Raw genomic sequence first — 72,089 nt, 5'->3', positions numbered from 1 at the left:
TAACGCATCTCAAAGACGCTAACGCACTCACGTCCATTGTTCAGTATTCTACCGAACTCAAACGCCCTAACGCACCCGACGGTCTATTGTTTAGTGTTCTACCCATCTCGAAGACCCTAACGCACCCCGTCCATTGCTCAGTGTTCTATCCAGCTCAAAGACCCTAACATAACCCCGTCAATTGCTTAGTGCTCTACCCAAATCGAAGACCTTAACGCACCCCCGTCCATTGTTCAGTGTTCTACCCATCTCGAAGACGCTAACGCACCCCCGTCCATTGTTCAGTGTTCTACCCATTTCAAAGAGCCCTAAAGTGCCCCCGTACGTTGTTCAGTGTTCTACCCATCTCGAAGACCCCTGAGGTGCCCCCGTCCATTGCAGTGTTCCACCCAAATCGAAGACCGGAAAGTACCCACCGTCCATTTTTCAGTTTTCTACCCATCTCAAAGACACCTAATATACCCCGTCCATTGTTCAGTGTTCTACCCATCTCTAAGACCCTAACGCACCCCCGCCGTCCATTGTTCAGTGTTCTACCCATCTCGAAGACCCTAACGTGCTCTCGTCCATTGTTCAGTGCCCTACCGATCTCAAAGACCATAACGCACCCAGCCGTCCATTGTTCAGTGTTCTACCCATCTCGAAGTCCCTAACGCACCCTCTTCCATTGTTCCGTGTTCTACCCAATCGAAGACCCCATTATAACCACGTGCTTTGTTCAGTGTTCTACCCATCTCGACAGCTCCTGCGCTACCCCCGTCCATTGCTCTGTGTTCTACCGAAATCGAAGACCCTAACGCACCCCACGTCCATTGCTTAGTGTTCTAGTCATCTCAAACACCCTAACTTACCCCGTCCATTGCTCAGTGTTCTACCCAGCTCAAATACCTTAACGTAACCACGTCCATTGCTTTGTGTTTCAGACATCTCAAACACGCTAACTTACCCCGTCCATTGTTCAGTGTTCTACCCATCTCAAAGACCCCTAATATGCCCCGTCTATTGTTCAGTGTTCTACCCATCTCGAAGACCCTAACGTACCCCGTCCATTGTTCAGTGTTCTACCCATCTCGAAGACCCTAACGTGCTCTCGTCCATTGTTCAGTTTTCTACCCATCTTAAAGACCGCTACCATACCCCCATCCATTCTTCAGTGTTCTACCTATCTCGAAGACCCTAACATGCCCCCCTGCATTGTTCAGTGATCTATCCAAATCAAAGACCCTTACGCACCCCCGTCCATTGTTCAGTGTTCTACACAATTCGAAGACACTAACGCAATCTCGTCCATTGTTCAGTGTGCTACCCATCTGGAAGAGCCCTGTCACAGCCCCGTCCATTGTTCCGTGTTTAATGCATCTCAAAGACCCTCACGTAGTCCCGTCCATTGTTCAGTGTTCTACGCATCTCAAAGTGCCCTAACGTTCCCCCGTACGTAGTTCACTTTTCTACCCATCTCGAAGACCCCTGACGTGCCCCCGTCCATTGCTCAGTGTTCTACCCAAATCGAAGACCGTAACGTACCCACCGTCTATTGTTCAGGTTTCTACCCATCTCAAAGACCCCTAATATGCCCCGTCCATTGTTCAGTGTTCTACCCAACTGAAAGACCCCAACGTACCCCGTCCATTGTTCCGTGTTCTACCGATCTCTAAGACCCTAACGCACTCCTCGTTCATTGTTCAGTGTTCTACCGATCTCAAAGACCATAACGCACCCAGCCGTCCATTGTTCAGTGTTCTACCCATCTCGAAGTCCCTAACGCACCCTCTTCCATTGTTCCGTGTTCTACCCAATCGAAGACCCTAACGCACCCCCGTCCATTGTTCCGTGTTTTACCCATCTCGAAGACCCCATTATAACCACGTGCATTGTTCAGTGTTCTACACATCTCGACAGCTCCTGCGCTACCCCCGTCCATTGCTCTGTGTTCTACCGAAATCGAAGACCCTAACGCACCCCACGTCCATTGCTTAGTGTTCTAGTCATCTCAAACACCCTAACTTACCCCGTCCATTGCTCAGTGTTCTACCCAGCTCAAATACCTTAACGTAACCACGTCCATTGCTTTGTGTTCCAGACATCTCAAACACGCTAACTTACCCCGTCCATTGTTCAGTGTTCTACCCATCTCAAAGACCCCTAATATGCCCCGTCTATTGTTCAGTGTTCTACCCATCTCGAAGACCCTAACGTACCCCGTCCATTGTTCAGTGTTCTACCCATCTCGAAGACCCTAACGTGCTCTCGTCCATTGTTCAGTTTTCTACCCATCTTAAAGACCGCTACCATACCCCCATCCATTCTTCAGTGTTCTACCTATCTCGAAGACCCTAACATGCCCCCCTGCATTGTTCAGTGATCTACCCAAATCAAAGACCCTTACGCACCCCCGTCCATTGTTCAGTGTTCTACACAATTCGAAGACACTAACGCAATCTCGTCCATTGTTCAGTGTGCTACCCATCTGGAAGAGCCCTGCCACAGCCCCGTCCATTGTTCCGTGTTTAATGCATCTCAAAGACCCTCACGTAGTCCCGTCCATTGTTCAGTGTTCTACGCATCTCAAAGTGCCCTAACGTTCCCCCGTACGTAGTTCACTTTTCTACCCATCTCGAAGACCCCTGACGTGCCCCCGTCCATTGCTCAGTGTTCTACCCAAATCGACCGTAACGTACCCACCGTCTATTGTTCAGGTTTCTACCCATCTCAAAGACCCCTAATATGCCCCGTCCATTGTTCAGTGTTCTACCCAACTGAAAGACCCCAACGTACCCCGTCCATTGTTCCGTGTTCTACCGATCTCTAAGACCCTAACGCACTCCTCGTTCATTGTTCAGTGTTCTACCGATCTCAAAGACCCCTGTCACACCCCCATCCATTGTTCCCTGTTTAACGCATCTCAAAGACGCTAACGCACTCCCGTCCATTGTTCAGGACTCTACCGAACTGAAACGCCCTAACGCACCCAAAGGTCTATTGTTTAGTGTTCTACCCATCTTGAATACCCTAACGCACCCTCGTTCGTTGTTCAGTGTTCTACCCAAATTGAAGACCCTAACGCACCCCCGTCCATTGTTCAGTGTTCTACCGATCTCGAAGACCCCAACATAACTCCGTGCATTGTTCAGTCTTCTACCCAACTCGAAGGCTCCTGAGCTACCCCCATCCATTGCTCAATGTTCTGGACATCTCAAACACCCCAACGCACCCGATCCATTGCTCAGTGTTCTACCCATCTCGAAGACGCTAACGCACCCCCTTGTATTGTTCAGTGTTTTACCCATCTCAAAGAAACCTAAAGTGCCCCCGTACGTTGTTCAGTGTTCTACCCATCTCGAAGACCCCTGAGGTGCCCCCGTCCATTGTTCAGTGTTCTATCCATCTGAAAGACCCTAACGTACCCCGTCCATTGTTCAGTGTTGTGCCCATCTCTAAGACCCTAACGCACCCCCCGTCCATTGTTCAGTGTTCTACGCATCTCAAAGACCCTAACATAACCCCGTCCATTGTTCAGTGTTCTACGCATCTCAAAGACCCTAACATAACCCCGTCCATTGTTCAGTGTTCTACTCATCTCTAAGGCCCTAACGCACTCGCCGTCCATTGTTCAGTATTCTACCCATCTCAAAGACCCTAACATAACCCCGTCCATTGTTCAGTGTTCTACTCATCTCTGAGACCCTAACGCACCCCCGCCGTCCATTGTTCAGTGCTCAACCCATCTCCAAGACGCTAACGCACCCCCGTCCATGGTTCAGTGTTCTACCCCTCTCAAAGACACTAACGTACCCCCGTCCATTGTTCAGTGTTCTACCCATCTCGAAGACGGCTGAGGTGCCCCCGTCTATTGCTCAGTGTTCGACCCAAATCGAAGACCGTAACGTACCCACCGTCCATTTTTCAGTGTTCTACCCATCTCAAAGACCCCTAATATACCCCGTCCATTGTTTAGTGTTCCACCCATCTGAAAGACCCTAACGTACCCCGTCCATTGTTCAGTGTTGTACCCATCTCTAAGACCCTAACGCACCCCGCCCCCCGTCCATTGTTCAGTGTTACATAGAAACATAGATGATAGGTGCAGGAGTAGGCCATTCGGCCCTTCGAGCCTGCACCGCCATTTATTATGATCATGGCTGATCATCCAACTCAGAACCCCGCCCCAGCCTTCCCTCCATACCCTCTGACCCCCGTAGCCACAAGGGCCATATCTAACTCCCTCTTAAATATAGCCAATGAACTGGCCTCAACTGTTTCCTGTGGCAGAGAATTCCACAGATTTACCACTCTCTGTGTGAAGAAGTTTTTCCTAATCTCGGTCCTAAAAGGCTTCCCCTCTATCCTCAAACTGTGACCCCTCGTTCTGGACTTCCCCAACATCGGAAACAATCTTCCAGCATCTAGCCTGTCCAATCCCTTTAGGATCTTATACGTTTCAATCAGATTCCCCCTCAATCTTCTAAATTCCAACAAGTAGAAGCCCAATTCATCCAGTCTTTCTTCATATGAAAGTCCTGCCATCCCAGGAATCAATCTGGTGAACCTTCTTTGTACTCCCTCTATGGCAAAGATGTCTTTCCTCAGATTAGGGGACCAAAACTGCACACAATACTCCAGGTGTGGTCTCACCAAGGCCTTGTACAACTGCAGTAGTACGTCCCTGCTCCTGTACTCGAATCCTCTCGCTATAAATGCCAGTATACCATTCGCCTTTTTCACTGCCTGCTGTACCTGCATGCCCACTTTCAATGACTGGTGTATAATGACACCCAGGTCTCGTTGCACCTCCCCTTTTCCTAATCGGCCACCATTCAGATAATAATCTGTTTTCCTATTTTTGCCACCAAAGTGGATAACTTCACATTTATCCACATTAAATTGCATCTGCCATGAATTTGCCCACTCACCCAACCTATCCAAGTCACCCTGCATCCTCTTAGCATCCTCCTCACTACTAACACTGCCACCCAGCTTCGTGTCATCCGCAAACTTGGAGATGCTGCATTTAATTCCCTCATCCAAGTCATTAATATATATTGTAAACAACTGGGGTCCCAGCACTGAGCCTTGCGGTACCCCACTAGTCACCGCCTGCCATTCTGAAAAGGTCCCGTTTATTCCCACTCTTTGCTTCCTGTCTGCTAACCAATTCTCCACCCACACCAATACCTTACCCCCAATACCGTGTGCTTTAAGTTTGCACACTAATCTCCTGTGTGGGACCTTGTCAAAAGCCTTTTGAAAATCCAAATATACCACATCCACTGGTTCTCCCCTATCCACTCTACTAGTTACATCCTCAAAAAATTCTATGAGATTCGTCAGACATGATTTTCCTTTCACAAATCCATGCTGACTTTGTCCGATCATTTCACCGCTTTCCAAATGTGCTGTTATCACATCCTTGATAACTGACTCCAGCAGTTTCCCCACCACCGACGTTAGGCTAACCGGTCTATAGTTCCCCGGTTTCTCTCTCCCTCCTTTTTTAAAAAGTGGGGTTACATTAGCCACCCTCCAATCCTCAGGAACTAGTCCAGAATCCGACGAGTTTTGAAAAATTATCACTAATGCATCCACTATTTCTGGGCTACTTCTTTAAGCACTCTAGGATGCAGACCATCTGGCCCTGGGGATTTATCTGCCCTCAATCCCTTCAATTTACCTAACACCACTTCCCTACTAACATGTATTTCGCTCAGTTCCTCCATCTCACTGGACCCTCTGTCCCTTACTATTTCTGGAAGATTATTTATGTCCTCCTTAGTGAAGACAGAACCAAAGTAATTATTCAATCGGTCTGCCATGTCCTTGCTCCCCATAATCAATTCACCTGTTTCTGTCTGCAGGGGACCTACATTTGTCTTTACCAGTCTTTTCCTTTTTACATATCTATAAAAGCTTTTACGTCCGTTTTTATGTTCCCTGCCAGTTTTCTCTCATAATCTTTTTTCCCCTTCCTAATTAAGCCCTTTGTCCTCCTCTGCTGAACTCTGAATTTCTCCCAGTCCTCAGGTGAGCCACTTTCTCTGGCTAATTTGTATGCTTCTTCTTTGGAATTGATACTATCCCTAACTTCTCTTGTCAGCCACGGGTGCACTACCTTCCTTGATTTATTCTTTTGCCAAACTGGGATGAACAATTGTTGTAGTTCATCCATGCAACCTTTAAATGCTTGCCATTGCATATCCACCGTCAATCCTTTAAGTGTCATTTGCCAGTCTATCCTAGCTAATTCACGTCTCATACCTTCAAAGTTACCCCTCTTTAAGTTCAGAACCTTTGCTTCTGAATTAACTATGTCACTCTCCATCTTAATGAAGAATTCCACCATATTATGGTCACTCTTAACCAAGGGGCCTCTCACGACAAGATGGCTAATTAACCCTTCCTCATTGCTCAAAACCCAGTCCAGAATAGCCTGCTCTCTAGTTGGTTCCTCGACATGTTGGTTCAAAAAACCATCCCGCATACATTCCAAGAAATCCTCTTCCTCAGCACCTTTACCAATTTGGTTCACCCAGTCTACATGTAGATTGAAGTCACCCATTATAACTGCTGTTCCTTTATTGCACACATTTCTAATTTCCTGTTTAATACCATCTCCGACCTCACTACTACTGTTAGGTGGCCTGTACACAACTCCCACCAGCGTCTTCTGCCCCTTAGTGTTACGCAGCTCTACCCATATCGATTCCACAAAGACCCCATTATAACTCCGTGCATTGTTCAGTGTTCTACCCATCTCGAAGGCTTCTGAGCTACCCCCGTCCATTGCTCAGTGTTCTACCCAAATCGAAGACACTAACGCACCCCGCGTCCATTGCTCAGTGTTCTACCCAGCTCAAATACCGTAACGTTACCCCGTCAATTGCTTAGTGCTCTACCCATCTCGAAGACCCCTGACGTGCCCCCGTACGTTGTTCAGTGCTCTACCCATCTCGAAGACCCCTGACGTGCCCCCGTCCATTGCTCAGTGTTCTACCCAAATCGAAGACCGTAATGTACCAACGGTCCATTATTCAGTGTTCTACCAATCTCAAAGACCCCTAATAAACCCCGTCCATTGTTCTGTGTTCTACCCATCTGAAAGACCCTAACGCACCCCGTCCATTGTTCAGTGTTCTACCCATCTCGAAGATCCTAACGTACCACCGTCCATTGCTCACTATTCTAACCATCTCGAAGATCCCTAACGTAACCCGTCCATTGTTCAGTGTTCTACCCATCTCGAGGACCCCTGACGTGCCCCCGTCCATTGCTCAGTGTTATACCCAAATCGAAGACCGTAGCGTACCCACCGTCCATTGTTCAGTGTTCTACCCATCTCAAAGACCCCTAGTATACCCCGTCCATTGTTCAGTGTTCTACCCATCTCTAAGACCCAAACGCACTCCCCGTCCATTGTTCAGTGTTCTACCCATCTCAAGACCCTAACATAACCTCGTCTTCTACCCATCTCAAAGACCCTAACATAACCCCGTACGTTGTTCAGTGTTCTACCCATCTCGAATACCCCTGACGTGCCCCCGTCCATTGCTCAGTGCTCTACCCAAAGCGAAAACCTTAACGTACCCACCATCCATTGTTGAGTGTTCTACCCATCTCTAAGACCCCTAATATACCCCGTCCATTGTTCAGTGTTCTACCCATCTGAAAGACCCTAACGTACCCCGTCCATTGTTCAGTGTTGTACCCATCTCTAAGACCCTAACGCACCCTGCCCCCGTCCATTGTTCAGTGTTCTACCCATCCCAAAGACCCTAACGCACTCCCCGTCCATTGTTCAGTGTTCTACCCATCTCAAACACCCTACATAACCCCGTCCCTTGTTCAGTCTTCTACCCATCGCAAAGACCCTAACATAACCCCGTCCATTGTTCAGTGCTCTACCCATCTCGAAGACCCTAACATGCCCTCGTCCATTGTTCTTTTTTCTACCCATTTTAAAGACCCCTAACCTACCCCCGTGCATTGATCAGTGTTCCACCCAAATCGATGACCCTAACACAATCCGTCCATAGTTCAGTGTTCCACCCATCTCAAAGACCCTAATGTACCCCCCTCCATTTTTCAGTGTTCTACACAATTCAAAGACACTAAAGCATTCTCGTCCATTGTTCCGTCTTTAACCCATCTCAAAGACCCCTGACGTACCCCCGTCCAGTGCTCAGTGTTCCAGAAAATCGAAGACCATAACGCACTCACCGTACATTGTTCAGTGTTCTACTCATCTCGAAGATCCTAACGTACCACCGTCCATTGTTCAGTGTTCTACCCATCTCGAAGACCCCTGACGTGCATCTGTCCATTGCTCAGGGTTCTACCCAAATCGAAGACCGTAACATACCCACCGTCCATTGTTCAGTGTTCTACCCATCTCAAAGACCCGTAATATACCCCGTCCATTGTTCAGTGTTCTACCCATCTGAAATACCCTAACGTACCCCGTCCATTGTTCAGTGTTCTACCCATCTCTAAGACCCTAACGCACCACCCCGTCCATTGTTCAGTGTTCTAGCCATCTCAAAGACCCTAACATAACCCTGTCCATTGTTCAGTGTTCTACCCATCTCTAAGACCCCAACGCACCCCTGCCTTCCATTGTTCAGTGTTCTACCCATCTTGAAGACCCCTGACGTACCCGGGTCCATGGCTCAGTGATCTTTCCAAATCGAAGACCCTAATGTACCCCACTCCCACTGTTCAGTGTTCTACCCATCTCAAAGACCCTAATGTACTCCCCGCCATTGTTCAGTGTTCTACCCCGTCTCGAAGACCCTAACGCACTCCCATCCATTGTTCAATGTTCTACCGATCTCAAAGACCCTATCGCACCCAGCCGTCCATTGTTCAGTGTTCTACTCATCTCGAAGACCCTAACGTCCCCTCGTCCATTGTTCAGTTTTCTACCCATCTTAAAGACCTCTAACGTTCCCCCATCCATTGTTCAGTGTTCTACCTATCTCGAAGACCCTAACATGCCCCCCCCTGCATTGTTCAGTGATCTACCCAAATCGAAGAAGCTAACGCACCCCCGTCCATTGTTCAGTGTTCTACCCATCTCGAAGACCCCTGTCACACCCCCATCCATTGTTCCCTGTTTAACGCATCTCAAAGACCCTAACGTAGTCCCGTCCATTGTTCAGTTTTCTACCCATCTCGAAGACCCCTGACGTGCCCCCGTCCATTGCTCAGTGTTCTAACAATCTCAAAGACACTAACGTACCCCCGTCCACTGTTCAGTGTTCTACCCATCTCAAAGAGCCCTAAAGTGCCCCCGCACGTTTTTCAGTGTTCTACCCATCTCGAAGACCCCGGAGGTGCCCCGTCCATTGCTCAGTGTTCTACCCAAATCGAAGACCGTAACGTACCCACCGTCCATTTTTCAGTGTTCTACCCATCTCAAAGACCCCTAATATACCCCGTCCATTCTTCAGTGTTCTGCCCATCTCTAAGAACCTAACGCACCCCTGCCGTCCATTGTTCAGTGTTCTACCCATCTCAAAGACCCCTAATATACCCCGTCAATTGTTCAGTGTTCTACCCATCTCGAAGACCCCTGACGCACCCTGATCCATTGTTCAGTGTTCAACCCATCTCAAAGACGCTAACGCACCCCCGTCCATTGTTCAGTGTTTTACCCATCTCAAAGAGCCCTAAAGTGCCACCGTACGTTGTTCAGTGTTCTACCCATCTCGAAGACCGTAACGTACCCAACGACCATTTTTCAGTGTTCTACCCATCTCAAAGACCCCTAATATACCCCGTCAATTGTTCAGTGTTTTACCCATCTCGAAGTCCCTAATGTCCCCTCGTCCATTATTCAGTTTTTTACCCATCTTAAAGACCTCTAACGTACCCCCATCCATTGTTCAGTGTTCTACCTATCTCGAAGACCCTAACATGCCCCCCTGCATTGTTCAGTGATCTACCCAAATCGAAGACGCTAACGCACCCCCGTCCATTGTTCAGCGTTCCACATTTCTCAAAGACCCCTTACGTAGCCCCCTCCATTGTTCAGTGTTCTACACACTTCGAAGACCCCTGACGTGCCCCCGTCCATTGCTCAGTGTTCTACCCAAATCGAAGACCATAACGTACCCACCGTCCATTGTTCAGTGTTCTACCCATCTCAAAGACCCCTAATATGCCCCGTCCATTGTTCAGTGTTCTACCCATCTGAAAGACCCTAACGTACCACGTCCATTGTTCAGTGTTCTACCCATCTCGAAGACCCCTGAGGTGCCCCCGTCCATTGCTCTGTGTTCTACCCAAATCGAAGACCCTAACGCACCCCCTCGTCCATTGTTTAGTGTTCTACCCATCTCAAAGACCGTAACATAGCCCCGTCCATTGTTCAGTGTTCTACACGTCTCTAAGACCCTAACGCACCCCCGCCGTCCATTGTTCAGTGTTCTACCCATCTCGAAGACCCCTGACGCACCCTGGTCCATTGTTCTGTGTTCAACCCATCTCAAAGACGCTAACGCAACCCCGTCCATTGTTCAGTGTTCTACCCATCTCAAAGAGCTCTAAAGTGCCCCCGTACGTTGTTCAGTGTTCTACCCATCTCGAAGACCCCTGTCACACCCCCATCCATTGTTCCCTGTTTATCGCATCTCAAAGACCCTAACGTAGTCCCGTCCATTGTTCAGTGTTCTACGCATCTCAAAGAGCCCTAACGTGCCCCCGTCCATTGCTCGGTGTTCTACCCAAATCGAAGACCGTAACGTACCCACCGTCCATTTTTCAGTGTTATACCCATCTCAAAGACCCCTAATATACCCCGTCCATTTTTCAGTGTTTTACCCATCTCTAAGACCCTAACGCACCCCCTCGTCCATTGTTTAGTGTTCTACCCATCTCAAAGACCCTAACATAACCCCGTCCATTGTTCAGTGTTCTGCCCATCTCTAAGACCCTAACGCACCCCCGCCGTCCATTGTTCGGTGTTCTACCCATCCCGAAGACCCCTGACGCACCCCGGTCCATTGTTCAGTGTTCAACCCATCTCAAAGACGCTAACGCAGCCCCGTCCATTGTTCAGTGTTCTACCCATCTCAAAGACACTAACGTACCCCCGTCCATTGTTCAGTGTTCTACCCATCTCAAAGAGCGCTAAAGTGCCCCCGTACGTTCTTCAGTGTTCCACCCATCTCGAAGACCCCTGAGGTGCCCCCGTCTATTGCTCAGTGTTCTACCCAAATCGAAGACCGTAACGTACCCACCGACCATTTTTCAGTGTTCTACCCATCTCAAAGATCCCTAATATACCCCGTCCATTGTTCAGTGTTCTACCCATCTGAAAGACTCTAACGTACCCCGTCCATTGTTCAGTGTTGTACCCATCTCTAAGACCCTAACTCACACCCCCCATCCATTGTTTAGTGTTCTACCCATCTCAAAGACCCTAACATAACCCCGTTCATTGTTCAGTGTTCTACCCATCTCGAAGACCCCTGACGTACCCGGGTCCATGGCTCAGAGCTCTTCCCAAATCGAAGACCCTAATGCACCCCACTCCCATTGTTCAGTGTTCTACCCATCTCGAAGGCTCCTGAGCTACCCCGTCCATTGCTCAATGTTCTACCCAAATCGAAGACCCTAACGCACCCCCCGTCCATTGCTCAGGGTTCTACCCATTGCAAAGACCCCTAATATACCCTGTCCATTGTTCAGTGATCTACCCATCTCAAAGATCCCTAATATACCCCGTACATTGTTCAGTTTTCTACCCATCTGAAAGACCCTAATGTATCCCGTCCATTGTTCAGTGTTCTACCCATCTCTAAGACCCTAACGTCCCCCCCGTCCATTGTTCAGTCTTCTACCCATCTCAAAGAGCCTAATGTACACCCCTCCATTGTTCAGTGTTGTACCCATCTCTCGGACCCTAACGCACACCCCGTCCATTGTTTAGTGTTCTACACATCTCAAAGACCCTAACATAACCCCGTCCATTGTTCAGTATTCTACCCATCTCTAAGACCCTAACGCACCCCTGCCGTCCATTATTCAGTGTTCTACCCATCTCGAAGACCCCTGACGTACCAGGGTCCATGGCTCAGTGTTCTTCCCAAATTGAAGACCCTAACGCACCCCACTCCCATTGCTGAGTGTCCTACTGATCTCAAACACCCTAACGCACCCAGCCGTACATTGTTCAGTGTTTACCCATCTCGAAGACCCTAACGCACCCTCGTCCGTTGTTCAGTGTTCTACCCAAATCGAAGACCCTAACGCACTCCCGTCCATTGTTCAGTGTTCTACTGATCTCAAAGACCCTAACGCACCCAGCCGTCCATTGTTCAGTGTTCTACCCATCTCGAAGATCCTAACGTGCCCTCGTCCATTGTTCAGTTTTCTACCCATCTTAAAGACCTCTAACGTAACCCCATCCATTGTTCAGTGTTCTACCTAACTCGAAGACCCTAACATACCCCCCTGCATTGTTCAGTGATCTACCCAAATCGAAGACGCTAACGCACCCCCATCTATTGTTCAGTGTTCTACACAATTCTAAGACACTAACGCATTCTCGTCCAGTTTTCAGTGTTCTACCCACCTCGAAGACCCCTGTCACATCCCCGTCCATTTTTCCATGTTTAACGCATCTCAAAGACCGTAACATAGTCCCGCTCATTGTTCAGTGTTCTACCCATCTCAAAGACCCCTAATATACCCCGTCCATTGTTCCGTGTTCTACCCATCTCGAAGACCCCTGACGTATCCGGGTCCATGGCTCAGTGTTTTTCCGAAATCAAACACTATAACGAAACCCACTCCCATTGTTTAGTGTTCTACGCATCTCAAAGACACTAACGCACCCCCCCCGTCCATTGTTCAGTGTTTTACCCATCTCAAAGACCCCTAATATACCCCATCCATTGTTCAGTGTTCTACCCATCTGAAATACCCTAATGTACCCCGTCCATTGTTCAGTGTTGTACCCATCTCTAAGATCCTAACGCACACCCCCATCCATTGTTCAGTTTTCTACCCGTCTCTAAGACCCTAACACACACCCGCCATCCATTGTTCAGTGTTCTACCCATCTCGAAGCCCCTAACGTGCCCTCGTCCATTGTTCAGTTTTCTACCCATCCTAAAGACCCCTAACGTACCCCCGTCCATTGTTCAGTGTTATACATATCTCAAAGACGCTTTACGTACCCCCTCCATTGTTCAGTATTCTACACCATTCGAAGACACTAACGCATTCTTGTCCGTTGTTCAGTATTCTACCCATCTCGAAGACCCCTGTCACACCCCCGTCAATTGTTCCGTGTTTAACCCATCTCAAAGAGCCTAACGTAGTCCCGTTTATTATTCAGTGTTCTACCCATCTCGAAGTTCCCTAACGTGCCCCCGTACGTTGTTCTCTGTTCTACCCATCTCGAAGACCCCTGACGTGCCCCCGTCCATTCCTCAGTGTTCTACCGAAATCGAAGACCGTAACGTTCCCATCGTCCATTGTTCAGTGTTCTACCCATCTCAAAATCTGTAACACCCCCCTCGTCCATTGTTCGGTGTTCTACGCATCTCAAAGACCCTAACATAACCCCGTCCATTGTTCAGTGTTCTACCCATCTCGAAGACCCTAATGCACCCTCATCCAGCAGCAGCTCCATGCAGCTACCATCCGTGTCAAGAACTTACCTCTGACCAGTATTTTCCTCAATCACCTTAAAAATATGCTATTTTGCATTTGCCATTTCCACCCCTGGGGAATTGTCTCGGACTATCCACTTGATCCATGACTTATTATCTTGTACACCTTAATTGAGTCACCTGTCATTCTCCTTCACTCTAGAGAAAAGCCTAGCTTGTTCAGCTTAATGTCATAAGACATGCTGTCTTTTCCAGGCAGCTTCTTGGTAAATCTCTTTGCACCCTCTCTAAAGCTTCCACATCCTTTCAATAATGAGACAACCAAAGCTGAACACAAAATTCAAAGTGTGGTCTAACCTGGTTTTCATATAGTTGTAACATTACCTCATGGTTCTTGAATTCAATCCCCCTCATTACAAAGGCAAACACACCATATGGATGTGAACCCTGGGATTGTCTCAGGTCTTGTCACACCTGCAAAACTGAGCAAATCTTGCTCTGTTTGTTAGCTGGGACAAATGAGTATGGGCAGATGGGTCTGGCCGATGCACCTGGCAGTGACCTGGTCCACCGGTGTGCTGGATGGAGAATGGGGCAAGCTACAGACCCAGGGTGCACAGGAGCGAGCAGGCATTTCCTGCACCACACAGCCATTCAATATCCTTTCCAGCTGAGGCAAACCAGTGTTTCACTTTTGAAATGCCATATTCAGAAATGGATATGCTCAGCTGGCCAGACAGCATCTGTGGTGAGAAGATATTTATTTCATATTTTTCTCTATGGTTGTGGATGGGAATGGATGATGGGTAAACCTTGGGTAGTTGCTTCAAATGGCTCATCCTTCGGCCCGAGAGTTCCACAGCTCAGAAACAGGGTCCTTGGGTCACTTGCTCCATGCCGACTGGATTCCCGTTTGCTTGTGCTTAGCCAGGTCCCTCTTATCTGTGTGCTGTACCTGTCTGAGTATAAAGCAGCTGTCTCCTCCCAGAGAACAGCTGCTCCCTCTCTCCACCCAGTAAGGTTTTAGCCCAGAGCCCATGAGTAAAGACACAATGTGCTTTCAGAATTTATTGGGGTGTTCACAATGTTGCAGAGAAACAGTTGACACAATCCTGTGCCTCAGGAATATGGTGAGTTACTCAGAGCCAAGCCGCTCATTGACAGAGAAGCCGGGACCCTCGGCCAGGGCTGGAGGGTGCAATGAGTTACAGTTCAGCCTCCAATGGCCAGAACAGGGCAAATTGGTCCCATTATTCCTGACAGAGCATCTGCTAAGGGAGGTCGAGAAGAAGAGACATGGAAACCGGCCAGGGAATGTGCAGGGGAGAGGAAGGGACGGCAAATGGACTCTGGGTACTCACCAAATGCAGGCCAGCTCTTAGGTACAGGGTCTCAAACTTACCGAACTGATCAACAAGCACTGAAGCTAGATTGGATTCCCAGCAAAACTACATAGGTCTTATGAATATTAGAGAAATTATTGACCAGGGACAGAGCACCGCTGGAACTCAAAGTAAACTCTTTCTGAGCTAGAACGTTGACAACCAAAGATGTGACTGCAAATGACTGTTGGGTTTGCACGTGTTCTCCTGACCCAGCCAGGACAAGTCTGAGAGGCAGGTGGAGTGGCAACCTTCACTTTAGACTGCCCACTGTGGATGTTAGCACTGCTTTCAGGCTGGGAATGATGGGGTCAGGTTGGTGAGGTTGGGAGGAGGTTGGCAATAATTTGAGGTTGGGAATAGGTTGGTAAGTTTGGAATAAGTTGGGAATGGCTTGTAAAGGCTAGACAGGCTGGGTGTGGTTGGGAGTGGGTTTGAAGGTTGGGAAGGACTTGAGGTTGAAGTGGGATGGGTTGGATTTCAGAAGATTGGAAGTGGGTGGCACAATGATTCAAATGCTATCAGTTTCAGAGAGAGCCAGCAAAGGAGTCTGCATCTCTGTGTCCAGCCACGTGTCTGAACTGAATACACAATTTACATTCCTGTGGGCTGGTTCCTCCCCAACTCCAGATGTCTTAAGAGCTACTGCTTGTGGCTGTTAAAGTATTTGATGAAGGTGCAGACAGGTAAAGTTGCCATTCTTCACCATGACGGGTTAGGATAGTACAGCACATTGGATTGGAGGGTTCGATTACAGATCGGTTGATCAGTTTGGTTCCTGCCAGTTCCACTCGTCAGTCTGCGCACAGAACTGGACAGACCAACCAATTAGGGTTGGCCAAAGAGGGGTACTCCTCAGTAACCCGCGGATTGTCCTCCTTTCCGGTAGTCTGACACAGCATCCCACCTTCCTCCGTTCCGCACGATGGCCTGGACCACGCCTGCTGCTGTCAGCTTGGTTACGACATTCAGCACCTGGTTTCTCTCCGTCAGGCCCAGCTGTACCTCCTGAAAACAACAGCAACATGTAATTTGCACTAGCTCCCGGACAGGGGAGGATTTTGTGGAGCATGTGGGGAGACATGTGGATAGGCGCAGTTAGACCTGGCACGTGGTGTCAGTGAGCAGTGGTGGTCCTGTGCTGACTCTAGTCTGCCCACTGCCCAGTCAGACCAGGCCTGATGCTCAACCCCTACAATAGGGATCCTGCCAAGTACACAAGCCCACGCCACTGCAAGGGCAGACCACCTGAATCTTGCCAAAACTGTAACCTCACAGCGCCTGGTGTCTTCCACCCTTCCTCCTTGTGCCTGTCCTCCTCTTACACGCCCCCACTTCCCCCATTACACCCCCATTTTCCCCCTTACACACACGCCCACTTCCCCTACACCCAACCCCACTTCCCCCTACACCCCCACCACTTACCCCCTACACCCCCACCACTTACCCCCTACACCCAATCCCACTTCCCCCCTACACCCACCCCCACTTCCCCCTTATATCCAACCCCACTTCCCCCTACACCCACCCCCACTTCCCCCTTTACACCCACCCCCACTTCCCCCTACACCCACCCCACTTCCCCCTTACACCTACCCCCACTTCCCCCTACACCCCCACCACTTACCCCCTACACCCAATCCCACTTCCCCCCTACACCCACCCCCACTTCCTCCTTACACCCAATCCCACTTCCCCCCACACCCACCCCCACTTCCCCCTTATATCCAACTCCACTTCCCCTACACCCACCCCCACTTCCCCCTTTACACCCACCCCCACTTCCCCCTACACCCCCACCACTTCCCCCTTATATCCAACCTCACTTCCCCCTACACCCACCCCCACTTCCCCCTACACCCACCCCCACTTCCCCCTACTCCTCCACCACTTCCCCCCTACACCCACCCCCACTTCCCCCTTATATCCAACCCCACTTCCCCCTACACCCACCCCCACTTCCCCCTTTACACCCACCCCCACTTCCCCCTACACCCACCCCACTTCCCCCTTACACCTACCCCCACTTCCCCCTACACCCCCACCACTTACCCCCTACACCCAATCCCACTTCCCCCCTACACCCACCCCCACTTCCCCCTTATATCCAACCCCACTTCCCCCTACACCCACCCCCACTTCCCCCTTATATCCAACCCCACTTCCCCTACACCCACCCCCACTTCCCCCTTAACACCCACCCCCACTTCCCCCTACACCCCCACCACTTCCCCCTTACACCCAACCCCATTTCCCCCCTTACACCCACCCCCACTTCCCCCTACACCCCCACCACTTACCCCCTTACACCCACCCCCACTTCCCCTACACCCCCACCACTTCCCCCTTACATCCAACCCCACTTACCCCCTACACCCCCACCACTCCCGCCAACACCCACCCCCACTTCCCCCCCTACACCCACCTCCACTTCCCCCCTTACAGCCCCACGTCCCCCCTACTCCCACCCCCACTTCCCTTTGCTGCTGGTTAGCCTGGATCGAGGAGAGAGGGCAGCAGGTTGAGTTCAGACTGTACCTACGGGGTCTGAAACTGGGAACAGGGTCAAACAGTAAGTGGAGCACACAGCCGATTTGTGTGGGAAAGGCCACAGGTTCTGGGACAATGGGCAGTAAAAGAGCCTTCCAACACAAAGACAATGTTCATTCAGTCTCCTCTTCGTCCTTGATTGATCCTTAGGATACGGCAACCCTTCACCCCGATAATCTCCTCATACTTTGATTAATAAACTCAAATGCGATTTCATCAAAGGTTTCAGAAAGTCTAAAGTGCACTTCCATTCTGGTAGTCACAACTCCTCTGCCCAAACTCAGAGTTAACACTGCAATGCCGCACGAGCTTCAGATTGATGGGGGTGTGCTTGAGACCACTGGCTTCATCTTGTTGGGATGTTGGGGGAGGGTGAGACCACTGGCTTCATTTTGTTGGGATGTGGGGGGGGGGGTGAGACCACTGGCTTCATTTTGTTGGGATGTTGGGCAGGGGGTGAGATCACTGGCTTCATTTTATTGGGATGTTGGGGGTGGTGAGATCACTGGCTTCATTTTGTTGGTCAGTCCCAGCTAACGTGCTCTTGCAGTGTAAACAGGCATCAGGAAGTTTTGCTACTTTTTCCGTGGTTTTAAGGTGGCCAGTGTAGCGTCAGGGCCTAGCCTTTGTCTCGCCAGCACAAGTCGCAAGTCTTCACGTGTAGTGTCAGCATTGGCGGAAAGCTCATCACTAATCTTCCAGAACTCCTCTGCAACTGGATCGTCAAGTTCCTCATCGGCAATCGTCAGTAAGGATTGGTAAGGATATCTCCTCCTCACTGACCATCAACACAAACGCACTTCAAAGCTGTGCGCTCTGCTGCCTGTACACACATGATTGTGTGGCTAAGCACAGCTCCAAATTGACCAATGATACTTCTATTGTTGGACAAATCGCAGGTGGTAACGCAGGACGCCTTGCTGAGTGGTGTAACAGCAACCTCTCACTCAACGTCCACAAGCCTAAGAGCTGCTGTAGACGAGAGGAAGGGGAAGGAGTGTAGATGTGTGCCAGCTAACATCAAGGGACTGACAGTGGAGCGTTCCACAGCTTTAAACTCTTGGCTGGTAACATATCAAGTGACCTGTCTTGGACCCAGCACATAGATACAATTGCAAGAAAAGGTGTGCCTGCATCTTTCTCGGGAGATTAGAAAGGTGTGGCCTGTGGCTGAGCACGCGAACAATCTTCTACAAATATCCTGGTTGCATCATGTTCTGGTGTGACAATTCCAAAGCACGGAGGCGGGAAGCTGCCGAGCAGTGGACCCAGCACAACACGTCGTGAGTATCTGATGCTACACACCCGTGATGCTGCTGCAAGCTTTTCACTGCACGTGCACACATGTACTTGTGCAAATTACAGCCAACTCATCCTGAAGGCTTGTTTCTCTCCGGCAGCCTAGTTGAACCATGATGGCTCTCTCCACCAGTCAGCTAGGTTACACCTAACAACCAGCAGTCTGACATCCTGAGGTGACACACAAATGCAGGATCTGTCAGTCTTCCTTTCTCAAAATCAAAGTAATTTTGTTATCTAAGTACATGTCACCATACACTATCCTGAGATTCATTTTCTTGTGGGCATTCACAAGAAAATAAAGAAATAGGACACGAAACCTGACAGCACTGTAAAATAGAATGTATAAGAAACTGTGCATAAACAAAGACTGACAAACAACCAATGTGCAAAAGAAGACAAACCGGCAATAAAGCTGCCAGGGGTGGTGGGAGAAGCAGATTCCTTAGGGCATTCCTTAGGTACATAGATGATGGAAAAAATGGAGGGCTATTTGGAGGAAAAAATTGATCCTAGCGTATGTATAAAAGTCATAGGCTGAAGGGTTGGTGTTTGTGTTCTGAGTCCTATAATGCAGAGAACAGGAGTTAGACCATAAGACCATAACACATAGCAGGAGAATTGGGCCATTTGGCCCACTGACTCAGCTCTGTCATTACATCATGGCTGAATTATTATTCCTCTCAACCCCATTCTCCTGCCTTCTATCCGTAGCTAATCAAGAAGCTATCTGCCTCCACTTTAAATATACACAGCTGCCCCTGGCAATGAATTCCACAGACCCACAACCCTTTGGCTAAAGAAATATCTCCTTCTCTCTGTTTTAAATAGACATTCCTCTATTTGGTGGCTGAGACCTCTGGTCATAGACTCCCCAACCATAGGAAACATGCTCTGTACAATTATTCTGCCCAGGCCTTGTAATATTCAATAAGTTTCAATGCAATATCCCCTTGTTCTCCAAACATTCAGCCAGCACAGACAGAAAGCTATCAAACCCTCCTCATACTTTAACCCTTTCACTGCTGGAACCTCCTCTGAATCCTTTCCAATGGAAGCACCACTTTTTTAGATTTAGATGATTTAGATTCAACTTTCTTGTCATTGTGCCGAGTACAGATACAAAGCCAATGAAATGCATTTAGCATCTGACCAGAAATGCAAAGAATAGAGCTATTTACAAAATAATTGTGAATAAAAAAAGTGCTACAGCACACAAATATAAAAGTACTGAGACAGTACAATATGGATGCAATACTGCTTAGCGCTGTGATGTGAGGTTCAGCAGGGTCACAGCCTCAGGGAAGAAGCTCTTCCTGTGCCTGCTGGTGTGGGAGCGGAGGCTCCTGTAGCGCCCTACAGGATGGGAGGAGAGTAAAAAGTCCATGGTTAGGGTGAGATGCATCCCTGATAATGCTTTTCACCCTGCCCAGGCAGCGCTTATGGTAGATGTTCTCAATGGTGGGCAGTTGGGTGCTGATAATCCGCTGGGCAGTTTTCACCACCTGCTGGAGTGCTTTGCGGTCTGATACGGGACAATTGCCATACCACACTGAGATGCAGTTGGTGAGTATGCTCTCAATGGTACAATGGTTTCTTAGGTAAGGGGTCCCAAAAACTGCTCACCAAATGGGGTCTGACCTAAGCCTTATAAAGCCTCAGCATCACATCCTTGCTCTTGTACTCTAGTCCTCTCAAAATGAATGCTAACATTGCACTTGCCTTCCTTATCACCGACTCAACCTGAAAGCTAACCTTTAGAGAATCCTACACAAGGACTCCCAAGTCCCTTTGCACCCCTGATTTTTGAATTTTCTCCCTGTTTAGGAAATAGTCTGTCTTTATTCCTTCTCACAAAGTGCACTTCCCCACACTGTTCCATCTGCCACTTATTTGTCCATTATCTCAATCTGTCCAAGCCCTTCTGCAGACTCCCTGATTCCTCAGCACTACCTGCCCCCCCCACCTGTCTTTGTATTGTCTGCAAGCCAGTTCCATCATCCAAAATCATTGATACTGAATGTAAAGGGGTACTGACTCGTGTGGAATACGACCGGAGAAGGTCCCCTTTATTCCCATTCTTTGCCTCCTGCCAACTAACCAGGCAGAGATAGATAGGTTCTTGATTAGTCAGGGCATCAAAGGGTATGGGGTGAAAGCAGGAGAGTGGGGATGACTGGAAAAATTGGATCAGCCCATGATTGAATGGCGGAGCAGACTCGATGGGCCTACTTCTGCTCCTAAATCTTATGGCCTTATGGTCTTCTATTCATGCTAGTACCTTTCCTGCAACACCATGAACTCTCATCTTGTTAAACAGCCTCAAGTAGCACCTTGTCAAAAACCCAAGAGAAAAAACATCCATTGGCTCCTCTTTGTCTATCCTGCCTGTTATCTCCTTAAAGAATTCCAATAGATTGATCAGGCAAGATTTCCCCTTAAGGAAATCATGCTGACTTTGGCCTATTTTATCATGTGCCTCTCAGTAACTCTAAAGCTCATCCTTAATCATGGACTCCAACATCTTCGCAACCATTAAAGTCAGACTAACTGGCCTATAATATCATTTCTTCTACCTACCTCTCCTCTTAAACAAAGGAGTGACATTTGCTATTTTCCAGTCCTCTGGAACCATTCCAGAATCTAGTGATTCTTGAAAGGTCATTAGTAAAGCCCCCACAATCTTTTTGGCCACCTTTCAGAGCCCTGGGATGTGTCTGTCCGGTCCAGATAACTTATCCACCTTTCAGCTTCCCAAGCACCTTCTCCTTAGTGACACTCACTGCTTCCCCTTGACACGAACTTCTGGCACACTGCTAGTGTCTTCAACAGTGAAGACAGATGCAAAATACTTATTCAGTTCATCTTCATTTCCTTGTCTCCACTTACTACCTCTCAAGTGACATTTTCTGGTGGTTTGATATCCACTCTTCCCTCTCTTTTACTCTTCATATATTTAAATAAAGTTTTGGTATCCTTTTGCTTTTATGCTGTTTTTGACTTCCCTTGTCAGACACAGTTGCCTCATCCCCCCTTTAAATTCTTCATCTTTGGGATATGTCTATCCTGCACCTTCTGAATTACCCCCCAAAACCTCAGCCAATGCTGCTCTGCCATCATCCATGCTAGTGTCCCCTTCCAATCAGCTTTGGACAGCTCATTTCTCATGCCAGTGTAAATTCCCCCTACTCCACTGTAATACTGATACATCTGTCTTTGTCTTCTCCCTCTCAAACTGTCAGGTGATTTTTATCTCATTATGATCACAGCCTCCTAGGTGTTCCTTTATGTTAATATCCCTAATCTAACCTGGTTTATTACACAACACCCAATTCAGAATTGCCTTTCCCTGAGTGGGCTCAACAACAAGCTGCTCTAAAAACCATCTCATAGGCATTTGACAAATTCCTCTCTTGGGATCTAGCACCAACCTGATTTTCCCAATCTACCCGCATATTGAAATCTCCTATGACTATCATAATGTTGCCTTTTTGACATGCATTTTCTATTTCCCATTGTAGTTTGCAGCCTGCATCCTGTCATGGTCCGGATCGAGTTCCCTTTAAATTTCCTTTGTTGTGTTATGATCGGGAGCATTGGCTCCTTGTTTCCCTTTAATTCCCTGTTTTCCTGTGTCCCTCGGGCTTGGTGATTAAAGGCAATTTACTCTTGACTGAACCAGCAGTTTATAAGTCTCTGGCTTTCAGCCATTCGGCGCGAGAGCGTTATGGAGCGTAACCAAGTCACTGAAGCTAGTGCGAGCCAAAGTTTTCTTGTCGAAGCCAACTAAGTTTCTTGCCGGAACAAGCCAAGTCTCTTCCTGAAGCAAGTGCCAGCAAGCCGCCTTTCCTTGCCAGAGCAGGCCCGTCAAAGTTAACCTGCCGGGGTGAGCCCAGAGCTCGCCACTGCTTGGAGCAAACTTTTGTCCAGATAAAGAACTGTCTATTGTTGAGTCGGGAACTGTCTCGTTGTGTTCAGCATTCTGTGTCTGAGTCCTGGCCCTACGTCCTGTTCCCAAGGAGGGGTCCCGGCTCTGTGTTCCATGTTCCTGTCTCTCAAGTCCAAGCTCAGAGGTTCAAGTATCAAGTCCATGTCTGGGTCCTGAGTTCCATGTTCCAGTTCCAAGTCCAAGTCAAAGCTTTGTGTTCTCGTCCTGTGCAGGAGTTCCACATCCTGTCCTGTAGCCACGTCTTGTCCTTGCCTGGATCCGGGGTCTGAGCCCGAGTCAAGACCCATATTCCGGGTCCCTGTCCAGTCTCTGGCTCCTTATTCTAGCTTAGGTCTTAGTACCAAGTTCCTTGACCTGGTCTTGGTTTCCTAGTCTTAGCACAAAATAATCTGCAAATGCTGGGGTCAAAGCAATACTCACAACACGCTGGAGGAACTCAGCAGGTCGGGCAGCATCCGTGGAAAAGATCGGCCACGTTTCGGGCCGGAACCCTTCGTCAGGACTTCCTAGTCTTAACCTTAGCCCAGGCCCAGAGTCCCGGCCTAAGTCCGGGGCCTGAGTCACAGCATAAGTCCAGGCCCAGAGTCCCAGCCTAAGCCCAGGTCCAGAGTCCCAGCTCTAGCCCCTGACCTGAGTCCTCGTCCATTACGCTTATTCCTGCTTCTGCTTTGCTCTCTCCTTGATTTCTCTCTGTTCTATGCTTGTGTCATGGCTTTCCTTGTAATTATTAATAAACTCTATTTAGTTAACCCTACAAGACGTGTTTGTGTCCTGCATGTGGGTCCACCCTTGCTCCGCACCTGTGACCCATCCTGCCTACTGTTCGGGGGCCTATATACAACTCCCATCAGGGTCTTTTTACCCTTGCAGTTTCTTAACTCTACCCACAAGGATTGTACACCTTCCAACCCTATATTACTTCTTTGTAAGGATTTGACTTCATTTTTTTACCATCAGAACCATGTCACCCCCTCTGCCTCCCATCCTGTCCTTTCCACACTAAGTGTATCCTTGGATGTTAAGCTCCCAACATCTTCATTCAGCAACAACCCAGTGATTCCCACAACATCATACCCGCCAATCTCTAACCACATTACATGATCATCTGCCTTATTCCATAAACTGCATGCATTCAAATATAGCACCTTCATTTCTGTATTAAACACCCTTTTCGATTTTGCCCCCATGTTACACTTCAACTCATCCCACTGACAGCAATTTTGCTCTATCATCTACCTCTCCTTCCTCACTGACTCACTACACACTGCATCTACTTGTATAACAACTGCCCCCTCCTCAGCCCCATTACTCCAGTTCCCATCCTCTGCCAAATTAGTCTAAATCCTCCCCAACAGCTCTGGTGAACCTGCCTGCCAGGATATTGATCCCCCTGGAGCTCAGGTATAACCAGTCCATTTTGCACAGATAATACCTTCACTAGAAGAGGTCCCAGTGATCCAGAATCTGAAGCCCTGCCCTCTACACCACTCCCACAGCCACTCATTCATCTGTACCATCATCCTATTCCTGCCCTGACTAGCATGTGGCACTGGGTGTAATCCAGAGAACACTACCCTGAAGGTCCTTATCTTCAGCCTCTTTCCTAACTCCCTCAGGACTTTGTTCCCCATTCTGCCTATGTTATTGGTTCCAATATCCTCTGGCTGCTCACCATCCCTCCTGAGAATCTTCCACAGCCACTCTGAGACATCCTGGTTTCGAGCACCTGGGAGACAACACATCATCCTGGCATTCCTTTTGTGACCACAGAACCTTCTGCCGTTCCCCTGACTATCGAGTCCCCTATCACTATCGCTCTGCCTGACTTTACCCTTCCCTGCTGAGCGTCAGAGCTGGCCACAGTGCTACTGGCCTGGCTACTGTGCCCTGACAGGCAGCCTATCACACCCTAGCTGTATACCTGTTGCTGAGGGGAATGGCCTGAGAGGAACCCTATACTGACTGATTACTCCCCTTGGTTCTCCTGGGGGTCACCCATCTGCTATCTGAAACCTGCACTCTGGGTGTGACAGACTCAGTAAAAGTCTTAGCTATGAAGTTTCCCAGAAGATCCCAAGTACATCCAGCTCCAGCTCCAATTCCTTGACCTTGTGATTCAGGAGCTGCAGATGCAGTTCCTGTAGATATAGTTATCAGAGAGACTGTCCGGTACGCTGAAGTCCCACATCTCACAGGAGCTGCATTCCACTTCCTGCTGCTAACTTCACAAGCTTGAGTTCTAGTCTAGCAAGCTTGTTGAGACAGAGGCTGACCACTCTCACACTGTAAAACGTTAGAACTTCAGAAAGTGTTTGACAAGAACAGGTTGTTCAGCCCAACAAAGCTTGCCAAATTCTTATTCACAAAGTGTGTGAAATAACTATGGAGTTTAGATTTGAAAGTCTCTAAGGTACTACTCTCAATGACACAACTAGGTAGTTTGTTCCATGTGTCCACAACTCACTGTGTAAAGAGATGCTTCCTGATGTGAGTCTGCAATCTTCCCTTAACCAGTCTCCACCTGTGACCTCATGTCCTTGATGATGGACTGGTCTTGAAGTAGCAGCTGGCATCCATCTTACTTATACCCGCAATGATTTTGAACACTTCTATCATGCCTCCTCCCATTCTAGATCTACTTCTTCATAAATTTAATTCTTCCAATCTTTCTTCATAGCTCATGCCCTGCAGACCTGGAATGAGTCTCGTCACCCTTCTCTGGACTCTCTCCAGAGCCTTCACCTCCCTCACACAATATGGAGACTAAGGTGTAGCCTCACAAGTGGATTATACAGTTTAAGGAGAACGTCTCTTGACTTGAACTCACTGAGCGCATTATATAGCCATTATAGGACCTTGAGGGAAGTTAGTGTGGAAATAGCAGTGGCTCTGACAGAAATATTTCAAATATCATTAGAAATGGGGATGGTGCCACAGGATTGGCGTATTGCTCATGTTATTCCATTGTTTAAAAAGGGTTCTAAGAGTAAACCTGGCAATTATCGGCCTGTGAGTTTGACGTCAGTGGTGGGTAAATTGATGGAAAGTATTCTTAGAGATGGTATATATAATTATCTGGATAGACAGGGTCTGATTAGGAACAGTCAACATGGATCTGTGCATGGAAGGTCATGTTTGACAAATCTTATTGAATTTTTTGATGAGGTTACTAGGAAAGTTGATGAGGGTAAAGCGGTGGATGTTGTCTATATGGACTTCCGTAAGGCCTTTGACAAGGTTCCACACAGAAGGTTAGTTAGGAAGGTTCAATCGTTAGGCATTAATATGGAAGTAGTAAAATGGATTCAGCAGTGGCTAGATGGGAGACACCAGAGAGTAGTGGTGGATAACTGTTTGTCAGATTGGAGGCCGGTGACTAGTGGTGTGCTCAGGGATCTGTACTGGGTCCAATGTTGTTTGCCATATACATTAATGATCTGGATGATGGGGTGGTAAATTGGATTAGTAAGTATGCAGATGATACTAAGATAGGTGGCATTGTGGATAATGAGGTAGGTTTTCAAAGCTTGCAGAGAGATTTAGGCCAGTTAGAAGAGTGGGCTGAAAGATGGCAGATGGAGTTTAATGCTGATAAGTGTGAGGTGATATGACTAATTAAAATAGGACATACACGGTAAATGGTAGGGCATTGAAGAATGCAGTAGAACAGAGAGATCTAGGAATAATGGTGCATAGTTCCCTGAAGGTGGAATCTCATGTGGATAGGGTGGTGAAGAAAGCTTTTGGTATGCTGGCCTTTATTAATCAGAGGATTGATTATAGGAGTTGGGATGTAATGTTGAATTTGTACAAGGCATTGGTAAGGCCAAATTTGGAGTACTGTGTACAGTTCTGGTCACCAAATTATAGGAAAGATGTCAATAAAATTGAGAGAGTACAGAGGAGATTTACTAAAATGTTGCCTGGGTTTCAGCACCTAAGTTACAGAGAAAGGTTGAACAAGTTGGGTCTTTATTCTTTGGAGCGTAGAAGGTTGAGAGGGGACTTGATAAAGGTGTTTAAAATTATGACGGGGTTTGATAGAGTTGACATGGATAGGCTTTTTCCATTGAGAGTAGGGGAGATTCAAACAACAGGACATGAGTTGAGAGTTAGGGGACAAAAGTTTAGGGGTAACACGAGGGGGAACTTCTTTACTCAGAGAGTGGTAGCTGTGTGGAACGAGCTTCCAGCAGAAGTGGTTGAGGCAGGTTCGATGTTGTTGTTTAAAGTTAAATTGGATAGATATATGGACAGGAAAGGAATGGAGGGTTATGGGCTGAGTGCAGGTCGGTGGGACTAGGTGAGAGTAAGAGTTTGGCACGGACTAGAAGGGCCGAGATGGCCTGTTTCCGTGCTGTAATTGTTATATGGTTATATATAGCCTTCCTCACTGCTTGTGTGCATTGTCTAGATGTTGATAGTGATGAGTCTATCAGGATGGCTAAATCCTTCTCATACATAGAAACACAGAAAACCTACAGCACAATACAGGCCCTTCAGTCCACAAAGCTGTGCTGAACATGTCCTTACCTTAGAAATTACCTAGGCTTACTCATAGCCCTCTATTTTTTCTAAGCTTCATGTACCTATCCAGGAGTCTTTTAAAAGACCCAATCATATCCGCCTCCACCACCGTTAATGGCAGCCCATTCCACGCACTCACCACTTACCCCTGACATTTCCTCAGTATTTACTGCCAAGCACCTTAAAACTGTGCCCTCTCACGCAGCCATTTCAGCCCTGGGAAAAAGCCTCTGACTATCCACACGATCAATGCCTCTCATCATCTTATACACCTCTATCATGTCACCTCTCATCCTCCATCACTCCAAGGAAAAAAGGCCAAGTTCACTCATAAGGCATGCCCCCCAATCCAGGCAACATCTCCTCTGGTAAATCTCCTCTGCACCCTTTTTATGGTTTCCACATTCTTCCTGGAGTGAGGCGACCAGAACTGAGCACAGTACTCCAAGTGGGGTCTGACCAGGGTCCTATATAGCTGCAACATTACCTCTCGGCTCTTGAACTCAATCCCACGATTGATGAAAGCCAATACACCATATGCCTTCTTAACCACAGAGTCAACCTATGCAGCAGCTTTGAGTGTCCTATGGACTTGGACCTCAAGATCCCTCTGATCCTCCACTCTGCCAAGAGTCTTACCGTTAATACTATATTCTGCCATCATATTTGACCTACCAAAATCAACCACCTCACATTTATCCGGGTTGAACTCCCTCTGCCAGTTCTCAACACAGTTCTGCATCCTGTCAATGTCCTGTCATAACCTCTGACAGCCCTCCACACTATCCACAACACCCCCAATCTTTGTGTCAGCAGCACATTTACTAACCCATCCCTCCACTTCCTCATCCAGGTCAATTATAAAAATCACGAGGAGTAGGAGAATACAGTGCACTTTTTAACTCAATCCCCCCATTGTATATTTATATCTAGTACTTACATTTCCTATATGTAATATTTTACATTTACTTATTAAATGTAAGCATTATCTACCCATATCTGGATTTTGTTTAGATCTAACTGTATTGATTCTGCTGCCTGAATATTATCCTCTGAATGTCCATCTAATTTTGTGCATACTGCAAACTTTATTAGTTTCTTTGTTATGTGCCTATCCAAATCATTAATGTAAATTAGAAACAGCGACGGTCCCAAAACTAATCCCTGCGGGATTCCACTTTTAACATCTTCGACGTGTAAAAACAATCCTCCCACTATAACTCGTTGTTTTCTGTTTTTGAATCAATTCTGTACTACCTCGCACACCTTATCCTGAATCCCTACCTCCTGTAATTTGATTATTAACTTCTTGTGGGGTACCTTGTCAAAAGCCTTCTGAAAGTCCAAGTAATTGATATCAACCACTCTAGTGTTATCATAAATTTTAGTTGCCTCTTCAGAGAACTCCAGCATATTAGTAGAACATGATTTCCTCTTTCTGAACCCAGAAAGGCTTTCTGCTAACATGTCTGTTCTTATCAGCTGCTTTTCCAGCTCAATCTTTATTACTGTTTCTATTATCTTCCCTACGTACACATTAAGCTTACTGGTCTATCGTTACGAGGGTCACTGTAGTCACCCTTCTTATATACTGAGACAACGTTAGCTCATTTCCAGTCCTTAGGGATTTTACCAGTCTTCATTGACTTTTGAAAAATACATGTTGGGGGTTTGTATATATAATCACAGACCCCTTTAAGTACCCTTGGATATATATTGTCTGGCCCTGGAGATTTATTAACTTTTAGCTTTTTCAGCTGAAGCAGAACCTCACTTTCTAAGATCTCCGAGTCACTCAAACAACCTTATTTTTCTCCTCCACTTACTGGCATATTGCTACATCTTCTAGGTGAATACTTCAGCAAAATATGAGTCAAGAGTATCTGCTATGTCCTTCTCTGCATAATTAATTACCTCACTTATTATTCCTAATACACTTAACTTCCTCCTTTACTTTTCTTTTACTACTAAAGTATTGAAAACAAAATCGCTTGGGGTCAATCTTAGCCTAATTAGCAATATCCTTCTCAACCTGCCTTTTGGCGATCTGAATTTACCCCTTGACTATAGTTCTCATAGTTTCAAATGCCCTAGGGTTAACATCATTATTATTTTTTGTGTATTCCTTATATAGCTGTACTTTGTTCAATAATGTTTATATAACCATGCAACCATATAACAATTACAGCACAGAAACAGGTCATCTCGGTCCTTCTAGTCTGTGCCGAACTCTTACTCTCACCTAGTCCCACTGACCTGCACTCAGCCCATAACCCTCCATTCCTTTCCTGTCCATATATCTGTACAATTTAACTTTAAATGACAACATTGAACCTGCCTCAACCACTTCTGCTGGAAGCTCGTTCCACACAGCTACCACTCTCTGAGTAAAGAAGTCCCCCCTCATGTTACCCCTAAACTTTTGCCCCCTAACTCTCAACTCATGTCCCCTTGTATGAATCTCCCCCACTCTCAATGGAAAAAGCCTATCCACGTCAACTCTATCTATCCCCCTCATAATTTTAAACACCTCTATCAAGTCCCCCCCTCAACCTTCTACACTCCAAAGAATAAAGACCCAATCTGTTCAACCTTTCTCTGTAACTTAGGAGATGAAACCCAGGCAACAGTTTAGTAAACCTCCTCTGTACTCTCTCAATTTTATTGACATCTACATATATATATATATATATATATATATGTGTGTGTGTGTGTGTGTGTGTATACACACATCTCCCATGTATATATGTATTCATCCATTGTTTTTATTACTTCTCCTGACCTTGGGTATGGACATTTTCTGCACTGTGTGTATTACCTCTTCAAATCAACCCCATCGTTCCTCAGCTAACTCTACGTCAAATAAATCCTTCCAGTTTTACCTTCTGAAGTCTTTGCCACAGCTGCATAAACTTTGCCTTTCTGAAATTCAGTTTAATGGCTTTGGTTTTTACCAATATACTCTCCCAAAAAACTTTGAGATTAACAATGTTATGATCATTCATTCCTAAAGGCTCAACAACTTCCGTACTTAAAATTCTATCCTGATTGTTAATGAATATCAAATCTAGACAGGCCTCTCCTCTTGTTTGTGTATTTACATACTGGGTCAAAAAGCTATCATTCAATTACTCAATAAATTCACTTTCCTGTAATCCATTAGTCATTGGGTTCACCCAATCAATATTTGGGAAATTAAAATCTCCCATAACTATAACATCACCCTCAGAACATGCTTTTCTAATATTCTGATAGAGTTGTTTATTAAAATTATCAGCATTAGGGGGTCTATAATGTCCACCCAACGTTATTCCTTATCCTATAGCTTTCAATTCTCACCCAGATATCTCCACTGTCTCGATTCATCTCCTGTCATAAGCAACCTCACGTTTAAATTCTCCCTATGTATATGGCAACTCCTTCATCTTGCCATCTTGCCTATCTTTCCCTTGATAGTATATTCTTCTATATCCTTTGAGGTCAGCCAGATTTCTGTTATTGCTACTCTTCTTCTTCTTCTTCCTCTTCGGTTGTCCATCGAAATCCGATGAGGACGTCCACTCCTTTAACGGTGAGATCTTTGATGACTATACAGTCCTATCCTGGACCCACAAGCTCTATTGCAGGTGGGACATGTATATGTAGTAGTGGTGGCAACCATGGCTGCATTTCTCCTGGCTCTCGTCTGCTGTCTTCTGGTTGTTTTTTCCATCACCATAATACGAACCCCATCCCTACACAGCTGTCGCCAAGTGGTACGGTCAGCAGCAACCTCCTCCAGGTCCTCGTGTCTGATCTTGCACTTCCTTCAAGCATTCTTCATCTGATCCTTATAGCGCTCCTTCGGCCCTCCAGCTGAGCGACGACCATGATGTTACTGGCCGTATAACACTCTGTGGGGTAGCTGACATGGGGGCATCCTTATCACGTGTCCCAGCCACCGCAGCTGACGCTGGGTGATCATGGCCCCAGTACTTCTGCAGTTGGTCTTTACAAGTATTTCAGTGTGAGGCACCCGCTCACGCCAGGTAATTCCCAGGATGCGCTGGAGGCAGCTTATGTGGAAGCTCTCCAAGGACTTGATGTGATGGCTGTAGATTACCCAAGCTTCACAGCTATAAAGGAGGGTTGTGACACAGACCGCTTGGTATACGGTGACCTTTGTGGAGGGACGAAAGCTCCTGTTCTGAAAGACTCTACACTGAAGTCTCCCAAAGGTAGCTGATGCCTGTTTAATGCGGCTCTGGATGTCGTTGTCAATGCCGCTATCCTCAGAGAAAATGCTCCCCAGATATTTGAAAGATGGCACTACTGACAGCTTTTCATCACCAACAGTGAAGGCAGGTAGAGTTGGTGGGACACTGGCACTCCATTGACAAACCACTTCTGTCTTGGTGGTATTGACAGTCAACCCTATCCTGCTGTACGCTCTCACCACCACAGCAAGGACAGTCTGAAGATCCTCCAGAGTATGGGCCACAAGAGCACAGTCGTCTGCATACTGCAGCTTCAGAACCCGCTCTCTGCAGAGTTTGGTGGTTGCGTGGAGCCTCCTGATGTCAAAGAGGTTGCCATCTAATCTGATGTCCACTGCCACACCGCTGCTGTCTTCAGTCTCGTTGTGGAGAAGTTTGGTAACACACAAGAGGAAGATGTTAAAGAGTACTGGCGCTAGCACACGCCCCTGCCTCATCCCTGTGCATACAAGGAAGGGCTCGGACTCTTGTCCTCCTATGGTCATCCGAGCAGTCATCCCATCGTGGAATCGGTGGAGGATGTTAACAAATTTATTGGGACAGGCAAACCTGTGGAGGACATCCCATAAGAGCTCTCTTTGCACAGTGTTGAATGCTTTGGAGAGGTCGACTAAGGCCATAAACAGGTCTTGATGTTGCTCCCAGCACTTTTCCTGAAGCTGCCGGGCTGTGAAGATCATGTCGGTCGTGCTCCTGTTCTTCCTAAATCCACACTGCGATTCAGGCAGCATTGACTCGGTGATGTTGCTGATGAGTCTCTGAAGCATCAGCTTAGCCAGGACCTTTCCAGCAACAGAAAGGATTGATATGCCCCTACTATTGCCGCAGATGGTCTTGTCACCCTTGTTCTTATAAATGACAAAGATGTTTGCATTTCTCCATTGCTGTGGGATGTTCTCATCAATCCAGGCCTTGGTGATGTACTGGTAGAGGGTGTGCATACACATGTACCCTCCGTTCTTCAGTAACTCAGCAGGGGTATTGTCAGTGCCAGGGGCTTTGTTGTTCTTAAGGGAATGGACAGCTGATAGAACCTCCTGGAAGGTTGGTGGTAGACTGAGGTCGTGGATAGGAGGAAGTTCAGGCAGTTTGTCCAGGATGGTGGGGTCTGCATCAGAGTCCTGATTAAGCAGGGTGTTAAAATGCTCAGCCCACCTCAGCAGAATGGTATTCTGATTCTTCAGAAGTGTTAGACCATCTGCTGTTTTCAGGGGAGTAATGCATCGATTTATTGGGCTGTAGGTGGTTTTGACAGCATTGTAAAAATTATGCAATTCATTATTAGATTAGATTATAAAATTAGATTATGAGGACACACAGTCCTCTTTTATTGTCATTTAGTAATGCATGCATTAAGAAATGATACAATGTTTCTCCAGAATGATATCACACAAACACAAAACAAACCGACTGAAAAACTGACAAAAACCACATAATTATAACATATAGTTACAACAGTGCAAAGCAATACCGTAATTTGATAAAGAACAGACCATGGGCACGGTAAAAAGTCTCCAAGTCTTTCGGAAGTCCCATCATCTCACGCAGATGGTGAACCTCCAGCGCCGCCAATTTGCCAATGAAGCATCCTGGAAGCACCTGACCACAGCCGACTCTGAGTCCGACCGAAAACTCCGAGCCTCCGACCAGCTCTCCGACACCAAGAACCGAGCACCATCTCTGCCGAGCGCTTCAACCCCGGCCCCGGCAACAGGCAATAGGCAAAGCTGAGGATTTGGGGCCTTCGTCTCCGGAGATTCTCGATGGCACAGTAGCAGCGGCAGCGAAGCGGGCATTTCAGAAGTTTCTCCAGGTGTTCCTCCGTGCTTCTCACGGCTGTCTCCATCAAATCAGGATTGCGCCCGGCCCCCTAGTTAACACATATCAATATCATTTGGAAAGGGCGAGCGCGCTGCATCACGCCGCCATCTTCTCCTCCCTCCTCCTGGAGGAGAAGGTGGCAAAGGACTGGATTTCATGCGCCTTTTCAGTCCACCACTCATTTTGTATGGCCCATATTGCCTTTTGCACTTTCCTCCGAGCTGCCTGCCAATGCTGTCTGATGCTGGTGGATGACGGGTTGTCTAAGGTTGCCCGGTGTGCTTTGTGCGTGTCCTTAAGCAAGTTGTGGATGGTGTCTGAGTTATCGTCAAACCAGTCTTGGTGGTTCCTACTGTTACGGCCGATGGATTGGGCTGCTGTCTCACAGAGTGCAGAGCTGATATAGGTCCACTGTTGTTCCATGGTATTTCCTAAGTCCAGACAAGGTTCCAGCTCCCTTAGTTTCTCAGCTAGGATGCGTGGAAACTCACTTCTTGCTTCTGTGTTTCTCAGGCAGTTGCAATTTAGCTGCTTTTTATTGGGTTTTGGCAGCCGCAAATGGGGACGCACTTTCATATGGAGCTTGGCCACAATCATACAGTGGTCAGTCCAGCACTCTGCACCTCTCATGGCACGGGTGATGAGAACATCCTTGGTGTCAATACGTCTCACAATGATGAAGTCAATTATGTGCCAATGTTTAGAGCGATGGTGCATCCACGAGGTCTTATATTTTGCCTTCTGCTGGAAGATGGTGTTGGTTATGGTAAGGTTATGCTCAGAGCAAAGAGTAAGTAGCCTCATGCCATTTGCATTCACCTTGCCAATACCATGTCTACCTAGCACTCCACTCCATATCCTGTTGTTCTGTCCCCACCCTAGCGTTGAAGTCCCCAAGCAAAATGATCTTATCATTCTTAGGGATCCGGCAAAGAGCTTCATCTAATGTCTGATAAAAGCATTCCTTGGCCTCAATCTCAGATGGCAAAGTTGGTGCATGGGCACTGAGAAGCATGGCATAACGTTTCTTTGCCGGGGGATACGGAGGGTCATTAGTCTTCCACTAATGCCAACAGGTATTTCTGTGAGACTTGGTAGAAAGGTGTTCTTGATGGCCAATCCTACTGCGTGGAGATGTTGTCCACTTGGGGGGAAACCTTTCCAGAAGAAGGGGTAACCCATCCCTTCCTCTGTTAAAGAGCCTTCATCCCGGAGCCTGGTCTCACTGGATGTTGTAGCCCCTCAGCTCAGCAGTGATCAAGGCTGTTCTCCGGTGAGGTCTGTCAGAGATGCCATACCAGTCCAGGAGAGTCCTTACATTCCACATTGCCAGTTTTAGGTTGCATTGTTTCTTATTTCGACCGCAGTAGTGGAATAACCCGATAGGCGCGGTATCCTATCCAGGTGAGTGATTGAATGGGCAATTTTTAGGCCACATTTTCTAGGCCCTTCCCCAACTGGGGTGAGCAGTACGGTCCCTAAATAGGGCTGCTCAGTCGCACAGGGGTCTGCAGAAAACAGCTGCCACTCAGTCCCAGCTGCTGGCGGCCAAATACCCTGTGCCACTGCCATGCAGGGTTCTGACTAGGAGCTCCCAGTCCATTCGTACCTGCTCCCGTTGCCAGATGCCCCATCGCCGTCAGACTCCAACCATATGTCAGGTCCAAGTGTTGTTCACCGTGGTCAGAGGTGGAGACCTGCGCAAGGAAGATTTTAAGTGCCACAGGGGGTGTGCCATCCCCAGTAGCACTATCTTCACCATGATGAGGTAAATCCCGTTGGCAAGGGTGATCCCAGGACAACCGGTCCCACATCTTGGCTGCAGGAGGCTGCCGGGTCCTTAGTCTGTTAAGGCCCGTCTATTGCACGCTGCCAGTGCATTGCTTTCCTGTCAGGGTGTGCTCCCTTAGCCTCGTCTCTGCAGACTTACCACAAGGCAGTGGGGCTATTTGCCCATAGCGGGGACAGTGGTTGACGGGTGCCAGGGTGTGTCCACGCGGTGTTGGGCCTGCACACCCCGACTCTGGGGCCCACCGCTGCTCCGAGATCCCCTGCAGTTTAGCCTGGGACTGTTAAGATACCCCGTTTCCATGTGTGGCCCCGAGGAGGCACTGCAGGAGTCTTGGTGGTGGAGAGGCTCTGTACTGGCAGGAGGAGACTTACAGACTCGGCTCCTCTTTTCACCCTCTGTTAAGAAGGCCAGTCAGCAGCAATAGCTGGAAGCAGAGAGCACTATGCGGTATACAGCATGCACTGACTACAAGCACGACTACACTACTGCACTGGACGCTTCACACACACCCTGTCAGCAAATACTCCCACACACGCACTATTCTATCATACTTATAAGCACATGCATATAATCCCAGCTCGCTTACTTTATTCTTAATATTTGTACATTTATGTTTCTCATCCTATTCTGACCCATTTTTATATTTTTGAAGTCTATAATCGGTTTATGTCCTCATATGTTATTCTCCAGTATGGCACTGAAACAGTCGAGCCTGGCCTGTCCTAAGTCCCCTGCCCCAGCCACTCCCTTGTATAAACAGTCCTCAGCTTACTGAAGCAGACGCCTTCCCGTGACATTTGTGCTCCTCCAGTTGAAATGCAACCCGTCTGAGCAGTACCGGCTCCATCTGCCCCAAAAGGAGCCACAATGTCCCACAAACCCTCACCCCTCTAGCCTACACCATGCATTAAATCTTCTATTCTCCTCCATCTTACCTAGACTGGCACGTGGCACAGGCAGAACTTCCGAAATGACCACCTGGTCACTTCTGTGCCCAAGCTTCCCACCGAACTCTTTCAATTTGTCTTGCAGAACCGCCCTTCCCGATGTCATTTGTTGCGATGTGGACAATGACGACTGGAGCCACCGCAGAGTTGTGATGAGTGAAGTTATCCATGCTGCAGATGGTTGTAGTGTAAAATAATCCTGTCAGCCTGATGTTTGGTGGAGTGTAACGTCACATCTGACAGTGTGATGGAGAGTCCATTACAAAATGGAAGGAGCACCTTCGCCAGGAAATCTGCTGGGTGTGGGATACTTTCTCCACACTGTGTGAGGGGCTCCAACCGGGAGCATCACATTAATTTCCTTTCTTCACCAAACAGCAAAGAGGAAACTGGTTCCGTAGGAGACAGTGATGAGGTCTCACAGAAGAAAGTCGGGGAAGAGGCCTCTGGCAGCAGTAAACCCTACTCCATGGAGAAGGAGAGAATGACTAAATGGTGCCTGACCATGGAGCTGTGTGTAGCCTGACAGACTGTGCAGTTCAACAAATCTCTTAAAAGAAGCAGGGGATGTTCTGTGTTTTATACATAAAAACACATGACATAAGGACTGGTCTTTGGAAACTGCTCCACCATTCAGTACAGTCATTACAGATGTAATCTCTGTCTCCCGAAGCCCCGGCTCCCTCGTGCCTTCAACATTTGTCGTAGAGTCAAAGAGCAATGCGGCACAGAAACAGACCCTTTGGCCCATCTAGTCTATGCTGATTCTTTATCCTGTCCAGTTCTGTCAACCTGTATGGAGACCACAAACCTCTATACTCTCCTGGCCATCTAGCTAGCTACATTTCGCTTCAATGTTGGAATTGGATCTGCATCCACCAATTCCACTGACAGCTCGTCGGCACTCTGAGCAAAGTTCCCCAGCAATGAGGCAGCGATTGTCTCCTCCTCTGTAATCCAGATGCAGTCCATGACCTCACTGCCGTTTTGTCTCCGTTCACTGCAGTTCCCTGGAGCAGGGAATTCCAAAGATTCACCACTTCTGGGGAAAGGAATTCCTCCTCCTCGCCAACTAGAAGGGATGACTCATTCTGAAGTTCTCTCCAGGGTCTAAATCCCCCATCAGGGGAACATCCTGTCCAAATGCACCCAGTCAAAGCCCCTCAGGAAATGTGAGCACCCTTCAGTGAGCCTTGGCTCAGTCATATTTCACTATCTTATCTCAGGAATCAAACTAGAGCAGGCCCCAACATCAGTCCTTTGGCGCAGGAGCCAAACTGTACAGGCAAGTAGTAGAGCAGGTTTACTCAACCATCCCCCCCTTACTAAAAAGGCAACATCCTGCTCGCTTTCCCAATGACCCTTCTACATTTGTGCTAAATCAGCAGGGACACACGGGACTGCAAGACTGCTGAGCAAACAAAAATAAACTGCTGGAGGATTTCGGCAGGTCAAACAGCATCTGCAGAAGGAAAAAGTCAACATTTAGCATTCATTCCAATGCTTTGTTAGATTAGACCGATGCTGCAACCTGCTGAGTTCTGCCAGCAAATTGTTATTTTAGGCTAAATTTTCTATTCTTTTGTACTAAATCATTTTGTAACCTTTCTCGACTGCAACATTAATTTGCCTCTTCGATCTTCCTGCCACGGTGAGAAGTCTCACAGCTTCCTGTATTACACAACGTCAGCTGATTTCTTCACTTATCCACTCCATATTCTTTCTAGAGCCCTTTGTGACTTCCTTAGAACTTGTTAACCCCTTCTCTACATTGGTGTCATCAAATATGCCTCTGGTACACCCATCCCTTTCTCCAAGTCATTTATTATTGGGGCCCCAGCACTGGTTCTGTGGTTCCCCAGTAATTACGGTTACCAATCTGAACAGAGATCATTTATTCCCCCTTGTTTTCCTCCCCCCAACATTCCCCCACCATCCCCGTGTACAGAGAAACTGTGTGTGGTACCTTGCGTCTCCTAGAAATCCAGACACAATCCATCGACTGCTTTCCTTTACATCTTTCAAGAAGCTATCAGACAAGATTTCCCTTGATTGCACTGCTGTGTTTTAAATTCGCTTTTGTTACCTGGGTAATGGACACCGGCACTTGCGCAATGGCAGATATCAGGCCAAATACCCACCGTCTCTTGCTCTCTGTCTTGGGTTGTCTCACTACTTCTGCAGATTTGGTCGTTTACAGCAGACCCAATCAATTTTTTGGCAATCACCTCCATTAATACCCCAGGATACGTGTCATCAGGTCCAGGACTTGTCAGCTAATTCTTCTCATTGTCATAGAATCACACAGCATGGAAAAAGGCCCTTTGGCCCAAATGCTCGCTGCTATCCCAGCTATTCTCATTTGCCAGCGTTTGGCCCATAACCTTCTAACCGTTTCCAATCCATATGCCTGTCCAACTGTCTAGATGCATCCCCACTTCAACCACCTCCTCTGACAGCTCATTCCCTATAGAGAGAAACAGAAACATAGCACACTATTTAAAAAAAGTAGCATCCCTCAATTTCCTATCCCTGTTCACCTTAAACCAGTGCCCTCTGATTCTTCATTCCCGAATCCAGGGGAAAAGGCTGAATGCATTCACCCTGTCTGTGCTCCTCAGTCACCTCTCAGCAGGGGCGGCGCTGTGGTGGTGATAGCTAGTGCTATAGCCCCAGCAGAAATTGCAATAGCACCAGCGCAGCACCACCAAGAAATTAACTGAAATTTCACATACAAATTGCAGCTGCTTTGCTTTCTCTGTATAGTTTTGAATACAGCTTGTTTCTCCGGCTGATCTAGTGAAACAGTGCCCCCAGTTACCATAGCACCCACGCAGCAATAAAGTTATAAACTCTGTCAGATCCACTCTACACTCCTGCCTATTCGTTCGTTGTCAATGTCTTGCCATTGCTGTCCTGAGATCAGTTAAGCTGATCTAAGATCACTTAAGGTGGTGATCTCACTCACTCTCACTCACAGGAGAGATTGATAGCATACATCCAGGCGCAGATCCATGGTCCCGGAGACTAACAATACCACCCCCCCCCCACACACACACACACACACACATTGTGCTTTTACAAGCTAGCGTGGGCCTGGCGCGTGCATTATTTTGGCGGAGTGAAAACTGGATCAATTTTTAGTGAGAAAACGACCTCATCCAGAGGAATCAGTGGTGTCTCCGCCTGAGCCTGTCTTAATTGAAAGTGACATTCAGAAAGAAGTAAGTGGGGATGAGGACGACAGCAGTTCATCAAAGGAGTGTGAGGGCGAAGTAGAGGAACAAGAAATGGAGCCAGATTCGGAACAGAACATGGATGAAGCTGCTCTCAGTGCGAGTGGGAATACTGTTAACGATGTTAGCCAGCAGCCTGAGGAAGGTCCCCGTCGGCCAGCATTGAAACATAGAAACATAGAAAATAGGTGCAGGAGTAGGCCATTCAGCCCTTCGAGCCTGCACCGCCATTCAGTATGATAATAGCTGATCATCCAACTCAGAACCCTGTACCAGCCTTCCCTCCATACCCCCGATCCCTTTAGCCACAAGGGCCGCATCTAACTCCCTCTTAAATATAGCCAATGAACTGGCCTCAACTGTTTCCTGTGGCAGAGAATTCCACAAATTCACCACTCTCTGTGTGCAGAAGTTTTTCCTCATCTCGGTCCTAAAAGGCTTCCCCTTTATTCTCAAACTGTGACCCCTCGTACCCTTCGCTGCTCGCAACAGTTTGGCAATCAGCAAAGGAGTTTTATTCGTGGCTGGTTTGACTGACTGGAATATTCGATCATGAAAGATACTACGTTCTGCTTTGCATGCAGGCATTTCCTGTGTGGAGGACATGGGTTCCATTCTGAGTCTACCTTCACTGGTTACCGCAACTGGCGGAAAGCTACAACAGCTTTCAAAACCCACCATGTAAATGCAGCTCATAAGTTTGCTATGGAGACATGGGCCAAATTCAGATTGTGAAAACAAGACTGTTCAAGATTGGGAAAAATGCTTGACAGAGGACATGCAAAGATTGTCCAAGAAAATCGTGAGTATATGAGAGCTGTGGTTGAGTCTCTAGCAAGGACAGACAGTGAATGACACAGTGGAATTTCTAGCTCCAATGAGACCCTATCGCGATGCTTATGTTTATAGATTTATACAAACTAATCTGCATATCACTGACTCTACCTGTGACATCTGCCTCATGCAAACGGAGTTTCTCTAGCCTCAGACGCCTCAAAGACTACCCAAGGAATAGCAGCGGCGATGCTCAGAACAGCAACTTGGCCCTGTTGGCCATAAACAGCCGGAGGACCAAAGCACTTGACATCCAGAAAATCATTGATGCTTTCACCACCAATCACAACAAAAGATGGATTGTGCTTCTCTGAAAACATCAATGGTGAGGGCAGTTGATTTTTTTAAAATTTGGGCCAATGCTAATGCTGATTATTATTATTATTTTGTAGTGGATACCCCATAGTCCTTATTTTTCCTGCAAATCCCAAACTATTACTTTTACTGCTACTAAGCCTGCTGGTTTTGCTTAGACTTCCAAGTCTCTGTTGATTTTTGTTTTAAATTCAGTAGCTGAATTAATTGAGGTATTGCATGGTCAGAGTATGATTTGTCCAACTCCTGGTAAAGCCTTGCATCTGTTGTTTGCCTTATTTGACTTTAATAACCATGCATCTTTTGGCATTGTCTGTCTATGTAATGCAAATAGCAGTGGACATTGTGGGTTAGTGTTGTGTTTTTCAGTTAAAAAGCATGCATTTGACACTGATTGCAGGATTGGTGCGTGATTCACGTTGTCTGCTGTTGCTCGGATGCTCTGTTGGTTTGTTTGTTTATGCTCTGTGTAGCCCGGGTTGTCTCTGATGCTGTTGACACTGTCACAGTTCACTTCTATAGTATATTTATCAATTGCTGTTGCTTGTGAATCAACAGAGGCATTTATAGTAGGCACATAACACTTCAAACTGACTTTTGAACGCCACTCGTCTGGCCTTGCAAATACATATTACCATAGGGTACATCCCTCAGCACCATCACTGAATAATTCAGCCCCACTATAGCACCAGCAAGAAAAAATCTCTGGCACCGCCACTGCCTCTTAGTCTCCTACACTGTGAAGAATAAAATCGTCGCCCGCTCAGCCTCTCCCGATAACTCAGTCCCTCCAGTCCTGGAAACTTTTCTCCATTCTTTCTAGTTTAGTACTGTCTTTCCTATAACAGGGTGACCAAAACTGTACAAAATACTCCAATAGCTTCAACAAAGAATATCAGGAAAGGTTGACTGAGCTAGAAGATTTCTCTTTGGAGAGATGGAGAATGAGAGGTGGCTCGACAGTGGTGTACGAGATGATAAGAAGCATAGATCGAGTGGACAGACAGGGTGGAAATGGGATATCAGAGCAATGTTCTTTACACAGAATCAGAATCACTTTGTGCCAGTATGCGCTTCGGTGCCAAGCAAAAAACACAGGACAGTATCAGAACAGACAGTACAACCACAAACAACCATTTACAAGACAGCAGTGCAAACAGCCACGACCAACCAACAATTAGCAGAATGATCACATCTGCCAATGCAAATAATCAAAAATAAATGTCAACATATGAAGAAAGTTAATAAATATAAACGGAACAAGGAGAGCAGGATAGACCATTTAACAGCATGTTGTGCTGAGATAGTTGGGCAAGGGGATTATTACACCTGAGTGAGTTTTATTGAGGAGCTGGATAGCTACAGGAAAGAAGTTTCAGAGATGACTTGTGGTCCTGGTGGCGATGGACTTGTAGCATCATCGTGATGGCAATTTGATGGATGGGTGTCTGCTCGAATGAGTGGAGTCAGCAGTAATTTTCCAGGTCTTTACTTCGTTCTGGTGATGAAGAAGTCTTTTAATGTTGGTCGCTGACATCCAGTGATCCTCCCTGTTGAGTCAATGACTGACTGCAACCCAGAATTGCAGAGGGGTGATCCAGCGGGAAACCAAACGGTGACAGAGGTGATCACAATACACTCAATGGTGGCTGTGTAAAAAGTTGTCAGGATACGCTCTGAGATGTTAAGTTTCCTAAACTGCCCCTGGAAAATCAATCTTTGCAGGGCTTTCTTAGTGATCAATGTAACGTACTTGTCCCACTTCAGTGCATTGGTAATGGTAGTCCCCAGGAGTTTGAATATCTCGACCACAGACACAGCCTGACCAGTAATTTCCAAGGGGGGCATGGGTGGCGGCGGGGAGGGGGTTGTCGGCAGCAGTCAGTCCTCATTTCCACTGTCTTGATAGCATTCAGCTCCAAGTTGTTATGAGCCCACCGTGCTGAGAGACGGTCTACCTCTCTTTGATAGCAGCTCACTTCATCATTAGAGAGGAGACCAAATACGGTCTGTGAACTTTCGGATTTGAATGTATTTGTCTGTGGAGGTGCAGTCATTTGTATAAAGTGAGAACAGGAGGGGTGAAAGAATACAGCCCAGTGGAGAGCTGCTGCTTTTGTGCTTACTGAGTTGGGCAAGGTTATTGTTATCAGGTTTGTTGTAACCGGTATGTGATATGAAATTTGTTAACTTAGCAGCAGCAGCTCAATGTAATACATAATCCAGAAGAAAAAAAAGAAAATAAATAATAATAATAAATAAGTAAATCAATTACAGTATATGTATATTGAATAGATTAAAAATCATCCAAAAACCAGAAATAATATATATTAAAAAAGTGAAGTAGTGTTCATGGATTCAATGTCCATTTAGGAATCGGATGGCAGAGGCGAAGAAGCTGTTCCTGAACCGCTGAGTGTGTGCCTTCAGGCTTCTGTATCTCCTCCCTGATGGTAAAGGAAAAGTATGTTGCATCCGGAGTTTCTCCGGTTAGCGGGCGATTTCCCTCCACGCCTCTCTGACGTAGTGGGGAACCACGTATGAGATAAGTTACAGCAGTGGTTTGCCATTGCCTTCTGCCAGGTGAGTTTCCAATGAGATCACCAGCTCGTAACCCAGCACGGATGGAAAGCGTGCAGGGGAGCCGGCTGGATTCGAACTCGAGACCTTTCGTCCCGGAGTCCGGCGCTGATGCCACTATGCCACCAGCCTGATGGTAACAGTGGGAAAAGGGCATGCCCTGGGTAATGGACATCCTTAATAATGCTGCCCTTCTGAGACACCGCTCCTTGATGATGTCCTGGGTACTTTGTAGGCTAGTACCCAAGATGGAGCTGACTAGATTTACAACTTTCTGCAGCTTCTTTCAGTCCTGCGCAGCAGCCCCTCCATACCAGACAGTGATGCAGCCTGTCAGAATGCTCTCCACGGTACATCCATAAAGGTTTTTGAGTGCATTTGTTGACATACCTAATGAAGTATAGCCGCTGTCCTGCTTTCTTTATAACTGCATCGATATGTTGGAACCGGATTAGATCCTCAGAGATCTTGACACCCAGGAACTTGAAACTGCTCACTCTCACCACTTCTGATCCCTCTATGAGGATTGGTATGTGCTCCTTCGTCTTACCCTTCCTGAAGTCCACAATCAGCTCTTTCGTCTTACTGACATTGAGTGCCAGGTTGTTGCTGTGGCACCACTCCACTAGTTGGCATATCTGAATCCTGTACGCCCTCTCGTCACCACCTGAGATTCTACCAACAATAGTTGTATCATCAGCAAATTTACAGACAGTGTTTAAGCTATGCCTAGCCACACAGTCACGGGTATAGAGAGAATAGAGCAGTGGGCTAAGCACACACCCCTGAGGTGCGCCAGTGTTGATCGTCAGTGAGGAGGATATGTTATCACCAATCCACACAGATTGTGGTCTTCCGGTTAGGAAGTCGAGGATCCAATTGCAGAGGGAGGTACAGAGGCCCAGGTTCTGCAACTTCTCAATCAGGATTGTGGGAATGATGGTATTAAATGCTGAGCTATAGTCAATGAACAGCATCCTGACATAGGTGTTTGTGTTGTCCTGGTGGTCTAAAGCTGTGTGAAGAGCCATTGAGATTGTGTCTGCCATTGACCTGTTGTGATGATAGGCAAATTGCAATGTGTCCAGATCCTTGCTGATGCAAGAGTTCAGTCTAGTCATGACCAACCTCTCAAAGCAATTCATCACTGTCGATATGAGTGTCATTAAGGCAGCTCACATTATTCTTCTCAGGCACTGTTATAATTGTTGCCTTTTTGAAGCATGTGGGAACTTTCGCCTGTAGCAGTGAGAGGTTGAAAATGTCCTCGAATAGCAGGAGCCCAGCCTTACAGTCTGCACTGTAAGGTACGGCTTCTTGTGTAGCAATTCTGGAACAATAGTATTGAAGGCAGAGCCAAAATCTACAAACAAGATCCTCACATCAATGTTGGGGAAGTCCAGATGTTGAAGAATGTGATGAAGGCATAAGTTAACTGCTTCCTCAACTGTGAGTTGCTCTATAAGCAAGCTGTAATGGGTCAAAAAGACAATCAGTAATGGCCTTAAGGTAAGGTAAACCAACATCAGATGTTCAAAGGTTTTCATAATGACTGAATTCGGAGCTATTGGCCTAGAATCATTAAGTCCAGTGATCTTGTCTTTCTTGGGAACTGAAACAATTGTAGCAACTTTAAAGCAGTCTAGAACACTGCACAAGGTGAAATTATCTCAGTGAAGACAGGTGGGAGGAGAAGATGGCGGCACAGCTCTCCAGTGAAATGATATTGCATTTGTAAGTAGGATGTCGTGCACAATTCTGATTTGATGGAGACAGATGTGAGAAGCACGGAGGAACATCTGGAGAAAAGTTCAGAAATGCCCGGTTGGCTGCCGCTGCTACTGTGCGATCGAGAATCTCTGGAGGGAAGCCACACATGGAGGCATGACCCTTTGCAAATGCGAGGGTCCTCAACTCCTTGCTGAGCTTGTCATTGTTATACCTCACAATAATCTTTTTAGGAAGACACATATCTTCAGAGAAGGATATGTAAGCTGTTACAATGTCAGCATATTCATCTGTACTGCTGCACCAACCTTCCAACAACTCAGGAATGCATGGCTATCTGTTGGTCCCAGTTGGTTTAACCATGGATGAATACCATGGTTTGTAGCTAGAACAACCATGACCATGGCATGGTCAGAGATGCCAAAGGAAAATGGTGGAATGTTCCTTTGATCTGGTGTGTGTGTGGAACGTCCTGTCAGGGGTGGTGGTAGAGGCAGATACGCGAAGGGCATTTACGAAACTCTTGGATAGGACATGGATGATAGAAAAGCGGAGGCAATGCGGGAGGGAAGGATTAAATTAATCTGAGAGTATGTACCAGGTAGACCCAATGCCATGGAGTCATCTCCAGACGCCAAAGGCAGTTTGGCGCAGCCATCAACCGAGCTGGGTTGGTGGGGGCTGAGCCCTCTCATCAGTGCCTGCCCCTCCAGTCTTCACTCAGTGGAAGACAAGCTGATGGTGTTCGTCTGCAGCTGCTCGTGCGTATGACTGAGAAAATGCTGTGTGATTGCTCCTGGAGAAACTTGGTGCTAGGACAACATCCCATGCATTGTCAATCTATGGGTCACGACACTCGGTCTTGGGCTAGATTTTTTTTGATGACGGTTACTGCTCTCGTAACTACATGTGTTATACGTGCCTTGTGCTGTGTGTGCCTGTTGGTATTACGTCTTGTACGTTGGCCCCTGAAGAACACTGTTTCATGTGTGTGGTTGAATGACAATTAAACTTGAATTTCAACTTGAACTTGAGAGTAGGTTAAGAGGTTGGCAGAGCATCATGGACTGAAGGGCCTGTGCTGGGCTGTAATATTCTATGTTCTGCATGTCAGAATATTTTAAAAGTGCTACTCATGTTTTATTGATTGAATATTGTATTCGACTCTGTTGTTAAGATCATTAAAGCAAATACAACCTACATTAACTGAATGAAAATGGAGTAAGGTGAAAAAACTTTTTCCAGAAAACATTCTTAGACTGTCGAATCCAGCTCCCTCTATTATTCCACTGTAGTCTCATGTCTGTTTTTTGCACTGAAGTACAGTCTACAGCTCTATCTTTTGCATCATTCTCCTAATTTGCAGCTATTTATTGCGACTGTATCACTCTGCACACTTCAAACAAGCGAGGAATTTCATGGCATTCTGGTGGACACAACAGTAAACTCAAATGAATGTGAGCACATTGCGTGTGCAAATTGGACCAAGGACAGCCAGAACATCGATTAGGAGATTGTTCGTTCATATTGGTGGTGGTGGTGGGGAGAAAGGGAAGGAGAAAGGGGGTGGGGGAGAAAGGGAGGGAGTGGTGGGGGAGGGAGAAAGGGAGGAAGCAGTGGGGGAGAAAGGGAGGGGGTGGTGGGGGAGAAAGGAAGGGAGTGGTGGGGTAGAAAGGGAGGGAGTGGTGGGGGAGAAAGGGAGGGAGTGGTGGGGAGGGAGAAAAGGGGAGGGTGGGGGGAGGGAGAAAGAAGGGAGGTGGTGGTGGGGAGAAAGGGAAGGAGAAAGGGGGGTTGGGGGAGAAAGGGAGGAGGTGGTGGGGGAGGGAGAAAGGGAGACAGATCAAAATAAAACCATCAGTCAACAGGACACAGCAAGAGAAAGAATACTCGGATTGGAGTCATTCCACAGGTAAGTCCCTGAAGCTTGCAGGGAAGGACTCTGACCATTGCCACTTTCTGCAGGAGGCAGCTATCACAATTACATCTGCCAGTAGCTGGTCGTAGCCATGAACACAGTCCTGAGTTAGGGGAAATCCAGTACAGTTCAGAAACACTGTCTTAAGTTTGTGCAAACAACTCCATCATCAATTTCCTACTTGGGACGACAGAGCCTTAGGAAGTCTCCCAGCCCACACACCCAGAGACGTCCAGCACGTCTCCACTAACCTGCTCGAGTGCCTTCTCCACATCGGTGATATTTGGGTAGAGTTGATTGTGAAATCTGGGTGCCTTCACAGCTTCCTCCATATTGTAATGAAACCACAGCGTGTTCATTATTACCTGGGCCACCAGAAAGACACTGAATGAATCACACGACAAGATATCTCCTCACCAAAATTTCTGCCCATTCATTGTTCTCTCCACTTCTGAAGATGTTGATCATAATCCTCTCCACCCCAGTACATACCAGCGCCGTTGCCGTAGTGATCTTCGTTCCCCCAGAGGCACCCACCACCATTTTCACTGAGTTGTCTCCGTTGAGAATTATAGCAGGACACATGGAGGACAGTGGCGTCTTGCCTGATGGGAAGAGAACAGACACTAAGGCACAGTGTACAAAGGGAGTACCTTGGGGAGGAGAATTATCACGCAATCAGGCAGGAAAATGGGAGCAACAATTGGGATGCATGTAATCAGGGAGAAATGCACAGTGGACGTGTCGGGCTTGTTTAGGGTGTAATGGAGAAATGCACAGTGGACGTATCGGGCTTGTTTAGGGTGTAATGGAGAAATGCAAAGTGGAGTGTGGGGCTTGTTTAGGGTGTAATGGAGAAATGCACAGTGGACGTGTCGGGCTTGTTTAGGGTGTAATGGAGAAATGCACAGTGGAGTGTGGGGCTTGTTTGGGGTGTAATGGAGAAATGCACAGTGGAGTGTGGGGCTTGTTTGGGGTGTAAAGGAGAAATTCACAGTGGAAGTGTTGGGGCTTGTTTAGGGTGTACTCAGGGAGAAATGCACAGTGATAGTTTGGGGTTTGTTCAGGGAACACTTGCTGTGGGTACTGAATAGATTTGTCTGACTGAGGTATGGAATCAATTGTGTGGTTAAACAACCGTGGTTGACAAAAGATATTGAACACCTCGTGAGGAGGAAGAAAGGAGCTTACTTAAGCTTTTGGAAGTAAGGGTCACTCTGGGCTCATGCTAATTATAAGATAGCATGGAAAGAGCTTAAGAAGAGATTTAGGAGAGCTAGAATGGGGTTGAGAAGGTCCTGGTGAGTCCAATTAAGTTAACCCCAAGGCTTTCTTCATGTATGTGAAGAAGAGGAAGATAGCCAAAGAGAACAAAGGCCCAATCATATTGGAGTCGCAAGAGATAGGGGAGGTACTTAATGAATACTTTGCCTCAGTATTCACCAGGGAGAGTGACCTTGACAAATGTGAGGCCAGCATAGACCAAGAGGATATATTGGAAAGATGTTGACATTAACAAAGAGGATGAACTGGAACTTTTAAAGAAAAATTTAGGATAGATAATTACCCAGAACGAGACAGGATATAGACCAGGTTACTAGGGGAAGCGAAGGAAATGATTGCTGCATCTTTGGCAATGACCTTTGTGTCCGCACTAGCCGCTGGGGTGGTGCAGATGATTGGAGGGAGGGAGATGTTCTTCCTTTGGTCAGGAAAGGGAGTGGTGATAACCCTGGGAATTATAGTCTCACTTCAATTGTGGACAAATAATTGGAGATGATTCTTAGAGACAGGATTATGAGAATTTGGAAAAGCATAGTTTGATTAGTGATAGGCAGCATGGCTTTGTGAGGGGCCAGTCAAATCTCACACCAGATCAAATTCTTAAATGAATTGACAAAACAAATTGATGAAGGTGGAGCAGTGGATGTGGTGTATATGGATTTTAGTAAGGTGTTCGACAAAGTTCCCCACAGTAGGTTGATTCAGAACGTTGGAGCACATGGGATCCAATCAAACCCAGCCGCATGGATTCAGAATTTCTTGCTCGCATAAGCCAGAATGTGGTAGTAGATGGGGAGGTCTGTGACCAGCAGTGTTCCACAGGGATCTGTTCTGGGACTCCTGCTCTTGGGGATCTTTATAAATAACATGCACGAGGAAGTTGTTTGGGGGGAGTAGTAAGTTTGCACTTTGTCAAAGAACTTCTGAAAATCTAAGTGAGCACATCCGCTGACTCTGCTTTGACTATCTTACCCAATATTTCCTTAAAGAATTCCAGCAGAGATTTTTCAGGAAAGATTTTCCTTTAACGAAACCATGCTGCATTTAGTCTACTTTATCATCTGCCTCCAAAGACCCTGACACCTCATCCTTAGTAATGGAATCTGACAACCTCCCAACCACTGAGGTCAGGCTGGTCTATAATTTCCTTTCTTTTGCCTCCCACCCTTCTTAAAGAGTGGGAGTGCCGTTAGCAATTTCTCAGTTCTCTGGAACCATTCCAGAATCTAGTGATTCTTGAAAAATCATTACTAATGCCTTCACAATCTCTTCAGTTACCTCGTTCAGAACCCTGGGGTGTAGTCCATCTGTCTACCTTCAGACCTTTCAGCTTCCCAAGCACCTTCTCATTAACAGCAACTACAAATATGTCTGCTCCTTTTAACATTTTCAACTTTCTGGCATAGTGCTGGTGTCTTCCACAGTGAAAACCAATGAAAAATACTTAGTAAGTTCAACCGCCATTCCCTTGACCCCATTAATACCCCTCCGGTGTACTTCTCCTGCAGTCTACTTTACCTTCATATTTCATTTTTTGTCTCCTTGTGACTTTTTAATTGACTTCAATTGGTATTTAAAAGCTTCCTAATCCTCCAACTTCCCACTGGTTTTTGTTCTATTACATATGATCTCTTTTGCTTTTATGTTGCCTTTGACTTCCCTTTCAGCTATGGTTGTGTCATCCTCCCTTTAGAATATTTCATCTTTGGGATGTATCTATCTGAATTGATCCCAAATACTTGAGACTTTGCTGTCCTGCATCATCCCTGCTAGTATCCCTTTCCAATTAATTTTAGTGATTTCTTCTGTCATGCCTCTGTAATTCCCTTTACTCCACTGTAATACTGATACATCTGACATTAGCTTCTCCCTCTCAAACTGCAGGGTGAATTTTATCATATTACAATCACCGTCTCCTAAGAGTTCCTTTACCTTAAGCTCCTTAATCAAATCTAGCTCTTTACACAGCACCCAATCCAGTATTGATTTTCCCTCAGTGGGTTCAACCACAATCTGTTCTAAAAAGCCAGCTTGTGGTTCAATCCACTAGACATTCCTGTGAGCATTTAATAAGCATACTACAAATTCCTTCTTTTGTGATCCAGCACCAACCTGATTTCTCCAATCCACCTGCATATTGAAATCTCCCACGACAATCACAACATTACCTTTTTGACATGCCTTTACCATCTCTCGTTGTAATTTGTATCCCAAACTTGGCTACTGTTTGTAGGTCTGTGTCAGGGTCCTTTTACTCTAGCAGGTTTTTACTTTACCACAAGGATTCTATATCTTCTGATCCTATGTCACCCCATCTGATTGTCTGCCTGCTCTTTCGAGACAATGTGTATCCATGGATATTAAGCCCCAACTATCATTTTCTTTCAGCCACAACTCAGTGATGCCCATAACATCATGCCTGCCAATCTCTAACTGCGTTACAAGATCATCCACCTTATTCTGTATACTGTGTGCATTCAAATATAACACCTTCATTCCTGTATTCATCACCCTTTTTGATTTGGCCCCCATGTTATACTTCAACTCCTCCCAATTTTGCTCTGTCATCTGCAGGTCTATCCTCATGGTCTCACGACACACTGCATCTACTTGTAGACCCACTGCCCCATCTGCAGCTCAATCATTCCGGTTCCCACCCTCTGCCAGCGTTAGTCCCAGCGTGGTTCATCAGATGCTGAGAGGTCAGTCCCATGATTGACGTGTCCTGCCATGTTAGAACATGAGCAGCATGCCATTCCATGGGCACAGCCCCGAGCATGTTATTCCATGGGCACAGCCCCGAGCATGTTATTCCACGGGCACAGCCCCGAGCATGCCATTCCACGGGCACAGCCCCGAGCATGTCATTCCACGGGCACAGCCCCGAGCATGTCATTCCACGGGCACAGCCCTGAGCATGCCATTCCACGGGCACAGCCCCGAGCATGCCACTCTGCAGGCACAGCCCCGAGCATGCCATTCCATGGGCAGAGCCCTGAGCATACCATTCCACGGGCACAGCCCCGAGCATGCCATTCCACGGGCACAGCCCCGAGCATGTCTTTCCATTGACACAGCCCCGAGCATGTCATTCCACGGGCACAGCCCCGAGCATGCCATTCCACGGGCACAGCCCTGAGCATGCCACTCTGCAGGCACAGCCCCGAGCATGCCATTCCATGGGCAGAGCCCTGAGCATACCATTCCATGGGCACAGCCCCGAGCATGTTATTCCACGGGCACAGCCCCGAGCATGCCATTCCACGGGCACAGCCCCGAGCATACCATTCCATGGGCACAGCCCCGAGCATGTTATTCCACGGGCACAGCCCCGAGCATGTCATTCCACGGGCACAGCCCCGAGCATGCCATTCCATGGGCACAGCCCCGAGCATACCATTCCATGGGCACAGCCCCGAGCATGTTATTCCACGGGCACAGCCCCGAGCATGCCATTCCACGGGCACAGCCCCGAGCATACCATTCCATGGGCACAGCCCCGAGCATGTTATTCCACGGGCACAGCCCCGAGCATGTCATTCCATGGGCACAGCCCCGAGCATGCCATTCCATGGGCACAGCCCCGAGCATGTTATTCCACGGGCACAGCCCCGAGCATGCCACTCCGCGGGCACAGCCCCGAGCATGCCATTCCACGGGCACAGCCCTGAGCATGCCATTCCACGGGCACAGCCCCGAGCATGCCACTCTGCAGGCACAGCTCCGAGCATGCCATTCCACGGGCACAGCCCCGAGCATGTCTTTCCATTGACACAGCCCCGAGCATGTCATTCCATGGGCATAGCCCCGAGCATGCCATTCCATGGGCACAGCCCCGAGCATGCCACTCTGCAGGCACAGCCCCGAGCATGCCATTCCATGGGCAGAGCCCTGAGCATGCCATTCCACGGGCACAGCCCCGAGCATGCCACTCTTCAGGCAGAGCCCCGAGCATGCCATTCCACGGGCACAGCCCCGAGCATGCCATTCCACGGGCACAGCCCTGAGCATGCCACTCTGCAGGCACAGCCCCGAGCATGCCATTCCACGGGCACAGCCCTGAGCATGCCATTCCACGGGCACAGCCCCGAGCATGCCACTCTTCAGGCACAGCCCCGAGCATGCCATTCCACGGGCACAGCCGCGAGCATGCCATTCCATGGGCACAGCCCCGAGCATGCCACTCTGCAGGCACAGCCCCGAGCATGCCATTCCACGGGCACAGCCTCGAGCATGCCATTCCACAGGCACAGCCCCGAGCATGCCACTCTGCAGGCAGAGCCCTGAGCATACCATTCCACGGGCACAGCCCCGAGCATGCCATTCCACGGGCACAGCCCCGAGCATGCCACTCTGCAGGCACAGCCCCGAGCATGCCATTCCATGGGCACAGCCCCGAGCATGCCATTCCACAGGCACAGCCCCGAGCATGCCACTCTGCAGGCAGAGCCCTGAGCATACCATTCCACGGGCACAGCCCCGAGCATGCCATTCCACGGGCACAGCCCCGAGCATGCCACTCTGCAGGCACAGCCCCGAGCATGCCATTCCATGGGCAGAGCCCTGAGCATACCATTCCACGGGCACAGCCCCGAGCATGCCATTCCACGGGCACAGCCCCGAGCATGCCACTCTGCAGGCACAGCCCCGAGCATGCCATTCCACGGGCACAGCCCCGAGCATGCCATTCCACGGGCACAGCCCTGAGCATGCCACTCCGCGGGCACAGCCCTGCAGACACCAGCTGACCTGGTTTGATGAAGTTGGCAGCAGAAGGTGGAACACCGAAATAATTCTTGGTGCCTGGGGAGGAGAAGTCATCCATTTCATTGTTGAAGATGATGCCATTGGTGGTGGACCTCACCTTGGATCCAAAACTGCAAAAGAAAGAAGTCATAATGTCCCGGAGATAAAGCACAGAGACAGTCCTTCAGCCCAGTAGTCCATGCTGAGCACCAGCCACCCATGTACACTAATCCTTCATTCTCCCCACATCCCCATCATTGCTTAGATTCTACCACATGCCTATATACCCTGAGGGAACTTACCTTGGCTAATTAACCCACGTGATGGGGAGCAAATCAGAAACACCACACAGACAGCACTTTGTACCGTAGAGCCTACATTATAATAAGGGACTACTTTATGTTGTAGTAACACGTCGTTGCATGCGCTATTAGATGCGTATTGATCTGTTGTGTGTGTCGAGTTCGGACTCTACCAGTAAAGAACCATGAAACTTAGTTCCCGTCTCCAGCATTTTTATTAATAACATAGTTGTGTAAACAGGACACATACACAACAAATTGGCGATGAGAATTATGAACCTACATCTTATCGGAACGCCGTGTCTTAGTTGATAACGACACTCGGAAGAGAAGAGAGAGAAGGGAGATGAAAAGGAGCGACACATGCATCTAGATGGAATGCGCTCGTGGCGCTAGCAAAAAGGACACGTGAGTCAAGTGGAACGTGCAGTGACTGCAAGGAGCTGGCTAAAAAGAAAACAAGGGAAAACGGGGCTAAACTAACATAACAAAGATGGTGATGATTGCAACCATTACAGCATTTGATTAGTAGCATTGAAAACTGGGTAGCTTACATTGAAAGAATGGAATTATAATGTGATGTTAACGGTGTTAATGATGAAAAGAAAGCCAGTGTCTTACTCAGTGTTATGGGAGCAAAAACATACCAACTGCTACGGAGCTTGTTAACCCCTGAAAAGCCAGCTGACAAAACGTTGAAGCAAATAGTACACACTCTCCAATAGCATTTAAACCCCAAACCACTGGTCATTGCTGAAAGATTTAAATTTCACAAATGGAATCAGAGCAAAGATGAAAGCATTGCTGATTGTTGTGCTGAATTGTGCAAGTTATCAGAACATTGTCAATTTGGAGTGGGTCTGTCGGATGCATTGAGGGATAGGTTAGTGTGTGGCATGCACTGTGAAACCACACAGAAGAAACTCCTGTGTGTAAAAGACCTTACGTTCAAGAAGGCACTGAGCATTGCAATATCATTGGAAACAGCAGCACGTGGTGCTTCAGAGATACAACTAAAATCTCTGGAATATGCTACAAATAAAATGTTACTGAACAGAAATGAAGGAAAGAAATGTTACCGTTGTGGGAACAGGTCACATTACCCTGACAACTGTTGGTTTAAAGATAAAGAATGCAGAAACTGTGGCAAACAGGGCCACATTGGCAGAGTATGCAAAGCTACTAAACAGCAGAAAAAGGACAAAATACAGAGAAACAAGAAACCTTAGAAGGAAAATACAACAATGCACACAAAATGAAAGAAAGCAGTTCTGATGAAAATGACTCAGACAAAAGTGAATTGTCTTGTCTGTAACTTCACAGCGTGGAAGAGACAGATAATTGAAGGGTAATATGGATCACTCCACAAGTGGCAGGTGTGAGACTGAAAATGAAGTTGGACAAAGGCTCAGCTTTAACAGTGATCTCTGTACACGACTACAAATGACTGTTTTCTCACATACCTCTGAAACGAACTAAACTACTGCTAAAGACTTACACAGGACAGAGAGTGTGTCCCAAAGGTAAAATTAAAGTGACAGTGACCTATGGAGACAAAACACAGCAGCTGAACTTCTATGTACTGAAAAATGGAGGACCACCATTGCTGGGACGTGAATGGCTCAGGAGAATCCAGTTGGATTGGCACTAGTTGTGTCAGCAAAGGAGGGCAGCAAGGCTACATCTGAGAGACTGTCACAAACACTTGCTGACTCTGAGGAAGTGTTCATGAAAGGAATAGGAACACTTCGGGGCATGAAGGCAAGGATTGAGATTGAGGAAAATGCATGTCCAAAATTTCACAAAGCCAGGCCAGTGCCATATGCAATCCGTCCAACAGTAGAGGCAGAGCTGAAAAATCTGGAGCGGACTGGGGTCCTGTCAAAGGTGGATTGGAGTGAATGGGCCATGCCTATTGTTCCAGTGATGAAGAAAACCTCCAGCACAAAACCAGGAAAACCAAGCAAGGTGCGCATATGTGGAGACTTTAAAGTGACTGTTAACCCAGTGCTCCGCACAGTACAGTATCCTCTACCTCGTATTGAGGACATCTTTGCTTCCCCGTCAGGAGGGGAACATTTCACAAAAATTAATTTGGCCCAGGCTTATCTCCAAATGGAAATCGATGAAGCATCCAAGAAATACCTGACAATAATTACACACAAAAGTCTTTATCAGTACAACAGGCTGGTGTTTGGGATGGCATCAGCTCCTGCAATCTGGCAAAGGACAATGGACCAGGTCCTGCAGGGGATTCCAGGGACTCAGTGTAACCTGGACGACATCATTGGCACCGGCACAGATGATGATGAACATCTTTCTAACCTAAAACAAGTGCTCACCAGGTTATGAGAATATGAGCTCAGAGCTAATCGACAGAACTGTGAGTTTTTCAAAAAGGAGATCTCATACTGTGGGCATGTGATCAACAAGGATGGTTTACACACGTCTCAAGACAAGATAGAAGCGGTGATTAAGGCACCACCACCTGAAAATGTGTCTCAGCTGAGAGCATATCTTGCTCTAGTGAACTATTACCACAAGTTCTTGCCTAACCGATCCACAGTCCTACACCCACTAAATGCACTATTACAGACAGGGACACAATGAAACTGGACTGAGCTGTGAGAAAGCGTTTCAGGAAACTAAAAGACTCATAACTTCAGAAGGGGTGCTTGCACTCTTTGACCCCTCCTTACCTATCCGATTGGCTTGTGATGCCTCGCCCCATGGGATAGAAGCTGTGTTATCGCACAAGTTTCCAGATGACTCAGAAAGACCAATAGCCTTTGCCTCAAGAACGCTAACTTCAGCTGAACACAACTACACACAGATTGACAGAGAGGCGCTAAGCCTCGTGCGGGGAGTCAAGAAATTCAGTCACTACCTGTATGGTCAAAAGTTTACCCTGTTGACTGACCATCAGCCTCTCTTGTCAACCTTCAACCCAAGGAAAGGTGTTCCAGTGATGACAGCACAAAGGCTGCAGCGATGGTCTCTTTTCTTAGGAGGTCACAGGTACGACATCGAACTCAAGGAGACCAAGCAACACGGCAACGTAGATGGTTTGTCACGTTTACCACTGCCGACTTCAGAGATAACTACACAAATGGATTCAGCAGAGATCTTTCACACAACAATAGTTGAACAATTACCAGTAGCAAACAGCCTCATTGAAAGAGAAACACACAATGACCCTACGTTGTCAGAAATGTATGACATCACGGTAAAGGGATGGCCAGCATGGGGTAACACACTGTTTCCAGCCTTCTCAGCGAGGAAGGAGCAGTTGTCAGTGTGTCGGGGAACACTAATATGTGGCTCACAAGTTGTGATTCCTCCCAAGCTGCACACCAGAGTGCTGGAGGAACTGCACGAGGGGCACCTCGGTACCATGAAGATGAAAGGTCTTGTCCGTGCCTATGTGTGGTGGCCAGGAATCGATAAACAAATTGAGGACTTGACCAAGAACTGCTCTGGATGTCAAAAAGTCCAGAACACACCACCACAAACCCCTCTCCATCCGTGGGAGTGGCCCTCATCACCATGGCAACGAGTGCACATTGGCTTTGCTGGACAATTCAGGGACTCTATCTCTTTAATCACTGTCGATGCACATTCCAAATGGCCAGAGGTCATCAAAATGAAGACAACCACATCAGAAAAGACCATTACAGTTCTGAGGACCATGTTCGCCAGGAATGGCATACCAGAACAAATCTGCACAGACAATGGACGACAATTTGTTTCTGAAGAATTCCAAAGTTTTGTGAAGAACAATGGAATCAAGCACTTTACATCTGCCCCTTACCATCCATCCTCAAATGGCTTGGCAGAAAGATTTGTGCAGACATTCAAGAAGCCATCAAGGCAATGCACAGTGAAAATCGACCAGTGCAACACAAGATAGACGACCTCCTCCTTGCCTATCGTAATGCAGTACACGCAACCACTAATCAGACTCTAGCAATGCTCTTTCTGAACAGGAACCTGAGGTCCTGCATGGATCTTCTCAAACCAAATGTACGGCGTGATGTGGAGAACAGACAGTTCAAACACTTGAATGCTAAGTCAATACAGAGCTTCAGTGTGGGACAGTCAGTTCTTGCACGTGATTACCGGACTGAAAAGTGGCAGCCGGGTACAATTTCCACCATAGACGGGCCACTGGTGTATACAGTGGAGGTGGGAGAGAACATATGGAGACGTCATGTTGACCAAATCTTGGATGCTCAGGTGAAAAACACAACAACACCTTGCCCGGATTCCCATGACATAGAAGCAAACACTCCTGATGTGACCACATCAGCCGCATCTACAGAAAAGCCTGTCATCAGTGCTGAGGACCCACCTGATGTACCTGTGGAGACTCATTCCCCAAAGCAAATGTTTCAGGACAGACGTTACCCGGAGAGGCAGAGAAGATCCCCCCCCCCGCCCCCGGCAGAGACTTGACCTCTAAATGGGTCTTAGACCAAACGTGAAAAAAAGAGAAAGAAGGCTTGTTATAATTTGATATTATTAAGTTACTTTGTTATAATTTGTAAACAAATGGTAAGCATTTGTGTGTTAAAGGTAAGCATAGTGCCCCACCAAAAAAAACAGTTGATACACTGTTAAAATAAAAGGGGAGGAGTGTACCGTATAGCCTACATTATAATAAGGGACTACTTCATGTTGTAGTAACACGTTGCATGTGCTATTAGGCGCGTACTGATCTGTATGTGTGTGTCAAGTTCGGACTCTACCAGTAAAGAACCATGAAACTTAGTTCCCGTCTCCAGCGTTTTTATTAATAACAGAGTTGTGTAAACAGGACACATACACAACAGCACCCAAGGTCAGGACTGGGCTCGGGTCTCTGGGACTGGGAGACAGTGGACTTGGCATCCGCATCACTGGACATCCCATTAGCAAAACAAGTTGAGGTGACAGAGACGTCAAACAAAAGTAAACTTCACAAAGACATCTTTGTAAGTGATAGGAAACTTCAGGTGCAGTGAAAGGATCTCACTCTAATGCTGTAAGGATGATCGACTCCACCAGGATTTCAGCAACACACACCGACTGCCGGAGAAGGTCAGCAGATCAGACAGCACCAATGACAATCGAAGTTTCAGGCTGAGACCCTTCATCTGCACTTCGGATAACACTTCCCTGGAATATGGACCACAGTGCTGAAAGGCTGGATGAGTCAATAGTCGGCGCTAATCATGCCCTGAAAACCAAGTTCATCAAAGCAAAAGAAAGGGCATACAACAAAGCAAACATTAGTGGGAAGTTTTTGGTGTTTAAAAACCAATAGAAGGCAACTGAAAGAGCAGTAAGGAGAGGAAAGACAAAATATGAGGTTAGGCTAGCAAATCATGAAAAAGAGTTTTATTTTTCAAAATATATAAATACATTAAGAGTAAAAGAGAGGCAAGAGTGGATATCAGACTGCTGGAAAAATATGCTGAAGAGGTAGTAAAGGGAGACAAACAAAATGGTGGATGAACTTAATAAATATCCTGTGTCAGTCTTTATTGTGGAAGATACAGATAGAATGCCAGAAATTTGAGACTATCAGGGAGTAGGAGTGTAGTTGCTCTAACTAAGGAGAAGGTGTTTCACAAGGTGAAAAATGTAAAGGTAGATAAGTCACCTGAACCAAATGAACTACACCCCAGGGTTCTGAAAGAAGTAGCTGAAGAGATTGTGGAGGCATAAGTAATGATCTTTCAAAAACCACTGGATTCTGCAATGGCTCCGGAGTACAGGAAAATTGTAAATGTCCCTCCACTCTTTAAGGGAGGAAGACAAGAGAATGGAAATTATGGCTAGTTAGCCTAACTCAAGTGGTTGGGAAAATGTTGAAGTTCATTATTAAGGATGAGGTTTCAGGGTAATTGGTGACATCTGATAAGATAGGCCAAAATCAGCATATTTTCCTTAAGGGGAAATCTTGCCTGATGAATCAGTTGGAATTCTTTGACAGACACAAGACAAAGGAGAGTCAGTGGAGGTTGCTAAACTGGATTTTCAGAAGGCCTTTGACAAGATGCTGTAGATAAGCCTGCTACACAAGAAAAGAACCCATGGTATTACAGGAACAATACTAGTGGATAGAAGATTGGCTGACTGACAGGACGCAGAGTGGAAATAAAGGGAGACTTTAGCTGACTAGTAGTGGCCCGCAGAGGTCGGTGTTGCGATCACTTCTTTTCAAGCTTTATATCAATGATATGAATGATGGCATTTACACCTTCATACTGCAAGGGTAAAAAAAAACAGTAGGAATTACATATAGGCCTCCAAATAGTAGCCAAGATGTGGTGTTGAGATTGCAAAGGGAGCTGGAAAAGGTATGTCATGAAGGTAATGACACAATTGTAAGGGGGGAACTTCAATATGCAAAGGGATTGGAAAAATCAGGTTGGTGTCAGATCACAAGGGAGGGAATTTGTTGAATGCCTACAAGACGGCTTTTTAGAGCAGCTTGTGCTTGAGCCTGCTCAGGGAAAGGACATCTTAGGGATTGGCTGTTGTGTAATAACCCAGATCTTATTGGGGAATTTAACATGAAGGAACCCTTAGGAGGCAGTGATCATAATATGATTAAACTCATACTGCAATTTGAGAGGGAGAAGCATAACTCACATGAATCAGTATTGCAATGGAATAAAGGGAATTATAGACGCATGAGAGAGCAGCTTGCCCAGGTGGATTAGAGGAGGATACAGGATATAACAGAAGGATTTGTATCCTTGAAAGAAGGATCCAATTCAGGACCGATAAGAATACTTCGAGATACTGGAGCTTCTCAATCACTAATATTAGACAGTGTCCTAAAGTTTAGTGATGAGTCTGACATTGGTGAGGTGAACTATATAAGAGGAGTTGGGAGTGCCCTTATGCCAGTACATTTACATAGAGTAAATTTAAGGTCAGGGTTAGTTACAGGGGTTGTTAAAGTAGGGTTACAATCCAGTTTACCTATGAATGATGTTTCGCTTTTGTTAGGGAATGACTTAGCGGGTGGACAAGTTTTTCCTGAAGTGCATTTAACAATAAAGCCTAATTCTGAGGAACCACAGAGGGATTCTAACACAGATTCTTCCTGTGTTGTAACCAGAGCTATGGCTAAAAGGACTGAAGTACAGGATGAGGTTATTACCCATGACTGTTCAACTCAAGATTCGAATTTTGAGGATGTATCAGAAACTTTCTCACCTACATTATTTGATCAGGATTTTGGTAGTAAGACTGACCAGGAAGATTTGTCTTTATCTCGGAAGGAGATGATAGCAGAGCAGGGTAGAGATCCTGAGATAGTTAAATTAAAGGAGCAAGCTCTTCCAGATAGAGAAATTGAAAAAGTGCCAGCAGGATACTATTTTGAAAAGGGAGTATTAATGAGAAAGTGGAGATCACCTGTAATTCCTGCTAGTGAGGAATGGGAAGTTAATCATCAGGTAGTAGTTCTTAAAATTTACCGAAATGAGATTTTGACTATGGCTCATTGTATACCTTTGGGTGGTCATTTAGGTCTAAAGAAAACTATGAACAAGGTTCTAAACATTTTTATTGGCCTAGTTTAAGAAAAGATGTGGTGACATTTTGTAGAACGTGTCATACGTGTCAAATTGTGGGTAAACCTAATCAGGTTACTCCAGTGGCCCCACTGCAACCAATTCCAGTATTTGGTGAGCCGTTCTCAAAAATCATTGTAGACTGTGTAGGTCCGTTACCAAAAACTAAAACTGGACATCAATATTTATTAACTATTATGTACACAGCGTCTAAGTTTCCAGAGGCAGTACCTCTTAGGAATATAGCAGCCAAAACTGTGACAAAGTCTCTTATAAAATTCTTTACGTATTTTGGGTTGCCCAAGGAAATACAATCGGATCAAGGTAGTAATTTTATGTCTGGATTGTTTCAGCAGATAGTTTATAAACTGGGAGCAAAACAGATTATTTCATCAGCCTATCATCCAGAATCACAAGGAGCCTTGGAGAGATTCCATTCTACATTAACAACTATGATTAGGACATATTGTGTGAAAATGAAAAGGACTGGGATGAAGGTATACATTTACTACTTTTTGCAGTAAGGGAGGCAGTACAGGAATCATCAGGTTTTAGTCCTTTTGAACTTGTGTTTGGGCATAGAGTTCGAGGATCTTTGGCTTTGTTGAAGGAACAGTGGATTAATAAAGAGGTACACACTAATTTGCTGGATTATGTTTTACAATTTAAAGAAGGATTATATAAAGTTTGTAGTTTGGCAAAGGAAAATTTAAAATTGGCTCAAGAGAAGATGAAGACTTGGTATGATAAAGAAGCTAGGATGAGGTCATTTAAGCCTGGAGATAAACTGTTGGTTCTTTTCCCGGTGCAAACGAACCCATTACAAGCTAAATTTCATGGTCCTTATGAGATTAAATCCAAAGTAAATGATGTGGATTGCGTGATAAAAACTCCAGATCGAAGAAAGCCAACACAGCTGTGTCATATAAATATGATAAAACCGTATTATGAGAGAGAAGCCGCTACTATGACTGCTGTGATCAATAATGAGTGTGATCTTTCTAAAAACTTAATGGATGATTCATCTGAAACTCATTTTAAACTCAACATTATTTCAGCCAGGTTACCAAATTCAAAAATTCTAGAAAATATTGATGAGAAATTAGCTCATTTACAGCCAGAGCAGAGAGAGCAGATGAAACAGTTAATTTTTAAATATAGGGATTTATTTCCAGACATCCCGGGAAGAACCACTGTAGCTACACATGATGCAGATGTTGGAGATGCAAAACCCATAAAACAACATCCATATCGCATGAACAGGGAAAAATGTGAACTTGCTGAACAAGAAATTAAGTATATGTTAGTGAATAATATTATTAGACCTTCTAATTCAAATTGGTGTTGAGGAAACAGGGAGTCCGCAGAAGGATTTAGGCAGATTAGGAGAATGGACAAAAAAAGAGGCAGATGGAATACAGTGCAGGGAAGTGTATGGTCATGCACTTTGATAGAAGAAATAAAAGCGTATTAACAGGGAGAAAATTCAGAATTAAGAGATGCGAAGTGACTTGGGAGTCTTCATGCAGGATTCCCTAAAGGTTAACTTCAATGTTCCTTCTCAATGATTTTCACAGCTGTGACAACCAACCGTTCCTCTGAGCGGGAAACGTTAAAACAGCCAGAAAATTACGTGACACTTTAATAAAACGTTATACAGTGTAAATGAAAATTCCAACTGCGCAGCAGCAGACACTGTACAGCATTATTTCAGTTATCGAGCAGCCATACACCTCCGCAGTTTAGAGAGAACATGGTACACGGAACTTAGAAAAATAGAGGGCTATGCACTAGGGAAATTCTGGGCAGTTTCTAGAGTAGGTGACATGGTCAGCACAATATTGCGGGCGGAAGGGCCCGTAATGTGCTGTAGGTCTCTGTGTTCTGTGTAGAACAGTGGTTAACTTGCAGATGGACCTGATGATGAGGAAGGTAAATGCACTCAGCAGGGATGGAGTGCTGAGGCGTTATCATTCTTGGAGTACTGTCAGCAGCGTTGCGCCCCTTATTTAAGAAAGGATTGGAGAGGGTCGAGACGAGGGTCATGAGAATGAAAAGGTTAATGTACGATTTGCTTTTGAATGTCCAGTTCTCACTGGTTCAGAGCAATGACAGATGATCCCATTGAAGCGTATTATGAACAAGAGAAAATCTGCAGATACTGGAAATCCGAGCAACAGCCACAAAACGCTAGAGGAACTCAGCAGTCCAGGCAGCATCCATGGAAAAGAGGACAGTCGATGTTTTGGGCCGACACCCTTCGGTAGCACTGAAACGTGTCATGGAATGGCTTTGCTGGACTGGAAAATGGCTGGTCCTGTAGTTGCCACTGGAGGCAGTTCAGAGATGGTCCATGCTGCAGTGGAAATTACTGGTGAGGTTGTCGAGTTCCAGATGCCCATTGGCTGGGAGTCCTCTCCCACAGACCCTCCCCACCCTCACTGCCCACCCTGTGCACTCAACCCTGGTCAACCTATCCACCCAGCGACCGTCAGCACCACCCTTCCCCCAATTCCACCCCCTCCCTCCATTCCCTCCCACACAGCCATATCTCCCCATCTGTCCACCTCTTCTCCCTGGACCCAGATCCGCCCTCCACCCACTACAGAAGCACCAGTTTCTAGGAGGGGCCCAGTGCCTTACTACAGGTTGATGGTGCTGGTCGCCGACACAGCACTGCCATCCTCAGCAACCAACGATATGTGTGCGGTGCCGTGGGATTCGCTGGTGTAGAACTCGGGTTCATAGTACTCCATACCATGCGTGGTGTTGTCTGTGATCTTCGCCCAGAGTCTCGCTGCAAAGTAGTCGGAGGTCATGTTGGAGATGAGCTGTTAAGGAGAAGAGCAGGAGGCCTGGGGGTTGGCAGAGTCATGGGGATGGTGTGAGGGAAATCACAATGGGTCTGTCATCCTTGTGCTAACAACAGACCACCTCATTAATAAGGAACCGATTGTGTAGGTGCTGATCATCTCAGAGGCAACCCGATTAGCCGATCGGTTGTATAGGTGTTGATCATCTGAGCGGCCACTCGATTAACTGATCGGTTGTATAGGTATTGATCATCTGAGAGGCAACCCGATTAACCGATCGGTTGTATAGGTATTGATCATCTGAGCGGCAACCCAATTAACTGATCGGCTGTATAGGTATCGATCATCTGAGAGGCAATCTGATTAACCGATTGTGTAGGTTTTGATCGTCTGAGAGGCAACCCGAACAACTGATCGGTTGTATAGGTATTGATCGTCTGAGAGGCAACCCGATTAACCAATTGCTTGGTACTCTGAGCATTGTTGTATAGGTTTTAATGTTGAGTAAATTGTGGAAACAGTGTCTGGAGACTGGCTGACGGAATGTGAGCAGATTGACAATTTAAAGTTGAATTGTAACCTTAGGCCATAAAGCCATTAGATGTAGGAGCAGAATGAGGCCATTCAACCCATTCCATCATGGCTGATCCTGCATTCCACTCAACCTCATACACCTGCCTTCTCGCCATATCCTTTGATACCCTGACTGATCAGGAAGTGACCAACTTTTGCCTTAAATATACCCATGGATCTAGACGCTACTGCAGTTTGTGGCAGAGCATTCCACAGATTCACTAATCACTGGCTAAAAAAATTCCTCCTGAGCTCCGTTTTAAAAGGTCGTCCCTCAATTTTAAGGCTGTGCCCTCTAACTCTGGATACCATCACCATAGGAAACATCATTTCCACATCCACCCTCTCTAGTCCTTTCAACATTTGGTTGGTTTCAATGAGGTCCCCCACATTCTTCTAAATTCCAGTGAGCACATGCCCAAAACTGGATCCCATGCATCAGCTGGGATACCATGGACAGGCTGGGGTCCGATGGACGGGCTGGGGTCCGATGGATGGGCTGGGGTCCGATGGACGTGCTGGGTTCCCATGGACGGATTGGGTTCCCATGGATGGGCTGAGGTCCGATGGATGGGCTGGGGTCCGATGGACGTGCTGGGTTCCCATGTACGGATTGGGTTCCCATGGACGGATTGGGTCCCATGGACGGATTGGGTTCCCATGGACGGATTGGGTTCCCATGGATGGATTGGGTTTCCATGGATGCATTGGGTCCTTTGGACGTGCTGGGGTCTCATGGATGGATTGGGTCCCATGGACGGATTGGGTCCCATGGATGGATTGCATCCCATGGATGGTCTGGGGTCCCATGGACGGATTGGGGCCCATGGACTGATTGGATCCCATGGACTGATTGGGATCCATGGACAGATTGGGTCCGAAGGATGGATTGGGTCCCATGGACGTACTGGGTTCCAATGGACGGATTGGATCCCATGGATGGGTTGGGTCCCATGGACGGGTTGGGTTCCCGTGGATGGGTTGGGTCCCATGGACGGTCTGGGGTCCCATGGGTGGGCAGGGTTCCCATGGAAGGACTGGGGACCCATGGACGTGTTGGATCCGAGGGACGGGCTGGTTTCCATGGATGGATTGGGTCCCAGGGACGGGCTGGGGTCCTATCGATGGATTAGGGTCCGATGCATTGGCTGGGTTCACATGGACAGGTAGGGCTCTTAGATCACAAAGTGAAAGGCAGTTGGGCTCTGGGATCAGGAGGTGAAGGGAAGATGGACTCTGGGATCAGTAGGTGAAGGGATGGTGGACTCTGGGATCAGTAGGTGAAGAGAAGATGGACACTGGGATCAGTAGGTGAAGGGAAGATGGGCTCCAGGATCAGTAGGTGTAGGAAAGATGGGCTCTGGGATCAGTAGGTGAAGGGAAGGTGGACTCCGGAATCAGTAGGTGAAGGGAAGATTGGGATCAGTAGGTGAAGGAAAGGTGGACTCTGGGATCAGTAGGTGAAGGGCTGATGGGCTCTGGGAACTGTAGGTGAAGGGAAGATGGGTTCTGGGATCTGTAGATGAAGGGAAGATGGGCTCTGGAATCAGGAGGTGAAGGGAAGATGGACTCTGAAATCAGTAGGAGAAGGGCAGATAGACTCTGGGATCCGTAGGTGAAAGGAAGGTGGACTCTGGGATCAGTAGGTGAAGTGAAGATGGACATTGGGATCAGTAGGTGAAGGGAAGATCGACTCTGGGATCAGTAGGTGAAGGGAAGGTGGACTCTGGGATCAGTAGGTGAAGGGAAGGTGGGCGCTGGGATCAGTAGGTGAAGGGAAGGTGGGCTCTGGGATCAGTAGGTGAAGGGAAGATGTGCTCTGGGATCACGGGTGAACAGAAGGTGGACTCTGGGATCAGCAGGTGAAGGGAAAGTGGAGTCTGGGATCAGTAGGTGAGGGGAAGGTGGGCTCTGGGATCAGTAGGTGAAGGGAAGATGGACACTGGGATCAGTAGGTGAAGGAAAGATGGGCTACGGGATCAGTAGGTGAAGGGAAGATGGGCTATGGGATCAGTAGGTGAAGGGAAGATGGACACTGGGATCAGTAGGTGAAGGAAAGATGGGCTACGGGATCAGTAGGTGAAGGGAAGATGGGCTATGGGATCAGTAGGTGAAGGGAAGATGGGCTATGGGATCAGTAGGTGAAGGGAAGATGGGCTCTGGGATCAGGAGGTGAAGGGAAGATGGGCTCTGGGATCAGTAGGTGAAGGGAAGGTGCACTCTGGGATAAGAAGGTGAAGGGAAGATGGACTCTAATAAGTAAGTGAAGGGAAGGTGGACTCTGGGATCAGTAGATGAAGGGAAGGTGGACTCTGGGATCAGTAGGTGAAAGGAAGATGGACTCTGGCAACAGTAGGTGAAGGGAAGATGGACTCTGGGATCAGTAGGTGAAGGGAAATTGGGTTCTGGGATCAGTAGGTGAAGGCAAGATGGACTCTGGGATCAGTAGGTGAAGGGAATGTGTACTCTGTAATCAGTAGGTGAAGGGAAGATGGGCTCTGGGATCAGTAGGTGAAGGGAAGATGGACTCTGGGATTAGTAGGTGAAGGAAAGATGGGCTCTGGGATCACTGGTGAACAGAAGGTGGACTCTGGGATCAGTAGGTGAAGGGAAGGTGGCCTCTGGGATCAGTAGGTGAAGGGAAGGTGGACTCTGGGAACAGTAGGTGAAGGGACGGTGGCCTCTAGGATCAGTAGGGAAAGACAGATAGATTCTGGGATCAGTAGGTGAAGGGACAGTGGCCTCTGGGATCAGTAGGTGAAGGGAAGGTGGACTCTGGGATCAGTAGGTGAGGGAAGGTGGACTCTGGGATAAGTAAGTGAAGGGAAGATGGACTCTGGGATAAGTAGGTGAAGGGAAGATGGACTCTGGGATCAATAGGTGAAGGGAAGATTGTCTCTGAGATCAGTAGGTGAAGGGATGGTGGACTCTGGGATCAGTAGGTGAAGGGAAGGAGAACTCTGGGATCAGTTGGTGAAGGGAAGATGGACTCTGGGATCAGTAGGTGAAGGGAAGATGGGCTCTGGGATCAGAAGGTGAAGGGAATTTCATCTCAGGGATCAGTAGGTGAAGGGAAGATGGACTCTGGGATCAGTAGGTGAAGGGAAGATGGGCTCTGGGATCAGAAGGTGAAGGGAATGTCATCTCAGGGATCAGTAGGTGAAGGGAAGATGAACTCTGGGATCAGTTGGTGAAGGGAAGATGGACTCTGGGATCAGTAGGTGAAGGGAAGATGGGCTCTGGGATCAGAAGGTGAAGGGAATGTCATCTCAGGGATCAGTAGGTGAAGGGAAGATGGACTCTGGGATCAGTAGGTGAAGGGAAGATTGTCTCTGAGATCAGTAGGTGAGGGGATGGTGGACTCTGGGATCAGTAGTTGAAAGACAGATGGACTCTGGGATCAGTAGGTGAAGGGATGGTTGGAGTGAGGGGTGAGAGAGAAGGAGGATGAGAGGAGACATGATAGAGATATTAAGGGGAATAGATACAGTGGACAGCCAGCACCTCTTCCCCAGGGCACCACTGCTCAATACAAGGGGACATGGCTTTAAGGTAAGGGGTGGGAAGTTCAAGGGGGATATTAGAGGAAGGTTTTTTACTCAGAGAGTGGTTGGTGCGTGGAATGCACTGCCTGAGTCAGTGGTGGAGGCAGATACACTAGTGAAATTTAAGAGACTACTAGACAGGTATGTTGAGGAATTTAAGGTGTGGGTTATATGGGAGGTAGGGTTTAAGGGTCAGCATAATATTGTGGGCTGAAGGGCCTGTACTGTGCTGTACTATTCTATGTTCTGTGTTCTATTACAGGGAAAGGTTAAATATGTTAGAACTTTATTTCCTAGAGCACAGAGAATAAGGGAGATTTGACAGAGGTATCCAATATTATGAGGGGTATGGATTGGGCAAATGCAGGCAGGCTTTTTCCATTGAGATTGGGTGGGACTACAACTATAGGTTAAGGGTGAAAGGTGGAATGTTTGAGAGGAAGCTGAGGGGAAATGTCTTTGCTCAGGGGGTGCTGAGAGTGTGAAACGAGCTGCTGGTGTGAGTGGTGGGTGTGGGGTTGATTTCAATATTCAAGAGAAGTTTGGATGGGTGCAGGAATGGCAGGGGTATGGAGGCCTGTGGTCTGGGCTACAAGTTGATGGGTTGGCAGATTAATCATTTGGCCTGGACTAGATGGGCCAAATGGCCTGTTCCTGTGCCATGGTGTTCTATGCCTGGAGTATATCTGTTTGGCATTTCCTCCGAGGGGAAATGTTCCCTCCTCGCTCTTCAAAAGACCTTCCTTAATTCCTCACGAAGTCAATGGTCCCAGCTTCCCCAGGGTTTCCAGAGAAACACTGGGAGAGCGCAGCAGGTCAGGCAGCATCCATGGAGTGGTGTAAACATTCAATGGTTTGGACTGTGGCCTTTCATCGGGACTGGAAAGGAAGAGGGAAGAAGCCGGAATAAGTGGGTTGGTGGTCGAGGAGGAGCACAAGCTGTGAGGAGGGACCTGCTGGGAGAAGGAAGGTAGGGTAGTGGAGGAGCCAGAGGAAGGGAATGCTGTGGGAAGCTGGAAGGAGATAGGTGGTTTTAGTAGGAGAGTACAGCGCACCGTGGAATAGAGGAAAGGATGTGCAGACCCAGAGGGAGGAAGGTGCAGGCTATGCTGGGGACGGTAAAGAGAAGGGGGGTTGGGAAACAGAGGGGAGTGATTACCCTGAAGAGAGAAATTGGTGTAGATGCAGTCAGGTTGGAGACTAGCATGATAAAGTATGTGGTGCTGTTCCTCTGATCTCTGTCTAGCTTCATCTTGGCCGCCAAGGAGACCATGGGCAGATATCTTTCCAACCTTCCTGGTCTTCATGCTGGGACTGGGACTTTGATTCCAAGCCCCAGCACCTCCTCACTCCAGGTTGATGATCCTAGCTCTGGACCCTGGAAACAGTTACGAACGGTCTGCTCGTTCCGTGCTCCTGGGACGGTGAGCTGAGTGAAGCACTGGCAAGCTCTCTGTGTGGGGTCCTAGTGGGTCCCAGACCCCTTCCTGTGCCCTGTGCAGGTAGGTCGTGGGGGGTAGTGGATTAGTCTGGACAACAGGATGGGCACCTTACCCCAGTGATGTTGATGAATCGGGGATCTCCCAGCATGCTTCTCTTTGCGTACGCAAATTTAAAGGCTTCAATAATTCGGTGATAGGTCAAAGCTTTCTGTCCCGATGTGGAAACGCTGTCCGAGTTGAAATTATAACCTGTCAACAGAGGACGTGCTGTGAGTTAGTGCTGAAGAGACGGGGGCTAATTCTATGTTCGCGGCTGGTACAGACCAGTTTACAGAGAGCAGAAGGCCATTCAGGCCCTCTCACTCTTTCTGCTGTTCAACTCAGCTATGGCTGATCCTGGTGGGACAGGCAAGAGCAGGGTGAAGAACAGAGACAGGTATGCTTCACGTCTGGGATGTTGGTCAAAGACCCTTTCCAGAGCCAGTGCCCGCGGAAGGTCGGTGGTGTCCGGAGCACTGGGGAAGGATGGCGGGACACAGGGAGGAGTCCCATCCCAGCACCACTGAATACAACATCGCTGATGGTAATCCAGACTGGTTTGTACCCAGACGCTATCATGTGGGCAGCCTGCGACCTTTCATCCTGTCCTCGGACACACAGGCAGACTGCCTTGAGGCCGCTCATTGACACCTCAGACAATTTGTCACATGGTATTGATTGCAGAGCTCCAGAGGGACGTTTCCAGGATACTCCCCCAAGAGCTGAGAACGGAGGGAGGGGTCCTGTGAGATACACAAGTCATGGCTCACTGTGGAACTGTGCAGGACTGGTCTGGCTGTTGTAGGAGTCAGCCCACTGTAGCAACATTGCCTCTCTTCCTGAGGGCTGTCTGTCATCAAAACCTGTCTCGGTTCAGACAGGTGTTGGAAGGGAGGAAGTGGAGGGGAGGGCTGAAGTTGGCTGTCCACACTCTGAGGAAATGGGCGCTTGCTGCTGTAAAGCACCTGAGCCTGTGGAGCCTCCCAAACAGAATTCCATCCGCCCAGTTTCCTTCACCTCTGCTCCTGTCCCACCATTCCCCCTTCTCCCCTTTGTACGGGCCACTCTTAGCCCCAATCCCCACAGGTGCTGCTCGATCCGCTGAGTTCCTCCAGCAGGCGATGTGTCTCCCATGTCAACAGAGACACGGAGCCCACACAAACTGGAAGCCCCCGGTAATTGACTTGGGACAGCCCAGGCCGAACGGATGTGGAATGCCGTTGGCTTTGGCAAGGGAAAGGCGGAATGTGGCTGGGGCGCGAGGTCTAGGGAGCCTCTGTTTATGACTGGAAGGGTGGCAGGGACAGGGATCTGGTCACTCACGGGAATGGAGCCAAGCTACAGCCCCAGGTCTAGGATAGGAACAGTGTTAAAAGCTGCCGGAGTATGAGGGACAGTCCCTGGGGCTCCAGCTGAATGCAAGACCAGGAAGACCATTAAGTCTGTCATTTTCCCCGGATGGGAGAACAGTGGCGTGGACAATATCCCTCTAAGGTGTGTGCACACTCCTCTTTGCCTCTAGTGCACAAAGGAATTTAAACTGCACACGGAAGGTTGTCACCCTCTACCTCATTGGCAGGTTAAATATCTTTCACGATCATACACAATCACATTTCCTTTTCCAGTTTCTGATAGACAACATGGACAACGTGCAGTTTGCGATGATTCGTCTGCAGATTTTAGAACGGGCTCATTTATGCTGTTTTTATTGAAGAAATTATTGATTCACTATGTCAAATTCCAAAGAAGCAAAGTGCGTGAAGTGCAAAAGAACTGCTGGTTCATTTAAAGTGGGACGGCTTAATGAAGTAGAAACTGCGACATCAAAAGATCATTTGGTCTGGAACGTGCAGCTACGAGAAAAATTTACAGAAACTGGTGTTACCTGCGTGCATTGTTGCGATGCAAAAGTTGCTGGAGAATTTGCAAGTGAGAAGAAGTGGAGTGATATCTGGAAACTTAACTCTTTAAAGCATCATTTAGCAAGCAAATGACATCCAGCGAGAAGATCCTTCATTACCTGCTGCAGGCCTGCTACGGGTGTTTTCTGACAGTGCAGATGAACGAGAGCAAAAATGATCAAACCCAGAGGAGACCAAATAATTACTGAGTGTTTGATGACAGTTAAAAAGAATACTTTTATAAATAAAATACATGTCGTTGTCACTGGGCAAAACATTGCACAACAAGCGGAAACTTTGGGCCTGGACTGTCCCCATCCTCCATCCTGCTGAGTGCCCTGTTCAGTATCGTCCCCATCAGTAACTCAGTCCACAGCCCGGTCCACATCACCGCACATCTCCGTCCACAGCCCCGTCCACATCACCGCACATCTCCTTCCACATCCCCGTCCACATCACTGCACATCTCCGTCCACAGCCCCGTCCACATCACCGCACATCTCCTTCCACAGACCCGTCCACATCACTGCACATCTCCGTCCACAGCCCCGTCCACATCACTACACATCTCCGTCCACAGACCCGTCCACATCCCCGTCCACATCACTGCACATCTCCGTCCACAGACCCGTCCACATCACCGTCCACATCACTGCACATCTCCTTCCACAGACCCGTCCACATCACTGCACATCTCCGTCCACAGACCCGTCCACATCACTGCACATCTCCGTCCACAGACCCGTCCACATCACTGCACATCTCCGTCCACAGCCCCGTCCACATCACTGCACATCTCCGTCCACAGCCCCGTCCACATCACTGCACATCTCCGTCCACAGCCCCGTCCACATCACCGCACATCTCCGTCCACAGACCCGTCCACATCACTGCACATCTCCATCCACAGCCCCGTCCACATCACTACACATCTCCGTCCACAGACCCGTCCACAGCCCCGTCCACATCACTGCACATCTCCGTCCACAGCCCCGTCCACATCACCGCACATCTCCGTCCACAGCCCCGTCCACATCACTGCACATCTCCGTCCACAGACCCGTCCACATCACTGCACATCTCCGTCCACAGCCCCGTCCACATCACTGCACATCTCCGTCCACAG

The 72,089-nt window shown here is 47.4% G+C and overlaps 1 protein-coding gene across 1 annotated transcript; it reads right to left on the bottom strand.

Annotated features, from left to right (window-relative positions):
* Positions 1 to 14,675: 14,675 nt before the first annotated feature.
* Positions 14,676 to 71,568, bottom strand: ggt1a (gamma-glutamyltransferase 1a). The gene is made up of 7 exons (XM_063031708.1): positions 70,948 to 71,568; positions 69,136 to 69,272; positions 63,294 to 63,481; positions 52,781 to 52,908; positions 47,240 to 47,352; positions 46,999 to 47,112; positions 14,676 to 16,006 (listed from the first exon to the last, which is right to left on the bottom strand). The coding sequence occupies exons 1-7, from the start codon at positions 70,955 to 70,957 to the stop codon at positions 15,854 to 15,856; spliced, it is 843 nt and encodes a 280-aa protein (XP_062887778.1). The 5' UTR covers positions 70,958 to 71,568; the 3' UTR covers positions 14,676 to 15,853.
* Positions 71,569 to 72,089: the final 521 nt, after the last annotated feature.

The sequence above is a fragment of the Mobula hypostoma genome, chromosome 23 (assembly GCF_963921235.1).
Source record: "Mobula hypostoma chromosome 23, sMobHyp1.1, whole genome shotgun sequence".
Lineage (NCBI taxonomy): Eukaryota > Metazoa > Chordata > Chondrichthyes > Myliobatiformes > Myliobatidae > Mobula > Mobula hypostoma.
Note: the sequence above shows the minus strand (reverse complement) of the source record. Positions and strands in the feature narration are given on the sequence as shown.

Excerpts from the sequence above, each read along its gene's own strand:
- ggt1a (XM_063031708.1), bottom strand. Across the intron at positions 63,482-69,135 it reads GATTCATCAACATCACTGGG|CTCATCTCCAACATGACCTC; the intron begins GTAAGGTGCCCA and ends TCTCCTTAACAG. Across the intron at positions 16,007-46,998 it reads TGGAGAAGGCACTCGAGCAG|GAGGTACAGCTGGGCCTGAC; the intron begins GTTAGTGGAGAC and ends TGTTGTTTTCAG.